The sequence below is a fragment of the Rhipicephalus microplus genome, chromosome X (assembly GCF_043290135.1).
Source record: "Rhipicephalus microplus isolate Deutch F79 chromosome X, USDA_Rmic, whole genome shotgun sequence".
Taxonomy (NCBI): Eukaryota; Metazoa; Arthropoda; class Arachnida; order Ixodida; family Ixodidae; genus Rhipicephalus; species Rhipicephalus microplus.
In genome coordinates this window covers 252,645,299-252,717,387 of record NC_134710.1, presented here as the reverse complement: position 1 = coordinate 252,717,387, position 72,089 = coordinate 252,645,299, and the positions used below count along the sequence as shown (strand labels likewise).

Below are 72,089 nucleotides of genomic sequence, written 5' to 3'. Positions count from 1 at the left end.
ATCTAAGCAAACGGGCCTGAAGCATTTTCATCTCCCTCTATAATCTCGCTTGAAATAAACCTCGCCACTTGTGGTACAGCAGCCGAGTGCCTTGAACGCTAGACCATTGTGGCGGTCATATACATTGTTCACAAGTTTGCCACTTTGTTATAAAATATCACGCAACAGATGTTTGATCCGTTAAAGAAAGTTACTTACGCGGTCGAAAGTGGGAGCCAGCCCGTTAGCATAGCGACATTCATACGTAAATGTTATGATCATTCGTGCTTTTGCGCCCAAACAAAGAAACGCAGTATGTTTTCTGTCGGAGAAGAATGAACGATAGTGACGCACCAACCTAGTTTGCAGCAAACAAATTTTAACGCGCTGCAAAAGCTTTCGATTATGATTCGGCGAGATGGATAATTAGTTGCACTGACGAGTATATTAGTTGTGTAGAACGGCTGCTCGTATACTATCGCCAATAGTATGCAGAATGCTCTGATTCTTGTCCGATCTCCCTAATAAAGCACTCAGTCATTACTAAAAGGGAGATACTACCTCGAAATTGCTGATGACATAATCTTTTTGCTCTTTACGTCTTTTGCCTGGGGAGATGAAATAAAAGAAGAAAAAGATGGCCATCGTTTACTCTTGCGACATCATTGGTTCTACATTTTGTCTCGTGCACATGCGTATAGCAAACCAAAATCTTTATGCGGGCGCACACGGCTTCAAATGTGGCACCGAGTGCGCACGCTAACATCTTTTCCTTTCTTTTTACCCTCACTCTATATATTCATTTTCTTTGTTTTAGTGAAAAAGTGGAGAAGAGAAAGTAGCGTAATTTACCCTTCCCGCATCATTGATTAATCGTTTCATCATGTGAACTTTTGCGTAGAGAAATGAAAGCGAGAGAAATGCGAGAGAAATGAATCGAAACTTTTGCGAGAGAAATGAATCGAAATTCTGTGCATGCGCACTTGTGCATGAATTTGGCCGTATTCAAAGTTCAATCCGCTATGTCAATGCTCGAGAAACTTACCTGACAGTTAGTAGAATGGCATTAGGATTATTAAATTTTGGGTCTGACAACCATATGAATATATTTGATGCCGTAGAGAAGGGCTTCGGAAATTTTGACTTTTTGGGGGTAATTAACGTGCGCCTAGTTCAAAATTAGGAACAATGGGCTGAACCATTTTGGCCTCTATCTAATATGTGGTCGCGATTCGACCACGCGCCGTTTGCTTCAGCAGGCCAGTGCCACTTGACCACCGTAGCGGGTTACAATACAATTGTTGGGCCTACAGGTATGCCCTGCTTTGTAACTGTCAATCGTGTGCCCTCAGTTATGAAAGCCTACGAAAGTAAATTTTTGTGGGTTACGGAAAGCGTCTTACGCGCACGGCCGGTGGGGGCAGCCCGTAAGCGCACTTTTGTAGACGTTGCCGCATTGGTGCTTCTGCGCCCCAGCGAAGAAACAGTGTACGTTTTCTGGCAGAGCACAACAGACGATAGTCACGAACCTACGCCATTTTTTGCCAAGAGTATTTAACGCACTGCATAAACCATCAGTCTTAACCTAGGAAAATGGATCTAATAATCAGATAGTCGGGTAAAACTGTTGTTGGGATATGATTGCTCCTACCTTTAGCCATACCAAGCTGAAAGCGCCGGCTCTCATCCGGGTGGCGAACCCAAGTAGCGTTAGGCTCGGTCTGTACATTAGGAGGGAGACCACCTGGAAGAACCGAGTGTTGAATGAAACATCTTTTTTTTTCTTTCTTTTTTGCAGAAACAGAAGCGAGGGAGAAGGAGGAGAATGGAAGGGATTAACTTTGGCCAAGATAATCGGTTCATTGGTTTCTCGTTTTACAACGCGCCCAAGTCCGCAGATACATCTTTAGCTAAGTCGCCGCCACATTGCCTAGCGGGCGGCGCCATCCCATGTCTGGTAACCCACTCGAACGTGCAATGCTCCGTGTTTCCATGAAAAAGAATTGTACGGTTGCAGTCGTTTTTTGTGTTCGTTCTGGCATGCTGAATTTTGTCTTGAATACTGCGTCTGCGAGACGTCCTGAAAGGTTTGCATCTGATCAGGATCAAATACAATATTATGTGACGACGGGAACGTGTCGAGAGTGGCTAATGTGGTACGTTACCGGCACTCTTTCTGTTACAAAAAGCTTAACTATGTGAACAGCCGTTCAAGCAGGCAAAGCAAGTGCTGGCACCCTTTAAACTTAGAATATTTTTTTTGAACTGTAATAGTTAGGTTCCTTTTTCAGTGGGGATTGTTTGTGTTGTGTCAGCGATACCACCTGTACTTGCGGCCGCGCGTGAGCGAACAGTTGCGACGTTTTTGCGATGGCGGTATCGGTAACCTTTTAACAAACTAATGGGTATCTTGTGTTCGACCGTCCATAAACCCTTGTTAGCAACTGGTATATTGCCCACCGGCATGAATGAAATTGAGCCTGGTGGGGCTGGTACTCAAAAAGCGGCGCGGAAGTTCACATGCCAGCACAATGCTCTTTCTTTGGAGAGTCGTGGCGTTTGGTTAAACAGCGGTGCCGTGATAGCGAAGATAGTGCATGCATGGTGAAATTACATCGGTCAAGAACTTTCGAACAAAACATTCGCAAACCTTTCGCCACTGGCATCAACGTACACCGACGATTAAAACGAGAAATGTTTAGAAGACAAACAACCAAAAGTAAAAGCTCAACACAAATTTTTCTTCAGATGGTCGTAATTATATAATCAAAATAATTTTAGTTTACGGTGTATCTAATACCTGGCTAATTTGTTGATTGTGTCAAATTTTTCCAATTTTCACCGAGCGCCATAAATGGGGAAGGTGTGGCATCTAGGCGATTTGCTCTCGGAGATTACGTTCAGATCGGTGTGGTCTCCTTTGGTTCAGCACATTGACAGATCTATGAGGCATTGCTCTTGTATCCGTGGTAATTTCGTGCGCACCCTCAGTCGTTGTCCTATTTTTACGTGCGAATAGTATGTACTAGCTTGCAGAACTTGTCTAGCTTTTAGAATGTGTAGATAGCCGCTCATGTGACTGCTTTTGCTGGCACACGGCCGGTGCATTTTCGCCTTTGGTGACGGTGAACGCGCCACGCTAAGCAACAAATTGTGGTACTGTACGGCTGGCAAAGCTATACTTTCAAAGCTGCTGTGTCACTGCAGAGAAGTTTGATGGTTCGGCAACGTGAGCTTTTCGAAGTGTTGTTTATGTGAACACTTGACTCACAAGTGCCTCTGCGAAGCTTTTTTTTGTGCATATTGTATTTATAGTAGGTCATTTGGCTAATCATATGGTTTTGCTTCCTTAGCACAGTGTTTGAATTGCTTCCATTTTTCTCACTCAGTGAATTAGCAAGCCATAAATAAAATACGCTTTAACACCATGTAAATAGTCGACAAGTAAAAACACTTAAATTTCGCACCAGTTAGGCTAAATGCGCTATGTCGCTTCTGCTTCTGTTGGCGATATCATATTTTATTTTTGGATTGCTGTTAGTTTAGCCCTTCTCACGTAGATGGCGAAGATTGCAATCAGCCGCCGACTAATGGATCCATGAATCTGTATGGAAGGTACGCTACTAGTTTACGTATACCTTGGTTCTTGACTACTCTGCCGATGAGGCACCCAGTGGATTCGAGCCTTTGATTGGCTGAAGAGTGATATATTGTCCATCTCGTCAAATAGTCTGTCTCCAAGTTGTACGGCCTATGTGAAATATTCCTCATCGTTTCCAAAGGCAACTAGCTAAATTAAGACATAAAGAAACAGAACACAACCGCCACAACGTGCTCTAATTATGTTTCGCTCTACGAAGATATTACCTATGGTGTACTCCATCGCGCAACTCGTCAGACCCGGTTCCTGACGACGCAAAAATTGTCTTTCTCTGGTAAAGATTTCAAACACGAAGTGACCAACTCAATTTTTTTGTTTCGTGATTCGGCTTCTATATCGCACAGGTTGTACGATGCATCCCGCTGTCCCAATTGATTTGTACCCGGCTGAGAAGTGAGCGGTTTCTCGTCCGCTTTCATGCAGTGACATAAACTACACTGATAGCCATGTTGATCAGAGCTACAAGATTGATGTTTCACGAAACCCATGGTACTAAAAATGTAATAGGAAAATGAAGCGAAAACAAAGGCGGCTACACGAGTGGTGGTTAAATATTTCGCGAAAGACAAGGCTGTAACTCACCGATTATGTTTGGTCATAAATAGAAACATGTCAGCTTATCGTTTCCCCGAGTCGAAGACTGCCCAATTAAGGTATAGGTTGGCACATGTCGACGTGTAAATTGTTACGCAACACTAACTATGCACAGCATGAAACAACAGCAAAAGCTGCACGTTTCGTGATGCGTGCCGTATCGTAATCGCCCAGCCCCCACCCCCCACCACCAGTTTTCTTTATTTTTCTGTAATATTAAGAACAAGCAAATAAGCGCAGTGGCTCATCGTTGACCTCTCGCTGGTTGACATTGTCATAAAACACAAAAAAAATACCAGTAGTTCTACTTAACACATACTAAATTGTTAGAAAACGCCACTCATCTAAGTCGAGAGGCCGGCGCAGGCCGGTGGCATCGAGGGTGCCGGTGGCGTGGTCGTCAAACTTTTAGAGATGGCGGCAGCAGCCAGAAGATGCGATGAAGCACGTGGTGTCTTCGTCGTCGTCGAGTGCGTAGTGACGACGACCACAGCCGGTTGAGACGAGAACGAAGCCCTCGTCGTGTTCGTGGAGACGACGGCGCACTCGATGTAGATCGCAGGATGGCTTCCGGGGCCACGCCGCTGTTATCGACAAGGTGATTCCGGAAAGAGCGGAACATGATTTTCGCACGGCTACAGGGCTTGGCGGCAAGTCGCGGTGCTGTCAGATGAGACCATGAAGAACACAGCTTTGGGATGGAGCTGCCGAGAAGTGACGCGTAGCTTGGTTGCGGATTGTTTTCCGCTACAATTTTGGCAGCGTGGATGTTGTGCTGCACACGGTCTCTGGCATGTATGACACCGCAGCGCAGGCACGGTTGGTCTCGCGAGCAGGTCGCGCTTGCGTGCCCAATATGGTGGCATTGGGAACACTGCAGGGGCTGGGGCTGGCGAGGATGTAAGGCACGCGCAAACTGGGGTGGGGTGTTTTGCCTTTTGCTGTGCGGCCACAGGCGTTGAGAAAGAAACAAAGCTGGTGTGTCCCTTGCAAGAAGTCACAGCCAAATCACGAAAGGAGGAAAGTCTGTTTTGCCTCGTCCCCTGGCTCATAGAATGGTAGTTGATGACGGTGTCATGGTTGCCGGTCACCTTCTATCGGGTTTGTTATTCAAGCGCGCAAGCTTTCTTGGTTCCTGCTGCTGCTTGGGCACTGGTGTGGATGCCGAGGTTACCTGGACGAAATCCTGTTGATATTCCGTCTTCCTGTGGCCTTTCTACGACGCCATATGTAGTCCTTAAAAAGGCTGCGTGCAAAAGGGCGTTGGAGCGAATACGACAGAAAGAATAGTCGCGCAAAATACAAACCTCCTTTTTCCTTGCAAGCGTATGGTCCTCTCGCTTGTAGACTCAAGTTTACAAAAGGAACCGAATGCGCATTGCATCATCTTTTTATCCATTTTCTCATTCTCTTTTTGTCTATATTTTTAATAAAGAAGAAAGAGGGCGTGATAGCGTTGTTTAATCTTGCCACGTCATTCGTTTAACGTTGCATCACGCGCACGTGGAAGCTTCATGCGTGCACAGATGGGCATCTCTTTAGCGCGAATGACAGTTGAATTGTGCGATATCTCTACTCAACAGGACATTCATTGCGCGTGGTATGAAATTTTCTATTTTATCGATCTCTTTTTATATATTTTCTTTTCCTTCTTGTGGAAGGGATAGGGCGTAAGGGGAGTTGTTTATCTGTTCAATGCCATCCATTCATCGTTTCATCACGCGCACAATTAGCATACCTTGAGGTGCGTGAGAGAAAACACTGAACGAATTGCATGGAAAAGATAAACAACTCCCCGACACCCTCTTCTTCTACAAAAAAGAAAAGAAGCTTGATAAAAAAGATCAATAAAATAGAAAAATATGGTACCATGCGCTGTCAGTTTTCTGTAGAGTAGAGTTATCGCACAATTAAACTGTCATGCGCGCTAAATATATGCCCATCTGTGCACGCATAAAGCTCCCACGTGCGTGTGATGCAACGTTAAAAGAATGACGTTACAAAATTAGGCAACGCGATTCCACCCTCTTTCTTCTTTGAAAAAAAATATAGACAAAGAGTGAATTATGAAAGAAGAAAAAAATGATAAAATGCGCATTTGGTGCCTCATTCAAACCGGACACACACGATTGCAAGCACATGCGATTGCAAGCAAAAAGGATTTGTGCATTTTGCGCGGCTATCTTTTCTGTCGTATTCGCTCCAACGCTCTTTTGCACGCAGCCATATGAAGGGCTACAAATGGCGTCGCCGAAAGGCTGCCACATGAAGAAACATCAACAGGATTCCGTCCTGGCTACGTTGGCATCCACACTGGTGCCCACGCAGCAGGAGGAACCAAGGACGCCCACGCGCTCGAAAACAAATCCCATCGAAAGAGACCGGTAGCCATGACACCGCCATCAACATTCTGCTTCCGAGTGAGGGGAAGAAGCAAAACAGACTTTCCTCATCTACATCTATGGCCCTGACTTCCTGCAAGGGACACAACACCATCTTAATTCTTTTCGCAATGCCTACCGCTGCCCGGCAAAAAGGACCCTTACGAATTTTGCGCGTGCCTTACATCTTCGCCGCCCCAGCCCCGGCAGTGTTCCTGCTGCCACCGCATCAGGCAAGGAACCGCAAGCTGCTCGCGAGACAAACCATGCCTGCACTGCGGTGTCACACACGTCAGGGGCCGAGTGCAGCACAACATTCCCAATGGATAAATTGTAGCGAAAAACAATCCGCAACTGAGCTGCGCTTCATTTCTTGGCAGCTCCAGCGCATGGCCGCGGTCACCATGGCCTCATCTGACAGCACCGTGACTTGCCGTCGAGCCTTGCAACACACCAGGTGGCTTGGAGTCGTGCGATGACCATCATGGATGGCTTTATCTGAAATGAGCTCGTCGGTACCAGCGGCGTGGCCTTGGACGTCAGCCTGCGACCTACAACAAGAGTGCCCGTCGTCCCCCCGAAGACGGCAACGGCTTTGTCCTCGTCTGAACCGGCTGTGATCGTCGTCACTACGCGTTCTACGATGACGCAGACACCATGTGCTTCATCGCATCTGCTGGCTGCTGCCGCTGTCTCTAAGAATTCGACGACCACGCCACCCGCATGCTCGACGCCACCGATCTACATCGGCCTCTTGACAAAGATTGGCGCAATACTTGAAGCATTACGCGTGCAGTGATCCCGATGTTTCTAGTCAACTCTCCTCAGCTACAATGTTGTGATGCCTTCCTACTCTCCATGAGAGCCTTCTGAAGTGGCGCAACCATCGGGGTCAACTGGACTTACTTTTAAGTTTGGAAGACCCAATTTTCTAAATGCCCGCATTAATTCGTGCGCATCCCTTGTACCTAGACTTTCTCGGTTTCTCGGTCAGCTACACGTTGCGTTGGTTCTGGCGCGTGCCGGGGGAGGAGAGTCGAACGAGTCGCATTGCCATTTTTTCGCCCTCTCTTCTCTTGCCATCTAAAACCTATGCCTTCTATTTCCATAGCACCAACCCTGTGCCTGCCTGAGAAGTTGTCATCTCAAAGAAAACTGAAGAAACCTTGAAATTCAAAAAAACTTCGTGTTTAGGAAGGACCTAAAATATTGTTGAGGATGTCATAACTGTTTTCGCGGCTCTAGCAGCAGGAAATAATCGACGAGGCGGCACTTCAGATGTGCTGCTGTTACAGACGACGCGCCATAATGACAGTGACATCACCGTGTTCACTCGGCCTCTCAAGACGCCCGGAGTCCACAGCCACTGTTTTTTCACCGAAAAGTGATGATGATGTTGAGTAGTTTTTAGTGACGCAAGGGCCAATTGATGGCTAAAGAGCGCCATTTCAATTGACTACAGATATGAACAATGATATGGTGCGTGGCTGTAAAGGGGCTTTAAAATTCCTCGCTCTAACGTGGGTTAAAACATGAAAGTAGTAAAATCTTGACAGTGGCGTGACATATGTGTAGTGATAGTGGATGGCAAAATGTCATGATAATAAAACCATGATGAAGATGTAGTCACCGCAGCCACGACCACTCTATAGGGGTCGTGCTACGAATGACCTCGAAATATCGGGTGAAAGCTTTGCACATCTTTTAAAAACGTAAAAAGTGTTTGCAGTTTAAAAAGCGGATTCCTACCGATGAGCATCCCAGGGTGTAGAGGGAGCTGCTGTCGGTAGGGCAGTAAAAAGTGCTTTTTCCTTAGAGCATCTATCTCATTGCACTGGACGAGAATGTGGAGAACCGTAAGGGGCTGTCCACATCTCTCACAATATGGTGAATCACCGGTAGACAGGAGAAGTGAATGTGTAGAATGTGTATGTCCTGTTCTAAGCCTTGTTAGTATTACTTCTGTGGGTCGTGATTTTGATAGTGGCGGCCAATAACCTAGTTGCGGCTTAATAGCATGGAGTTTATTATCTGTGTGTTTATCCCACATGCTCTGCCAATACCCCCTGAGCTTTCGTTTTATAAAAGGTTTTAAGTCAAGTGCAGGGACTGGTGTTGATGCATTGGCAGTAGTGACATTGGCGCAAGCAGCCAGATTGTCGGCCAAAACGTTACCTTGTATTTCACGGTGCCCTGGAACCCAGGAGACAACAACATGCTGTTTTGATGTGTAGAGTGTGCACAGAAGTGAGTAGAGTGACACCAGCACGGAGTTCTTGTGTTTTTTAGGAGTTTTCAAGGCTTTTACCACGCTTAGGGAATCTGTGTATATTACCGCCTTTTGTAATTTTATCTGTTTTATGTGTTTTACGACCGCCAGTATTGCGTAAGCTTCTCCTGTGAAAATTCTTGCATTAGGATGAAGAACGCCGGCCTCAGAGAAGGATTGACCTACCGCTGCGTATGAGACAGAAGTGTTTGACTTTGACGCATCAGTAAAGAACTCAGGGCATGTGTATTTATGTTGTAGTTCTAAAAAGTATGTATGTATGTGTGCAAGTGGTGCGTGCTTTGTGACATCAACAAAAGAAACATCACAGTCTATAAGCTGCCACTGCCATGGTGGCAGATATGTTGCAGGAGCCATCAAAGTCGGTTCAAGAAGAGGCACACCTGTTTCTTCGGCCAGGCTCCTTACACGCAGCGCGTAGGGCTGCCTAAACGAAGGACGATTCTCGAACAAGCCAGAACAAGACAAATCATTAATTGTGAATTGGGAAGGATGTTTCTTGTCTGCCTTTACCTTCAAAAAGTACAAAAAGGACAGGGAACATCTTTGTAGGTGGAGTGACCATTCATTCGAATCCACGTACAGGCTCTCCACAGGGCTGGTGCGGAAAGCACCCGTAGAGAGGCGAATGCCTAGATGGTGGACAGGGTCGAGAATTTCCAAGGCTGATGGTGTTGCCGACTGATAGATTATAGCACCGTAATCTAGGCGTGTGCGTACGAGGCTTTTATATAAGTTAATTAAACATTCCCTGTCACTATCCCATGTAGTGTGTGACAACACTTTCAAAATGTTCATTGTTTTTAAGCACATGTCCCTTAAATACTTGATGTGTGGGATGAAGGTTAGCTTAGTGTCTAATATGAGACCAAGAAACTTGTGCTCGGTCTTCACTGACAGAGGTTGACCATGCAGGTCAATGTCGGGGTCAGAATGGAGGCCCCTCTTTCGGCTGAACAAGACACAAGTGCTCTTTTGCGCGTTGAGTATAAAACCATTCTCGTTTGCCCATTGAGATACCTTGTTCAGCCCTAGTTGAACTTGACGTTGGCACATTGAGATGTTGCACGATTTGTAACCAATCTGCACATCATCGACATATATGCAGTAAAAATTATTTCGTGGGAGAGACAGGTGCAAGGAATTCATTTTAACTATGAAAAGTGTGCAGCTCAATACACCTCCTTGTGGCACTCCTGTTTCTTGGACAAATACTCGAGATAAGACAGTGCCAACTTGGACACGGAATGTACGGTTGGACAGGTAGCTTTCGATAACTGTCAGCATTCTACCCAACACACCTAAATGTGACAGGTCTCGCAATATGCCGAAGCGCCATGCAGTGTCATATGCCTTTTCCATATCGAGGAACACAGAAAGAAAAAAATGCTTATGAACAAAAGCGTCGCGAATTGGTGCTTCGATACGGACAAGGTGGTCAGTGGTGGACCGAGCCTCTCTAAACCCACACTGGTATGGGTCAAGTAGGCCACTGATTTCAAGGAAGTGCATCAGGCGCCTGTTAATCATTTTTTCAAAGACTTTGCAAATACAGCTGGTTAATGCTATTGGCCTGTAGCTGGAAACTGAGGCCGGGTCCTTGCATTGTTTTAGAATTGGGATTATGATAGCTTCCGTCCAGGCTGAGGGTAGCTCGCCAAAAGACCATATCGCATTATACAGAGAGAGGAGAGCTTTCTGGGTTTCAGTGGGCAGGTGTTTTAACATTTTATATGCCACACGGTCCGGGTCTGGGGCATTCACCGAAAAGTGCTTTTGGTGTTAACATTTGAGAAATTTCACGTATACTTTTAATTCAGCAAGGATCAAATTGTCTGTGCACCCTCCAAAGTCATTTTTTATAAAAGGGCTTCTGCGTACCTTTAAGAACAGACAGTTTTGGGTGGCGCTTTTCCGTTACATAAACATTTAGAAAGGAAACACGCATGAAATTTTATTTCCCGATAGACCCAATCATCCGGCGAAGAGGACGGGACTGGCAATCAGCGCCTACCTTCTTTCTGGAGCGTGCCGACTGCGCGGAGTGTCCTACTGGCTGGTACTTGGATGAGTGGCGTTTTCGAACAATTTAGCATGTGTTAGGTCAGACTACGAATATTTTTTTGTTTTATGACAATATCAGCAAGCGAGACGTCAAAGCTGAGCCACTGTGCCTCTTTGCTTGTTATAAAATTACAGAAAAATAAAGAAAACTAGCGAAGTGAGGGGGGGGGGCGAACAGTATGGGGCACGCAGAACCGAACGCGCAGCTTTTGCTGTTGCTTAATGCTGCACCTACACTCTAAGCCAAAACGGAGCAACAGGGGTATAGGGGTTGCTCCTTTCAGGGAGCAATTGCATTGCCACTCCCATTACTCTCCTAAAAGGAGTAACTGCAGAGGGAGGAACCGTTGCTCTCCTTTCAGTTCCTCCTTCGGGGGATGAACAGTTACTCTCTCCAGTTCCTCCCTGCAGACCAACAGTTACTCCCACCAGTTGCTCCCTGCCGACCAACCATTACTCCCACCAGTTGCTCTTCTAAGAGCAACAGTTACTCTTTACCGTTCCTCCCACGTGTTCGCAGTTACTCTCTGAAAACCAACTGCACATGCTTCCAGTTACTCCTTGGGGAAATGAGTATTTATCTCGAGTATGCTTGTCACATGCTTAACACATGGCGAGAGCTTCTTGGAAGAGCACTGCTTGGGTGCTTCTAACACAAAAAGTGGACAATATTGAAAGGAAAATAAATGCTTTATTGTTCTTTTTATGAGGCGACGTGTGACCACACGTAAAAGTAGACTTCGCCACACCACAGCCAGCACTAAACAAACACCATAATACATCGAAGGTTTTCTGCGTCATCCGTGGAAAAACAATCTTGAATTTCTAGCATAGGGCAGTCTGTGTCATCATTGGTGAGAGAAGGGCAACTTCTCCAATTCTGAAGAACTCAAGTTTCGCAGCTGGTGTTTCCATCAGGCTAGCGCAGCAGAACGTCACCGCAGGCATATGTGAAGCATATCATTGCTGCAAGAAAAAAAATAGAAGTGTGAGGTTAAACATGCCAGAATCAATTCATAACAATGAGTCACACACACTGTAGCAGCGCTTACATTCTAGCATGTCTACTGCAAAACGAAATGTGAAAAAAAGGAAGGTTCGGCCAAACGTTACTTGGCAAGCCATATAAATGCTGATGTGGTAGACGCTCTTCACATGAGGTCTCAGACAGCAATATTCTGGAAGAAAATGTGCAGCACCTCAACAAGGCATATTTGTAGCAGTTAAAGATACCCTTAGGTTCAGTTAACTTGTTTCCTATACACAGCTAAGTGACATTTCTATGAGCCCATTCACCAATGGGCATTCTAAATGAGGTCATGTGTGTGGCAAATAACACGTACTGTCCGCTCATGTTAAAATACTTATTTAGCTCGTGCACATAGTTGCTCTTGATTATACTGTTCTATCATACGCTGCTGCGTCTTGAATTGTGCAATACCTGTAGGTACAAGCCAAGCATGCAAAGCCTGCTTCAAAGCAACCATTTGCAGAGGCTACATGATATTCTTCAGTATATTTCTTTGTACCTGACGCAAACGGCTGGACAAAACTATAGACAAATAAATGTAGACCGTGCTACCTTCAAAAAATGCTTTAAATTTAGAAACCTAGGGTGCATTTGTTCACTCGGTTGACGAGTCACAGCCACGAGATATATAAACGAAGCAATATATCTTAAGGCATGCACAGATATTCTGATTCTTTGTTTGACAGTGTCACAGATAGCTTGCCAATACATATATATTTGAGAGCAACAAGATGTGAAGCTTTTATTAGTTCAACGTCTTGTTGGTTCACAGCCAAACAGGTTACTGCTTGTTAGACAAATTGGAATAAGCACACCATGGTTTCCAAAAAAAAAGCAATATTAGAAGTTAGCTCCCGGTGTGAATGTCTGCCTATTTATTTTGTACTGACATGTGCCACAAAGACATTTGTTGAGGATGTGCTACCAGTCAAGCCAAGATCGCATACTTGGTCAATGTGATGGAAATACAAACATTAGAAACACTGCCACCTCTAGTAAGAGCATAACACTTCAGTATCTTGGACTAGCAAAGAGGTGCACAAGAAAGTTAAGCCCACTCTTGCGGAACTTTGACCGCGAATATTTCAGAGTGGGGGAGGTCAACATGCTGTGGCACTTTTAAACCCACGAAACATCTGCAGAAAACAGGGTAAAGGCAAGTCAAGAAACGCTGTTATGAAGGCCTGCGCATGGACAGCTTTGTGAATCTAGGCCCAAGTGTTATGCTTTGTGCAAGCCAAAATTCATGTAAATAGGGAAAGCATACTTTTAGGAGTACCAGCGTAAACAAATCTTGGCAGTTGGCTTTTTAGTACAAACAGCAATCCCTGCAATGAAAACATAAACAATTTATCTTAACGGTAACAGTGTGAGCACACACACGGGCCAGCGGAGCCATGTCGAATTGTCAGTGCCAGTGTAACCATGTGGCATAATGAACTATTCTCTGGCCAACACATGCACAGTTTGCCCCTAAAAAGCAATGCTTTCATATACGTAGTACAAAAAGTCTGCACTTACCGAAATTCACTTGCTTTCTGTACTTTAGCATCGTTGGGAGCATCTTTATCTGCAGTATAACCAAATTTGTGTCATATCCCTGAAAAAAAAGTAAAAGACATGCATCAAATATTGTTTCATTTGGTAGCAGTGAAGTCAGGTTAAGAACAGCCAAGTGGGAATCAGCCATTTATGTGCATGCGGCAAATCACAAACGGCGTTATTGAGGTTGTCGAAATTTTCGTCGATTGGTATTAACGTCGATATGTGACTTCAACGGCATGCCAAGTTTTCACAGCGCATAAAGATTTCATGATGCAGAATAATGACAGCGCTAACGAGAACATACAGCATTTATGATTGTCTTTTACAATATTCAGTTTTGCTAAGGTTTTGCATCACTAAAGAAATCTGAAAGATTTGGGTCATTCCTCCTCCAATTGTTCTGTCAATATGTAAACTGCTCGCTTGATGGTGCGCTTATAAAATAGTACGTTCAGCGCTGAGGTGAAGCAAGTGACGCAGTGATGTGGGCAGATTTTTTTTTTTTTTTAGGCGTGCGGGGAGGGGGGGGGGGGTCCGCTTATCTGAATAGGCCGGGCAAGCGAATATATGGTCGTCAATTTGGGCTCCCTACACCTGGCCTAAAAAAATTCTGTGCGCAACCGCCTGGCTATGCCAGTGCCAGTGAAGTGACGCGACAATGATTTGTTCACTTACTGATTTACATACACTTTACATCTCTAAAAAATGCGGCCCAAGGCCCCAACACTCAGCCGTTAACATTACATAAAGCCAATGGTAGAAAAGTGCCAGTATGAATGCAGCTACAAACCCGCCCCAATGTTTTTTCAAGCGAGGTAGTGTTGCGGAAATGAACTTTTAACTGCAAAAGTACACTGGCACTGCAGTGGTGACAGGGGAAGCAAGAGGGTATGCAGGCGGTAATAGAGGTAATATAGTCCGATACGGCTAGCAATGGATACGGTGAATAAGAGCAAATCATTTCTCTTTCAATAGCGCAACCACTCAACAATGTATTGTAAGAGCATTAAATGTTGCTGCAAATGCCACTCACCTGCACGCTGATGTATGCACAGTCCTTTGTCCGACGAGCGAACAGGCTTGCAGATAGCTGAAGACGTGTTTACGATGTGTTTGTTCCACCCAGCAGCAAAATCCGCAACTACTTCGCGCTCCATAAAGATAAATATACACTAACCTTCATCACGAATAAGTAGAAACGCAAATCTGCGACACACACACACGATCAAAACATAGCTCACAAGGTCGCACGTCCATGTGCTCGCCAACCACAGACCATATGAAAATGAGTAAATAGTGCGAACGTGAACCTAGTTGCGCCGAAAAAAAAAAAAAAACGTCGAGCAGTGGCAGCACAGGCGTCAGCGGAATCATTTCAGTGTGTTCTCCTAATACAATTATAAAAAAAAAAACTGAGGTACACTAAAACTCATAAATATAAAAAGTTGAGTGTAATTTTTATTTAGTGCTAGTCAACATAAACACTAAATAAAAATTACTTTGTAACTTACATGGATGGATGGATGCTATGAGCGTCCCCTTTATAACGGGGTGGTGACAAGTATGCCACCAGGCTCGACAAAAAAAAAAAAAACTTTTTTCTTTTTTTATGTTGGCCTAATGCCTCTACTTCGATAAATTCTATCTTAATGGAAAAAAAGGTAAATTTTCAGCTTAAGTTCTCTGCCATTTACGGCACACTGTCCATATTTTATTTTTCCAATATTTATTTTTGTCCTTTCTCTCTAATTGTCTGCCACCAATACTCTAACCGTCTCTTACTTATTTCAATCGCGGGTGTGTTCAGCTTTCCATTGTTGTCCCTAAAACCCAAGGCTTCCTGTAGGCTCGTGCCCAAACGTACACCTGGGTGGATATCTCCACATTCAATCAGAACATGCTCCGCCGTTTCCTTATCTTTCCCGCAGCATGTGCATTGTTCTTCTTCTTTACTGAATCTTGCTTTATAACTACGCGTTCTAAGGCAACCCGATCTCGCTTCAAACAGTAAAGCGCTTCCCCTTGAATTATCGTAAAATGCCTCCCTCCTTATTTCATTTTTGCCCTTTCGGTAGTTACTCAAAGCCGGTTTTTTCTCCATAGCTGCCATCCAGTAAATACTCTCCGCCTCCCTGACTTTTCCCTTAACGCTCTTTGTTGACATATGGCTCACAATACCAGCCGTATATTTACTAGTGAGTCTTCTAGTTCTTTTTCTCCACTGTGTGTCCACGCTCTTCCTATACAAATAACGGAACACCTTCTCTGCCCATCTACTCTCCTTCATATTTCTTAGCCTTTCTTCGAACCTTATTTTGCTCTGCGCTTCCCTCGCCTCAAAACCTGCCCACCCCATATCGCCCTTTACAGCCTCGTTTGTCGTCTTCCCGTGAGCACCCAACGCGAGGCGTCCCACAGTCCTTTGATTTACATCCATTCCCGATTGCACCTCTGCCCTCATGCACACCACTGAGTTCCCAAAAGTAAGCCCTGGAACCATTACACCCTTCCACAGACCTCGAAGCACCTCATACCTATTGTATCCCCACAACGCTCTGTGCTTCATTATTGCCGCATTCCTCTTTCCTTTTGCTGCCGAGGCTTTTTCCTGTACCTCCATGTATCTATCACTCTCATTTACCCATACTCCAAGGTACTTGTATTCACTTACCCTCGGTATTTCTTGGCCTTGTATGGACACCGTTTGATCACAGGGATCATTGAATACCATCAATCCACACTTCGTTACACTGAATCCTAGTCCAAGAGCTTCACCTTCCCTTCCGCATATATTCGCCAGCTGCTGTATATCATCTCGACTGTCCGCAAATAAGACGATATCGTCCGCATAAAATAAACCTGGAAGCTTCTGCTCAATCATCATGCCGCCCTGTTTGTGTGACAGATTAAAACCACTGTTGCTACCTTCTAGCGCTTTTTCCATACTCACCATGTGCAGCATGAATAGCAGCGGGGACAAAGGACATCCCTGTCTCAGACCCCTGCTAACCTCAACGTTCTCTTTGCTACGCATTCCTTCCCACTCTATGCAAACTGTATTTTCTCGGTATATCTCCCTCAAAAGCTGCATACAGTCGTCGCCCATGCCCATTCCTTTCAATATATCCCACAAAATTTCCTGATTAACGTTGTCGTATGCCCCAGTGATGTCTAGAAAAGCCACGTACAAGAGCCTATTCTCTATTTTAGATATTTCTATACACTGAGTGAGAACAAACAGGTTATCGTCTAACCGCCTGTCGACTCGAAATCCGTTCTGAAGTTCTCCCAAAATATCGTTATGTTCGGCCCATGTTTCTATTTTCATTTTTACTGCTTGCATCGCCAACCTGTATAGTACCGATGTAATGGTTAAAGGTCTATACGAGCGAATCTTGTCCTTTTCTCCCTTGCCTTTATAGATTAAGTTCATTCTACTTTGTCGCCAACTGTCCGGTATTTGTCCATCCTTTAAGCTTTTTTCTACTGCTTTTAACAATGCTTCTTTAGTGTTATGTCCTAGTTCGTTAATGAGGCTAACGGGAATCCCATCTAAACCCGCGGCAGTGCGCTTTGGAATTTTTCCTTCGGCCTTTTTCCAGTTGAAATTATCAAGTACTAGCTCTTCCTCTGTTGCTTTCTCCGCCACACTTTTACTCACCGGGGAGATCCCCTGGACGCTCTTTTGAAACGAATCGGCTGTTACCTTTTGGATGTAACCTAGCGCTTCGTACCCTTTTAATTGATTTCCTCCTTCATCTAGAATATGTTGTTGCGTTGTGACAGACTTCCTACCTAGCGCCTTTATGTGGCTCCAAAAAATCCTAGGCGCGGCCTCCTTTTTTTTCGTGTATCTCTGTCATCCAGCGTTCACTTTCACCTTTAATTTTTGCCTCTACCAATTTCTGTACAACGGATTTTTTCTCTAAATATATTTCCCATATTTTTTTGACTTCGTCCTGCGGCCGCTTCTCCTTTTTTGCCTTTCTATGCTCCCGTGATGCTTCGCGTCGCTTCTCGATCGCCTCCCGAATTTCCTTGTTCCACCAACTTTTTGGCTTCCTTTTTCCCTTCCAGCAAACAGTTTTCTTCTCTTTCCCTATCTCCTTCGTCATTAGATGTAACAGCTCACTATACTCCCAGTCCTTGCCTGGTATTTCGCCTACTTCTTCCTCGACTCTTGCGGCTATATTTATTATTTGTTTGTCATTTAAATACGAGCTGCCAGACTTTGATTCCATGCTCATATTTTCAGTTTCGTATCCCATTTGTAATGTTATTCGTTTATGATCACTACCCAAGCTGTTAATGCCTTCCTCGTCTATCCTCATTTCTGTCAGTTTGTGGTAAATTCCTTCAGTCATGAGACAATAATCAATACTTGATTGCTTGTTTCCGACTTCCCATGTGATCTGGCCGTCACATTTAGGCCCCGTGTTAACTATCTCCAGACTATGTTGCTCGCAAAGATCTAGTAATAACTTCCCATTGGTGTCTGAATATCCGCCAAGGTCATGTATGTGGGCATTCATGTCCCCTAGAAGGATGATTTCGGCCCCATTACCAAATTCCTTAATATCCGCACTCATGCAATCCACTATCTCCTGATTCTTTTCTCTGCAGTTATTCCCCGTCCACAAGTAGGCTACCCCTAGCCACGTTTCCTTTCCACCTACTGTGCCCAGAACCCAGAGGTGCTCTGAACACGTCTGTTTCACTCTAACCCATTTGGCTCCGCGGTGAATTAGCATTCCTACACCCCCACCTTTCCTTTCCGATATGGTCCTGTTACACCCTTCCCAAACATAATTTTTAATATGTGGTGGCTCTTCCAAGTCTCTAAGGTGTGTTTCTGTAACCGCATACACGCCTATCTGTTCTTTGTTTAACTGCTCCTCAATCTCTAACCATTTTGCCTTCTTTCTGCCACCCTGCATGTTTATGTAACTAATTGCAACACGCGCCTTTTTCCTTTTTCTTTTACCTTTTTTCTGGTTTTTCGCAATTCTACCTGTCAAAGCGTCCTCCTGGTTGTTTGCCCTGTTACGAGCTACCCCGGACTCCGAAGGGCCCGTGAGCCCCCCAAAAAAGCTACTGCGCGTCCTGCCAGTCGCCAGCCCACCTCGTGTCCAAGCCTCTTATCGAAATGAATCTTGTCTCTTTAGAATCCACCCCACCTGTGCACTTCCCTGTTTAAATCCACTACCTCGAAACCCTTCTCTCGACTAATTCGCCATATCTCTTTGTTTGCGTCGACAACCGCTCTTTGCAGGTTGACGTTGCGTACTGGTACTTCCGGTACTGTGCATACTACAATTTGCACCTGGGGGGACACGCTGCGCATGTCATCCACCCCTTTCGCCAAGGTCGTCGCTAGTCCTGACGATTCTTTTTTCAGGACGTCATTTAACCCTCCCGCAATTACAACGAGGTTACGATTGTTAGCTTTAGCTGCGAGTTGTTCACCCGCTTGACTCATTACTGTCCCCAGCGTTTGTCCTCGGAACGTCCCTATCGCAACTCTCTAGTCGCCTTTCATCCTTTCTTTGATTGCCCCTGCGCATCCGACTAAATTTGAGTCACCGGCGATGATGACCTGTTCAGACATTCCTTCTGAAACCTGCACCTGGCTGCTGACTAGGTGACTAGCGTGAGTCACGGCTGCTGGTTTGCTCCCTCCCTCCCTCAAAACTACTTCCCGGTAGCTGGGCCCTGTGGCCAATGTATCTGCCTTTGTCATGCCTGTTTCCCTTATCTCTCCCGCACGGGGGGTCGTCGCCAAAATGCTTCCGCCGTCACCTGCGTCTTCGTTCCCTTTCAAGACCTTCGATAGGCCCTTCTCGGCTGCCCGGAGCCTTTCCTCCATGGCTAACGTTTTCTCTCGCTCCTTCGCCAATGCATTCTCCAGCTCTGCGATTTTCTCCGTGAGCCCACTCTGGACCGCCATCATATTTTTCATTTTCTCCTCGAACTCGCACTGTCTACACTTGGCGTCATCTTCTGCTTTCTCTTCCGCAATAATTTCCACCTTCCACCCTACCCCGCACTCTGAACACTTTACGGTCTTTTTGACCATGGCTAGCTCAGTTTACCGATGCCCACGTGTTAGAAAACTGTACTAAAATACACTGGTCTAAGCCAAAAGGAACCACAATAATAAATAAATACGCTACACTTCACAGCACCTGCGCATGCACGTGGTCGGTCTACGCGCAGGCCTCAGCCACGTGGTGGCTGGAGAAAAAAAAGACACAGTACAAAATACTAAAAAAAAAGAAAAAAAACGTACACCGTACACCGTACTAGACCTAATCAAGCTTTACGCTAGCGCCTTACGTTCTCATAACGCTACATACAGAGGCAAGCTGGAAACATGCAAAAACACTTATCTGTAGCTGTCATTCCGGAGCTCTCCAAAAACACGTCCGACCGCGACACGGGAAACAGCCCGACATCGTTTGCTACACTAGCGCCACACTTGTCGTGCGGGCGCAGATGGCGCAGATTTGTCATTCTGCCCTCAAACTACACGGTGAAGCGTGCTACTAAGTGTAAGGCTGATGAGAAGCGCGTCTGGGTCCGCTTTTTTTTTTCTTCTCCGATATATCTGGGCGGGGGAGGGGGGGCTCCTTATGCACGTGTTTCGGTGCTTGATCGACTTTGACGCCCTTACTTCGCGGACGAACGGCGTGTCTAGGCTTTTTTTATCGTTGTTTTGCACGTGTTTCGGCGTTCGGTCCGCTTTGACGTGCCAACTCTCCATTCTGCTGCTGCGTGTGTTAGGTATTTGCCGTACTGTATTCTCAGGCCTTCTGTGTTCAGCCAGCGCTGCTATCATATTATCTACGGATGCTAAAATAAATCACTGTTTTGGTTTGGTGATGTTTGGTACACAGAACAAACAATAATCTGGCCATGAATATCAATGTGGGCGGCATGCATATTTGTGTGCGGTGTCCTGCCGGGGAGTAACCATTGCGTGACGAGAGCATATACAGCGGTTCCTCCTTCCGTTGCACCCTTACAAACTTATGAAGAATACAGTTGCTCCCCCGTTCTCGAACAAGTCGGCCATCTTGTTCCGCTTGGTCTTTTCGGAGAGTAACAGTCGGTCTGAAGGAGTAAAAACAGCCGTTGCTCCCATTTTGGCCATTTTTGGCTTAGAGTGTAGTTTCTGTTCCGGAACAAGTTTTATGTCGACATCTGCCGACATATATCTGGATTGTGCAGTCTTGCACTCGGCAAAATGATAAGCGGACATGGTTCGATTTATGACCAAACATGATCGGAGAATTACAGCGCTTGCTGTCGCGAAACATTTAATTAGCACTCGTGCAGCCTCCTTTGGTTTCGCATCGTTTTCCTATTACGCTTTAGTATCATCGGTTTCTTCAAACATTACTCTTGTAACTCGGCTAAACATGGTTATAAATCTAGTTGTTGTGACTGTATCACCGTGGACGAGGAACCACTCACGTCGCAGGTGTGTAATTGGAATGACGCATTTAATATGTTTTGCTCCTCGGACTTGTGTAACCCGAATACTCGCCGAATTTATTTGAAAATTACGTGGCAGAATTCTTGTCATGAGTGTTGAAATCAATTAGGACGGCGGTATGCATCATACATCCTGTGCAATATGAAAACCCAATTGTGAACCGAAAAAAAATCGTGTCGGTCACTTCCTGTTTGAAATAACGGCCAAAGGAAGACAATTTTTTGTCATCAGGAACTGTCTCTGACAGGTTTAGCCATGAATTACTACATAGCTTGAGGAACCGGTTTATTCAGCCAGGCTCATGCTAAATCACACTGGTGATAATATTTACAGATGATAAAATTGTACATGTGATCAAGATATCCAAAGAGAATAAAGAGTCATTCGCTTGCCGCGCTCACACTATTTACCCCGCGTGGTGAAAGCGGCCGCATGGTCACCGTCGAGTATTATCTAATGCGTTGTTCATAATGCTTTACGCGAGGTACGCGCATGATCCCTGACTTCGGGAAAGATGATAACTATTAGTGCTAGGAGTAGAATTGTCGTAATAGACAGGAGATTTCCGTCCTACAACCTTGTGCGGCCCAATGAAGCGACTGATGATTTTGTCGCATAAGCCAGGAACGCGCAATGAAGTCCATAAGAGACCTTCGTCACTAGTGGAAAAACTCGCAACACGGCGAGACGAGGCGTAACGAGATTTTCATTTGTCTTGAGAGATACCGGTGTTAACGTGAGTCAGGTGACTGGAGTGTGCGAGACAAGATAAATATTCTTCAGAGAAAAAAGTCGTCGAGGGTGCAGGGGCCAAAAGGAAAGAGACGTCCAGAGCGAAACTCGGCGAGGGACCATGGAAGATGAAAAATGGAGAAAAGCTGGTAGTGTGTTTAGGAGCTGTATTATAAGCGAATGTCACGAAGGGTAGAATCGCATCCCAGTTCGTGTGAGTGGGGTGAATGTACGTGGTGGTCATGTCCGATAGGGTCCGATGAAAGCGTTCAGTCTATCCGTTGGTCTGCGGGTGGTAGCTAAAAGAGGTCTTCTGAACAGTGTTCGAGGCACGCAAATTTTGCTCGTCAATAGAAGAGAGAAAGTTGATTCGATCGCCCAGGAGAATGTGTGGAGCTGCAAGGCGCAAATACATTTGGCGAAAAAAGACATCGGCGACTCAAGTCGCAGTCCCAGATGGTATTGAAGCTGTTTTTGCATAGCGGGTAATGTGGCCGACGGCCGTCACAATCCTGCGATGCCCATTGAAACAAATAGCAAGAGTGCCATACAAGCCGATTCCGACGACTTTTAAAAGCGAGGCGCGACAAGGAACATGTTGCATTAAGACAGCCGGAGCAGTTGTTGGTCGTTTTCGCCGTTGGCAATGGACACAGGAGGCGACGTATTTAGCGACGGCTGAAGAGAGGCCAGGCCAAAACCTACGACTTCGTGTCTTGTTATAAGTCTAAGATAAAATAAGTCATAAGATAAGATATCCTAGATGAGCGGCGGTTAAATCATTATGAAAGGCTTCCAGAACTTCCCGTTGCAGGTATTGTCGGTCGATGGCTACCCATGTATTGCCATCCGAGGGGTAAATGTAGCGGTATAAAGCCCCACCTACAAGCTAAAATTGTTTACGTTGTTGACGAAGTCTGGCGTTTGGAGTAATAGTAGAGCTGGTCAAGCGGTCAACAATGATACGGCAGTATGGGCCGACATGTGGTTGTGAAGCAAGGACGGATAGGGTGCCAGATGATGAACTTGGCGCTGCGATAGAGGAGGTGCTGTCGTTTTGGAGTACCGATGAACAAAGGACAGTGTGATAGAGCATCAGCATCTTGATGCTTCCTCTCAGATCTGTAGCCGACATCAAAATCGTACTCCTGCAAGCGAAGTACCCAGCCATCGAGGCGACCTGATCGGTTTTTCAGCGGTCAAAGCCAGCATAAGGCGTTATGGTCAGTAACGACGGTAAAATGACGGCCGTGAAGAGATGGGTGATTGATATGTGGGTTTCAACGTCCCAAAACAACCATCGGATTAATAGAGACGCTGTGGTGGAGGGCTCCGGAAATTTCGACCATCTCGGATTCTTTAACGTGCACCCAATCTGAACACGCGGGCTTACAACAATTCCGCCTCCATCGGAAAGGCAGCCGCCGCAGACAGGATATGAACCCGCGACTTACGGGTCAGCAGCCGAGTACCTTAGCCACTAGACCACCGCGGTGGGGCCGTGAAGATATGGTCTGAATCTTTGCACTGCCCAAACAACAGCATGGCACTGCTTCTCGGTGATAGTGTAGTTTTTTCTGCAGCGATAAGAACACGATTCGCATCAGCAATGATGCTTTCGCATGAGTTTTCATCACGATGCAAGAGTACTGCACCTAGACAATGACCACTTGCCTCGGTGTGAAGGATGGTGGGTGCAGTTGAATCAAAGTGACACACTACCGGATCCGACGTGAGGGCTTGCCTCACTGCCATGAAAGCGCTTTCGCTGTCTTGACAAAACGATGCGGACGATTCGTGCGAAGAATGATGGAGCGGAGATGCAAGTTCCGCGAAACCACGTATGAAGCACCGGAAGTAAGAAGGTAACCCAAGGAAGCTGCGCAAGTCCTTTTGACGTAGTGGTAGAGGAAAATTGAGGACGGCGGCAAGCTTTTTGGAGTCCGGCCGAATTTCTTCTATTCTGACGAGGTGGCCGAGAATCTTGATTGTCTTGCTAGAAAAGGTACATTTCTTTGTGTTAGGCCGTGGGCCGGCTTTTGCAAGGCATTTGAAGACTTTGTTAGGACGTTGTAGATGCTGCGAAAACGTGGATACAAATAAAACTATGTCATCGAGATAGCCCAGACACGTTTTCTATTTCAAACCACGCAATACGCCTTCTACCATAATTTCGAAGGTGGAGGCGCATTACAGATTGCAGAAGGCATCACATTAAACTCATACAACCTATCTGGCATTGAAAATGTTATCTTCGCTTTATGAGACTCCGACATTGGTATCTGCCAGCAGCCATACTTAAGGTCGAATCTTAATGAAGTACTCGGTGCCCTGTAATTAATCCAGTGAAAACGTCGGTCCGAGGGAGAGGATAAACATGATTTCGCGTTATTTTGTTTAGCGCATGGTAATCGAAGCAGAAACGCTCTGCCCCATCTTTCGTTTGAACGAGAACAACTAGGTTGACCAGGGATTCGAGGAAGAACGTATCATGTGGCGTCGTAGCATGTCTAAGACTTTTTCTTTGATGATCTTGCGTTCTGCCTGAGACACGCGATATGGATGCCGATGTACAATACGAGAGCGGTCAGTTTGGATGCTGTGAGTAGCGATGGTAGTCATGCTGAGCACGGGTGAGTTCACGTCAAATAGAGAATAGTGTCTATTCAACATGGCGAGCAGATCTTCAGTTTGTGCAGGTGTGAAGTCAGTGCTTATGACTGCCGAGTGGTGCCTGGAAGAGGCATTCAGTGGGAGTTATTCTGACTTTGGGACATCCTTGTGGTTGCTGTTCAGAAAAGGCCCACTCTCGACGCGGGATCGAAACAGGCTTACTGTCGACCGCACAAGATACTGTTCATTTAGCCTGTTCTAAAGCTCTTGCTGCTAAGGCCGCGAAAATTATTATGATATCCTCAACAATAAAGTCGGTACTTCGTAAACACCAAGTTTGATTGTATCTCAAAATCCCTCCAGTTTCCCTTCGAGATGACACCTTCACAGTCCGGCACAGCGATGGGGCAATGGGAATAGAAGGCTTGGGTTTTAGATGGCAAGAGATTGCGAAAAAAATGGCAATGCGACTCGTTCGACTCTCCTCCCACGGCACGCGCCAGAACCAACGCAACGTGCAGTCGACCGAAAAACTCAAGGTACAAATTGTGAGCATGAATTAACGCAGGCATTAAGAAACGTTTAGCCTTCAAACTCACAGGTAAACCTAGTTGACTCGCACTGTTGCGCGGCTTGAGAATACTGTCACGTAGAGGAGGGACAGTACAAAGTCGTTGCTGCGGGGAGTCGACTAGAAACAGTGGGATCAGAGCACGCGTAATCCGGCAAGTTGTGCGCCCATCTTTGTGTTCTTGAAGAGGTCAGTGGCGTCGAGGTTTCGGGCGGCGTGTTCGTCGAACTCTTGAAGACGGCGGCAGCAGCGAGCAGATGCGATGAAGCACGGGCTCAGCACGCTACTGAATCCTCAGCACGCTACTGAATTAGTGCCAATATATGCCTAAATGACAGTTTTAACGCCTAAATATGCCTAATTGGCAGATTTTATAGCCTATATAGACAACTAGAGCATTTTTTTCGTGCCTCTAAAGTTCCGGTCTCTACTGATAATCATATCGTGCTTTTAACACAAACTCAGCAAAAACTGTTCTAATTACACTTCACAAAAATAAGCAAGTAGATATTACTATATAGTTAGAAAATTCACCATCCCTCTATCAATATATGGACTCAAGTTACAATATTACGGAATGATTTCTGTCAGTTATCATTAACGATGTTCACTTAACATTAACAAGGCATCAATTAAAACATGACATGCAAGTCTGGAGCGCAGCTTACTCAGTAGATCTTGAAAAAACTAAATATAGATTAAACAGTTTAGTAAGTAGCACTGACACATTCAGAAATGTGCTTTGTAGAACTGAAATTCAGCTCCAAGAGCAGAAAAAACACATTCCAGAGAAGTTGTGCCCTGGGGGACACAAAGAAAAAAAATAATTCTGTCAGTTGCCTCATCAACAGAGAATATTGAAATTTTAGTAACTGATAGCAGCGAGTGTGTCTGCATTAGAAACTTGGATGCAGGCGTGTTTTTACACAGTTCCACTTGGAAAAATTTTTTTAACATGTTTTGTTTCTAGATATCCCGTTCCAAAGTTTAACTTTGCTTTTCATGATTACATATGCAAGGCAGTGAGAATCAGCAAAATATTACTCCCTTGTGGGACGAGCAGCCAGTTCTTGCTTTCGCCAGCCAAAAGTGAAAGGGCAACCATTATTACAATGTTTACCCATGCCTTTGGCTTATGGCCAGATTAAATGCATCAATCATCAGGTCTGTCCTAGTTCTCACTGTCCTGCATACATAACGATGAAAGCCGCAACTAAACTTTCCAGCAGAATATCTGAGCACAAGCATGCTAAAATACTTATAAGTAAAGTTATGTACAAATGTGACTCGCTGAAATATTTAACACATACGTAACCACCTGCGGCGTTCACCAATAGGTTCATTATTTATTCTTACTCAACGGCAGCGCTGACAATGATTATTATTTTCTCACGTTGCGCTTCCCTGGATACATTGCTGTCTGCATAGATGACTTTAACTCACATAACTTACAGTGCTGACTTCTTTTTTTAAGAAAAACAAACGGCTTAATTTTGAACATTATGAACATGCTTACTCCTTGAATACAGGTACCAGGTGGTTCTGTGAAATTTCCTTTTCACAGAAAACAGAAACCATGTAGATCCGCTGTGCACCAGCAGCCAAGTTTTGCACGAGCCAGCATTGATGACAGGCTAGTCAGGACGTCTTGCACACTCTTCGTGCGGTTAGTAAAGCTTGCTTTGACAGTTTCTTTAGAATGATCAAGAATAATGTGTTTTAAAAAAAGCAGGATGTACGAAAACCGGACATGCTACAAGAAAAACTTCCTTAATGTTTCTGGTGAACACAGCCGCAACTTCAAAAAAGAATATGCAATTTCCATATTACAGGTATTTCACAAATATGCTTGTGAAACGGTTGGTCTCACGAGCAGGTGGCGGATGCGTGCCCGATGCGGCGGCAGCGGGAACTCTGCAGGGGCCAGAGCTGGCGAGGACGTAAGGCAAGGGCTAACTTGGGGAGGGTGCTTCTTGCAGGGCAGGCGCAGGCTTTGAGACAGGAAATAAGATGATGTTGTGTCCCTTGCAGGAAGTCAAGGCCGAAACATGAAAGGAGGAAATTCCGTTTCCCTTTCCACACGCTCGGAGGCAGGTAGATGATGGCGGTGTCATGGCTGCCGATCTCCTTCGATGTGGTTTGTTTTTAGAGCGTGCAGGCTTCCCTGCACAGTAAACCGATTCTGACCCTTAAGGGTGCAAAAAGGGTGCCGACACCCTAAGCACACCCTTTGAGCACCCTATTCGCGTCTCAGCACCCTACAAGCGGAACCTAAAGGGTGAACACATTAAAAGGGTGGAAACTAGGGTGCAAAAAGGGTGCAACAACTAATGGGTGCTGATGAGCACCTATTAGGGTGCACAGTCGCCGACAAAGCTTTGTGAGTAACGTGGTCATAGAGCATAACCAACAGCTTTTAGATGTCTAGTGGTTAGACACCATGGTCTCATTAATAGCCCCACCGCAGTAACTGATATCTGAATAGCGATAGTGCCCGGCTGAACGTAAGTTCTGCACTGGTTCTTGCATTCTTGCTGCCTCTTTCTCGTCGCCTCACGGCCGGCGCTGACCAAGCCATGCGCTACAAGCTCCTTAGCCAATGGCGGAGTACGCAGCTTGTAGAGCTACAACAGGATTGTGACTTACACATAGCCTCGTTTGCGCCTAACACTGAAAACAAAGCTTCGTCCATGACAGTATATATAAATCATACATTTGTTGATGCAAAGAAATACAAACCAACAAGACCGTGGTAGATAAAACAGTTTTTGTGTCGTACAAATATTTGTTAACCTTACAATGTATCTGTTGACACGTGTTACCAATTTTTATGGCGGGCTATGGACTTTGACGTTCTAATATTATAACACAAAAGAAACGTTTTCTTGATTTTGTTCATAGAAATATTCTTCTAAGCAAGTTAAAATGAGCCTTGACTAAAACATTTTCCTAAAGAAAATTCACTAAAGACCGCTAAAATATTGTTTGCCAACTAATACGCTTATTTTGATGTGACAAATTTTGCTTGCTGCCTGTACTTTGTACTAATATACAACCGCTTTGACACTGTTTTTAACAGCCAGCTTAAGCACTCAACCAATGTACAGATGTTAACAAGGTATCGGTATAAGAAATACACAAGCAAGCAAACGTTTCAAATTTCGCGCGCTCTTTCACATTTCAAATTTCGCGCATTTACGCGTAATGTGATTTTGTCATTTTCAAAGGTAAAAAAATATTCTATGCAATACGCACTAGCGTATCTTCTACCTTCACTATTTTTTACTTAAAATTTAAGCAGAAATAATCTATTTACTCATCATATAAAAAGTTATGTGCGCAAATGCGGATCGGTGGCGTCAGCAGGACAAAAATGGCGGTATCTTCCTGGAGGCCGCAACGGCCGTGTGCCGAGCGTTTAAAGTCGATTTTTTAAGTTGTTCAAAGTGTGCTTGTGCTGTCTTTCGTGTTCTGTCGGTGCTGCTTGTTACGAAGATGCACTATACTCAAGAGAGGACCGGCTGCTTTGTACCGTCGAGCGCTCGCCAAACTAAAAAGGTAGGTGGATGTTTCTGCTGTCGACGCTTTGTTTTTTGCTTCTCCGGCCAGGCCGCGGCGTGCCCGATCCAGGCTGTTATGCTCCTCCCGCGGTTAAAACCGAAAGCGCTATAGTATAATAACGTTGTGAACTAAGGTTTTTCTAGCTGGTAGACGATAAGTGAGTTTTTATTAACGTAGCGAGCCTGCTGGCGTGTCTGATTTCATTAGGCTCAAGTCTAAGCTCAGGGACGTTACGCGCGGATGAATTTTTTCTGTGAGGAAGGAGGTTAAAGCAATGTGCGCTGTGATGCTGTAAGTCGGCGGGCGATGCTCTTCACGCTTATTTTTGCGATGCCGTCGGACGCCGTTCGGGGACGGCGCATGGAAGCCGTAAGCGTCGTCTGTGTGTCGCGTGTGTTGGAGTATTCCGGTGATTCGCGTTGAATTAGATCTTTCCGTATTTAATTTAGAAGAATGGAGAAGAATAACGTGGTGTCCGCGTTGGTATTTACGCGGCCTTGTTCGTTTTCTGTGCCAAAGAAGTATATGAAGAAAGTTTTATATGTTACTCGTCCTCTTTTCAACAGCTACATGATCATTAAATGTGTGTGACTACTATGAGGTAGATGTGTTTTCCCTTGTGACCAAATGTGTTTGCATCCACGGAGCACGTATAACATTAAATTACCATGATATTCAGCTTAATTAAGTGTGCGTAAACTTGACACAGCGTGCTGTAGGTGCGGTTCTCAAAGCGTGCAAATACGCCTGGGTCAATACATTTTCTCTATGAGTGGCGGAATATACGTACCTTAGCTGTGCAAGCGCTAGGTTGAGCAGTAGTTCACTCGTTCGAGTGCAATTTTGGTGGTACTGCTTGTTCCCCCTTGCTCACATATCATTGCATTCTTCTGGTTTGTAAAAGAAGTGTGGGCCTTGCAGCCCGCTTTAGAGTTAAAACTTTGCCGAATACCTATATGTCTACAAACATTCTAAAACTAAGTTATACCAAAACTTCCGATGACACTTTCGAATACAAGTGTAATGCTTTATCTGATATCATAAATTCTTTATGACCTCGCTGCAGATTTACAAGCGACCTGTGATATGTGCAGTGTATGAATGCCTAATTTATTGCTCAAAACACAATAAGGTTATACACCACAGTATGCGTGCATATGTTGCTGCTGACATGCAAACTTAGACATTGTATTTATCTAAGAATGAACAAATCTAAACTGCCGTTTTTTGAAGATGTACGCATCAGACCAATTGAATAATATCAAAAATAATGTTCACCAAGTGATTGTTGTTTACTGCCTTGCACCAACGTCACTAAAACCGCCTTGTTGGTACTTAGACCACATGGTAGGATGCAAGATTCATGACGTCATATTGAATTTTAATGTCACATGATATGCAAGGTAAATTGTTATTAGCATACAGAGGCCAATAACGTTATTGTCTCATCGTTATCATAATGAATCAGGTTAGGCAATATGTGATTCTGCTGCCTTTACGTCATGTTGGGAAACCATTACGTTATGTAGCTATCTGCAGTGTCCGAGATCCTGGTTGCCGGTCAATATTGCAGAAGATTGCCTGCTTCATTGTGATGGCATGGGGTTCAAGATTGATGTTTTGTCTTAGCGTTTCCACTTTTACTCCCCTATGGTCATTAGACAGCTTGTGCTGTTTGATTAGAAGGGAGGAGTAGTGCCTTTTTAGCCAACCAGAACAATTTAGATCAATGATCACTATGAAGCAGCACACAATATTCATTTAGTGAGCTCAATTTCAGGCAAATTATAAACGTCCGAATGTTAGCCGTTTGAACGAAGCTTTATTCATTGAACTCATGAGAATAAATGGTAGAGGAGGAAAGGCAGGGAGGTTAGCCAGACCAGCAAAGACGGTCTATCATCCTACACGGGGGAACAGAGAGATTGAAGTCCTGTCGGAGTGGTCTGGTCGCTGAGGTACTCGGTTTCTAACCCGAACGTCGCAGGATGATATTCCGGCCTTGCTGGCTGCTTTTTCGATAAAGGTGAAAATGCTGTAGGCCTGTGTTCTCGGATTTGTGTGCACGTTAAAGAACCCCAGGTGGTCGAAATTTCTGGAGCCCTCCACTACCTTGGTTAAAAATTCATGTGTCAGTATTGCTTTAATTTTATGCTTTATCTGCAGTGGATGCATATGCGCATATGGACATGTATATGTAGTGGTATTGCAATTTTACGGAATAAAATATTCATATGGTGCATATTGCATGGCATTTACTTAAGAAACACATCACATGGGTATCATAACTACAGAAATGCAAATGTGCCTCTATGGATGCACTCGTGCATATATTTGGTCAGCTTCAAGAAAAGAATTTATCAATTGCAGGCAACAGCATTACTCACGCATGCTTATCTCTTAATTACGTGCAGTCGATACAGCTAAAAGGGGTCTTCATCTAAAAGTTCTGACTTCATCTTCGCGCATGAGTGAGCTATAAAGGTGAATGAAAATTCACATGTATGACATCGACATGAAAAGCTCTGCAGCAGCATGTTTTTCGTTGTATTTATACTGCAGCATGCCCTTTTTGTATTTCTCAGTTGCGTGCCACTAAATATATGTTGGCCATGCGTTTCTAGCCATTCACTGCAATTCGGCAAGCAGCGCATGCAGTCTAGACAAACCTCACTAAAATAATTTTTTTGCACTGGTGCAGAAATTCTTCGGCACGGTCTGTCATTTCATTTGAGTGAGGCTGCTCAAGGAAATTTCCTGACAAGGTCAAGGAGCCCAAGCACCAGCGAACTCTGAACCATTGTTTCAAGCATCAGCTCTGTTCAACCTGCTTATGCACTGTGCCTCACCAAGCTACTGGACGCTGCCTACTTATATGAAGTGCTCTTCATATTCTCCTCAGTTTGGCAGCAGTGTGAGTGGTCTTCACAGTGCTTGCCAAAATAATTTTTGCACAGGTGAGACACTTATTTCCTGCTTTAATTGTGTTAGTATTACTGCATGCACTCCTGCCAAGCAAGAGTACCAATGTTTCCTGTGAATTGTTTGTCATGGTAAACAGAGGATTTCAAGCACAAAATTCATACTGAACTTTGGTCCTTCAAGAAGTGTGGAATGAAGGTGGTGACAGTGTCAACGCGCTCTCTTTAGAAATAAAGGCTTTGCATGAAAAGCCTGTCGCACCTTGAAACAGGCACAAAAACTTCCAGGTGAAAATAAGCAACTTCAGATGAAAATTGAAGAATTTACACTGTATTCAAGGTTGAACTATCCGACATCAAAGGCGTCCCAGATGAGGGTTTTCTTTTGACGCTGTCCGAAATTTTTGGGCGATGATGAAAAAACCATTACTCGTGATGATATTGACACTGCAGACAGAGTAGGAACAAACAAGCCTAGTTTGAAAAAAAATAATAGTGCATTATGAACGATGTTACAAATGAAATGTTCTGGATAAGACAAAAAACTTACGTCTGTCTACAGTGGCCTTTCCTTTTAGATCAAGTAGTCCTATTTATGTCAACGAACACTTGACAAGACAAGGTAAGCAGTTAGTGAGAGCACGAATGCAAAAAAAAACAAGTTGGATGGAGGTACATTTGAATGCAAAGCACGAAATTTATAGCAAAAAAAATTGGAAACATTAGCAATTTTAAAGACTGCCTTCTTAAAAGATCTGGCAAAATGCTGTGTTGATGCCTTCAGAGCCACACTTTTCTTGAGCTTGCAATGTCAGTAAACTATGACTGACATGGCAGAATTTTGATACCTAGATAGTGAAAAATTGATACCTAGATAGTGAAAAAGGCCACCAGCTACCTTCAATGCCTTTACCTTAAATGCTCTTAGCATTATAAATAAGACTAGTAGCCTGTGTCTCTATTTCGATGACATGACGGTAAAATTTGATGCCATTCTTTTGACATAATCCTTGTATTTTTTGTGCGATATAGCCCACCAAAAATACCAGGGTACAATTATCATGGCATTGTGTAGTTCATGAAATGGGGAAATGGAATAGCGCTGTACATATAACGTTAATTTTTGGCCGATGTCAATAGACTTCCGTGTGTTAAGCACTGTGTTGAGTGTCTAGTAGTCAACTTGGGGGTTTCGTTTTGCAGCAATTAGCGTGCCTCCATTAGGTCATAAGTAGCAATTTTGAGTTTCTGGAAACTAGGTAACTTGATTTTTCGGTCACAGATGCACAGTCGATTTTTCGCTCACAACTAACGGGGCAGACGCCGGCGGCGGGTTTTCTGCGACACGAGCTCTTCAACGCTATCATGTTAAAAAGCTGACATAGGCAGCATTGACCAAATGAATGCAAAGAATAAAGTCAAGTGTCCTAGCAGGAATCCAAACCTAGTATTCTGCTTGGTAATTAAGTATTCTACCATATAGCCATGCCCGGCCTCGGTTATACTTTCCAAATAGTCTCAAATGTTTGTGTAACATCAACTACCGTTGCAGTACTGGCTATCAAGTTTTATAACTATTACATGTGCACTCCTATGATGCAGCCGTGAGGTCGAGTCAAAGTCAATTGTAGTCGGGCACCATCCTGTGAAGTATTTGTGTAGCAGTGTTGAGGGCTACCATCGGCGCGAGTGCCAGCGCAAACACCAGTGCTTCATACCAGCCTACCACTTCTAGTGTGGCTAATATCCATATTTCTGTTGGCATCGTTACGAAACAGCAAATAACTGCTAATGTTGTCAAAGGTGTGACATCTCCCCATAACAAATGAAACATATGCCGCTGTTTAACGTATGTGTGTGCGAGACTTTGTACTTATATTGAGCTCCACTTCATAAGAACGCTCAATAAAAAAATTAAAATACATGTTATGCATGTTTTGCATAACATCGATTACCAAAGTATGTGGGGTCTGCCAAATTTTTAGCATCAATTTTGTAACCTAAATGCTATCATAAACAATTATTTATTGAACATGAACAGCTGGACTGCAACATAATAAGTTTTAGGTATTAGGAAAACTGAATATGTTCATGACTACAGCATACCTAACAGGCAAATACTAGTACTACATACATGACACACTATTGTAGAGCTAGACTAGAATATTGCTTATTGGCACTTTACGATTCTTTAAAAACCCTAATTAACTTCAGTGCCTTCTTCGATTTGTTCAAATCGGATGTGCGCAATCACTTGATGAATAGCTTTTTTACTCAAACCTAACTCATGTTTCACGTGTGCATCATGCTGAATCATTGCTCAGATGTTTCTTGTGTATAAATTTCCTTTCTACTATGCTGTTTGTTTTTTATGTGAAATCTGTTGTACGTGCTACCCTCTGTAGGCCCATAGGTACTGTCAAGTAGTTTACACAGTTTTTTGCCTGGGGGACCTCCAACAAGCATGTTTTCCGTTGAAAACAAAGCGAATTTTGATGCTGACTTCTACTCACATCGAACTAAGAACACTCCAGCATGACAACGCATATTGTATCTTGGACAGTCTGTCTTGTGAAACTCTTAGTGATTACTTCTGTCTTTATTTTAGGCTTCCGGGTGCGGATGTGCTGTAGAGAAGGAGCACCCTGACCACACTTTTGTAAAAGGAACCAAAGTCGCCTGGGCAGCTGAAGATGGATTGTGCAAGTGTTTGAATGATCACATTATATTAATCCAACACCACTTGCATTACTTTGCCAATATTTGTGATTTTGTAACACACAAGTTTAGAAACACACACACATATATAAAAGGAGAGCTGTAAATAGGCCTTGAGCAAGTTTGTAGTCAAGGCTTTTAGCATGATGACCAAAGCATGTTATATAAGCCCACATGTTTTACCACACACCTACTCTCCTATCTATTTTCTTTTTCAATTTTGTGGGCACCGGCAACACCCTCAATAAGCGCCTTTGGACTGCTGGTGCCTCTAACTTATATTTTGTTGTTCTAAATAATTTATTTGTTACATACTATGCAAGGAGGGAAGTCAGAATGCTAAAAGTTAAAAAAGAAGTCTCGTCACAAAAAAGATGTCTACTCGTAAGAAAAAAGATTTGAAAAAACAGAAGATTGATCTCACTCACAAAGATCTCACCATTACAATCGATGCAGAAGGTCATAGCTCATGTTTACTATTGTCAATCTTTTTCGGTTGTATGCTATGTACAATAAAATAGTGACTATTGGCATCATGTTAATTTATTTGTCATAAATTTTTGTTGGGGCCTAATATCTTGCATTCTCACATGCATAAAAGCTCACGTCTGCTACACATAATTTAAAAGAGCGCAATGTGGTAAGGTTCTGTATTTAGTGCATATTATCTGTGTGTCTTTCAAAGTGAGTATATGGCATTTGAAATAATCACCAGTATTCGAAACATGTGAATTTTTAATTTGCAGGCATGCATGTTTGTATGATGACCAAGCATCCATAAATTGTGCATGCATGTGTGCAGCAAGGGGCCTTGAATAGATTACATTCATTCTGGACCAAAAATGCGTAGCACAGGCCATATACGCACTCTGGGATCAATTTCATGATTATTAAAACACACATATTTATTCAATATAGCTTGCTTTAAGGTATATATTTACATATTGTCTACTTCCACCTTGAACATTGCACCATGCATCCGGCACTCTGCCGAGCGCTTCTCGAGAGCACTTTGGTAACTAGTACACAAACGTACAGACAGCTGTAAGTGGGCCTCCACTTTGTTGACTGCTGGAGAACTTGGTTTCGCCAAATCACACTTCCTTTGTGGTGAAGCTAACTTTGCTCTTGCAACAGTACCAGCTTATCTAAAATTTGACACTGTTCTTTAGAAGTGCAGCTTGTTCTATCCAGAGCAGCCAAAAACGAAAACATGAACAGCACCTGGACAGGGTAAGGCACAATTGCAGCACTTCTCGATAACAGTGCCGGATTCTCTATTTGCCTACACATAGAGAAAGCAAAACACTGGAGCCAACTTACCAGTAGCTTCACTGCAGAGACACTGTGTTTTAAAAGACGATGATGCAAAAGCCCCACCTAGAGTTGTCGCTGTGTTTCAGTGCTAGTTTCATAAGCGCCTGCGGAAGGCACTCTGTGGAGGGCCGGCCGCGTGCATGGTGCACGTGTTCAGGGTGGAATGGACGACTTAGTACATGTGTTCAAGTACTAACAAACTGTATGTAGGCTGTCACTCAGCATGGTCTACAGAGTATACAGCAATCTGCATTTTTAGCCATCTCCAGCGTCAACCCTAGATTTGGCCCACTGGTACGTCGATGTGGAGCACCCTTCCAGCACCCATTTGAAAGGGTGTTATGACATCACAGCACCTTTTTTTAAAGGGTGCACTCATTACACCCTTCAAAATTTTTGCTCTGCACCCTTTCCTTAAGGGTGCTGAGCTCTGCACCCTTTCTCAGCACCCTTTTTTGAACACCCAATAGGGAGCAAAGGGTGTTCGTCTGGCGACAAGCTCATTTACACCCTTAAGGGTCAGAATTGGTTTAGTGTGTGGTTGCTGCTGCTGCGTGGGCACCGGTGTGGTTGCCGAAGTTACCATGACGGAGTCCTGTTTTTATTCTGTCTAGCGGCGGCGTTTCGGGGACCCCATCAGTAGCTCTTAAAAGGTTTGCGTGTAAAAGAGCGTTAGAGCGAATATGATGGAAATGGTAGTCGCTCTAAACACACACGTCCTTTTTGCTTGCAATCACGCGCACCTTTCGTGTGTTGACTCGGGTTGAAATGAGGAACCGAATGCAGATTGTATCATCGTTTTATTCACTTTATCATTCACTCTTTGTCTATGTCTTTATTAAAAAAGAAAAGAGCGCAATAGCGCTGCTGAACCTTGCCACGTAATTCGTTTAACGTTTTGTCACACGCACGTGGAAGCTTCACGCGTGCACATATAGGTACGTATTTAGCGCGCATGACATTTCAATAGGTGACTGGTAAAATGGGCAATTGCGGGAAACTACGGGATACGACGGCTTCCGGTTCGACGCACCACACGGGTTAGCAGCGGCACGCGCACATTTTTGTACTGCTCCGTCGAAAAAAGCACCTCGCCGTGCAATGTCAGTGATTTAGAAATTTTTTTTTCGCCAACCGTCACTGTGACGATGACAAGCTACGAAAGCCATGAACGGTTCCGGAAACTTTTTTGTCGCACGAAAACAATCTGCAACGCTTTTGTGCTGCTCGGGGAGGGGTGCTGTCAGTTTGGCTAGCAGATCAGTCGATACACAAAACAGTTTTCCTTGTTTGCCCCGCTGCGGTGGTCTAGTGGTTAAGGTACTCGGCTGCTAACCCACAGGTCGCGGGATCGAATCCCGGTTGCGGCGGCTGCATTTCCGATGGAGGCGGAAATGTTGAAGGCCCGTGTGCTGAGATTTGAGTGCATGTTAAAGAACCCCAGGTAGTCGAAATTTCCGGAGTCCTACACTACGGCGTCTCTAATAATCATATGATGGTTTTGGGAGGTTAAACCCCACATATCATCAGTTTTTCTTGTATGATATGGTACTGCGGATAAAAAGTCTCCATTTTAAAGATCTCAGGGAATGGGGATGAGTGTAGCAGTGCTACGATCGGCATGAAGCGCAACAATTATTGAGCGCGTTGAGATATTTTTTTGTAGCCTTCAGCGCATTATAAGATGCATTTTTTAGTCGTAGCCAGATGCTTACTTGAACGTTGATCTTGGTAAAGCTGCACGGCACGGTGGCACATAAACAATACAGTCAGACATAGACGGCACCGAATAATCAAAACCCTGCGCTTGCTTAACGCACTTCTTTCTTTATGGGCCGTCCTCCTGCACAGTTTGACCCAGATAAACGCAGATGGACTCGTCCAGCGCTACGTGTAAACTTACTCTTGAATGAAACTTTCTCGTTTTTTGTCATGTATATGGGTGCACTTGCCGGCGCTCATCTCGTATGGCATGTATATTTCGCCCGTGCATTCCCATAATATTCTTGCTAGGTGCCTGAGCGACAATTTATTTCTCAATATATTATTCGCAGCAAATTCATGCATAAGCGATTTTTTAGCGTGAAGTACACACGTACATGTGATGAAATACTTTTCGCACACTCTGGCTTCAACGTTCCGTACTCAAAAGCTACCTTTCGCTGTGGCTCTCTTCACAGCCATGGCCCACCCAATTTTTTTTCTTCGTTCCATAGAGTTTATACCTGCGTTTGCCTTTCACGCTCGAGTAGGAGCAACCAACGGCTGAACAACCGACCATGGTTTCTCAAGATGAATATAAACGGGCGGCCGAATGCCTGAATCTCGAATAATCTGAGGCTTGCGGTGAAGCGGTTCCCTGTCGTGTACTTTTCTCGAACCGGAAGCCGGTAGGAGACGGTGGATCCCACAATCCCTCGCTCTTTTACTGGTCACCTACTGTGAGATATTTCTACAGAACACCGAGTGCGCATGGTACCATTTTGCTGTATTATCGATCTATTTTATTGATTTTCTATTTCTTTTTGTAGGAGGGAGTGGGCATACGTGCAATTTTTTATATTTTCCATGCCATCCGTTCATCTTTTCATCACGCGCACGTTAAGTTACACTCTAAATCAAACCCTGGCTAGACTACACGCCCGCAGGCAGAAAAACGAGTCAAATTATCACCGCATCTAGGCGGCTTCGTAGCCGTGATGCAGAGAAACCGGCCCGATTTAAGTGGCCTTCAAAATATCTGCGACGAAGATCAGCCGAGATTTTTGGTCAAATTTTTCCTGGCAAGATATGGCCTGTGGTTAGGCCTGACTTTCCATAGGCGGCCCGGCTCTGGTGCGGTGGCGGATAAAAAGTACTAATCTACGCTTATCAGAGTGATTTCATGCCGAGAATGTGGGAGATATTACGACTACAGGTATTTAGAATACCAGTAGTGTCATAATTACCTATATATGCGAGATAAACATGCAAAGCACAGCCATGGAATCGAACTCGGGACCGCATGCACGTGAAGCAGATGTCTTACCCATTGCGCCACAACGCCACCGGGTTGCGGTGAGTCTTTTTGTGGGTATATATCTACCAAGTTGGTTTTTGCAAACCGTCTTCGGAACCTTGAACTGTTTTTGTGCCATGTACATGCATTTGATCAGCGAATAGTATTTAGGGCTTCATAAATTCGAGACTACCACGGTGAGCGCTTTCGCCTCCGACTTCGGTTTATAGTGCGCCATTCCGCAAGAACGATTAACATGCATTTGTGCGTCGTTTTAGTGCATCTCCGTGAACTGCGGGTGTTACGCTCACCAAAATTCGCGGACGAGGCTATGTTCGGCTGTCGAAACCTGCGTAGGTTTCTCGCACGTGCGTGTGCTGTGAGAAATTCGGCTGATTTGTGTCGGGAGGTACACGAGTGTCAGTGACAGTAGCCTATTTTCAGCTGTTTGAAGACAATTCGCTTTCGCTCGTAAACATTGCATGGGTATTTTAGCGTGCCTACTCTAACATTTGCATTTCGTACGCGCGAACTGCCGTGACCTTCACGCTGGGGCAGCAGCACCTTTTTAGCATTTCAACAAGTACTTATTTCTGCAATTAAAATTTATGCACAATATTTCGCCATATAAAGTGCTTTTTACTTATTTTCATTCTTTAACTGATCCGATATATGGCGAGTGCCTTCTCCTAACTTTATTAAGTATCACATCCTTGTTCAAGTGAATGCCGAAACGCGCGCGAAGGTCAAGTATGACGTACACAAAGTAGCGACGGACAGTTCAGTCTTCCTCCAAATAAATAATGCCTCTGCACATCTCTTACGCGAACGTCGGCATGCAGTTGGGGTCAAGAAATGGTGCAGAACGAACCTCAAAATATTTATTCTTACTGCTAACAGTTGCTCTTTAAATAATGGGGATTTTTATAGCTGGTACATTACCTCCACAGCAGTACACTGGTCGTCTTGGTTATGATTCACCGTTACAAAATTATGCTGGAATATGAGAACTGTACTTAATATTCAAAAGAGTGAGCAAATGTCGGTGACATACGCTATTCTGCTCATTTCGATTGATTGATTGATATGTGGGGTTTAGCGTCCAAGTACCACCATATCATAATTAGAGACGCCTTAGTGAAGGGCTCCGAAAATATCGACCCCCTTGGTTTCTTTAACATGCACCCAAATCTGAGCACACGGGCCTACAACATTTTCGCCTTCATGGGAAATGCATCCGCCGCAGCCGGGATTGGAACCCGTGACCGGGTAAGCAGCCGAGTACCTTAGCCACTAGACCACCGCAGCGGGGCTCTCCGGCTGACTTCTGCACCTGACTTCTGTACTTGATGTTCATCATCAAGTTACGCAACCACCAATCAAAGATCGACCAATGAATTTTCAATTTTGATCTTTTTCTGTCTCGCGGCCTTCGGTTTGTTTCTTTTTTACCGTGCTTTCCTAAAATCATCAGTTCAACTTGTTTGGTAGAACATGAGCATGAACACACATAGGCCAGTGTTTCAGAAAGTTGTCGCACATTCACTATTACTCTTTTATTTAGTGCATGACGCAGTGTCATACCTCGAGAAGTGATGAACAGAAAGTTGTTTGTACTCTTTTATTGAAGTCAAAAGAGTAACAATGGTACTGCAGATCGCAGTGCATGCCCAAATGCAGAAAGATGCATCATATTTTGAATAAAGTGTGCCATACAGCACTGGAAAATGTTTCTGTCTCAGACCATCTTTTAGAAAAACGACCATCACAAAGGAGTGGGATGAAAGGGCGACGCACAAATGCCACGGCATGCAGGCGACGATGAACGTCCCACCAACGCTGGGCGCCCAGCTAGGGTGAGGGGAAAGAGGCTGGGCGATTCGCTTTTTTATTGCGCGCTCACGCTTGTGGCTGAGCGTTCTCCGTAAGTTGATGCCGGCTGCTGACGCTAGGCTGGCGCGACGGAGACGGCGGCTCTGCACCTTTTTTACTTTCATGCGCCTGCTCTTACCGTCAGTATGCGTGACACTCGTGCCGGGTGGATGTCACGGCTATTTTTTTTTCTGCTGGGCTCCCTATAGACAGGATTTTAGTCAGTACGCAGGAGCGCACCGCCTGTGTGCAGTTCATTATCCAGCACCTGAATTAGAGATTATGGTCATTGTTACAAAACAAGAAGAATACTTCTAGACCGGCCAGGTTTTCTACGAAACCTTGTCGCCTTTCTCGTTGGCATATGTGGTGGGTTGATTTTGTCGGCTGAACTTGAAGCACGTTTATTGTGTGAGCGGCAGAAATGGTGAGAGACAGCGAATGCATAGTGCCAAGTGTGTTTGTGACACACATATTTCCAATTAGTCGCCTGCATTAGGCTGACCAACCACTCGTCGATATAGGTTCGCTCGCCTGGTTCGTGCAAGGGAACGAGGTTCAACACCCTCTCATCCTGCAAAACGGCTCTGTAATAAAGAGAAGCGGGTGAAGTGGGCACCAATCGCGACTCTGTCATTTGGGCGTAAAAAATGCTGACATTCAGGGTGGGATTAGGCTTTTGTATTTTAAGGGCACTCGCACTGTAGATAACAACGGATATTTCACGAGTGAGCGAGCGAGCGGTAACTCGTCGACGAATCGTTCGGAAGTATCCGTTTCTATCTTCCATGATGTTGAAAATCGTCTGTTAGGTTTGATTGATTTGTGGAGTTTAACGTCCCAAAACCACTGTTAGGTTTTCCGAATGCCTCTCTCGGCCTCGGCCTAATGTCCATGACATCCTTGGGCTTCTGGTAGACAACACCTCCGCTCGACACCATGTCACGCAACCGGTGATTAAGGTCTGGCGTCCAGCCCAGCCGTAACATAAGGGGAAAAGTACAATGCGCGCCGTGAATCAAAAGCTTGATACGCGCGCTCGCGTCTGCAAATGTGTCACACATGACAGTTCGATATTGCGATATCTCTGCTCAACAGAGTTTACTTCCGGTTAGTAGAATAGCATTCAGAATAATGATTGTTGAAGTTTAACGTCCATAAAATAATGAGAGATGCCGTTAAGAAAAACTTCGGAAATTTCAAATATTTGGGGTTATTAGTGTGCCCCTTATCTAAGCAAACGGGCCTGAAGCAATTTCATCTCGCTCTATATTCTCGCTTGAAATAAACCTCACCACTTGTGGTACGTACAGCAGCCGAGTGCCTTGAACACTAGACCATTGTGGCGGGTTATAATAGCATTTAACGGAAATCATGTTATTCCTCATATACATTGGTCACAAGTGTGCCACTTTGTTATAAAATATCACGCAACAGATGTTTGACCCGTTAAAGAAAGTTACTTACGCGGTCGACAGTGGGCGCCAGCCCGTTAGCATGCCGACATTCATACGTAAATGTTATGATCATTCGTGCTTTTGCGCCCAAACGAAGAAACACAGTATGTGTTCTGTCGGAGAAGAGTGAACGATAGTGACGCACCAACGTAGTTTGCAGCAAACAGAATTTAACGCGCTGCAAAAGCTTTCGATTATGATTCGGCGAGATGGATAATTAGTTGCATAGACGAGTATATTAGTTGTGTAGAACGGCTGATTGTATACTATCGCCAATAGTATGCAGAATGCGCCGATTCTTGTCCGATCTTTCTAATAAAGCACTCAGTCAGTACTAAAAGGGAGATACCACCTCAAAATTGCTGATGACATAATCTTTTTGCTTTTTACGTCTTTTGCCTGGGGAAATGAAATAAAAGAAGAAAAAGATGGCCGTCGTTTACTCTTGCGACATAATTGGTTCTACATTTTGTCTCGTGCACATCAACGTATAGCAAACCAAAATCTTCATGCGTGCGCACACGGCTTCAATTGTGGCACCAAGTGCGCACGCTAACATCTTTTCTTTTTGCCCCCACTCTATGTATTCTTTTTCTTTGTTTTAGTGAAAAAGTGGAGAGAAGAGAAAGTAGGGTAATTTACCCTTTCCGCATCATTGATTACTCGTTTCATCATGTGAACATTTGCGTAGAGAAATGAAAGAAAGAAAATGCGTGTGGTGAATCGAAACTCTGTGCATGCGCACTTGTGCATGAATTTGCCGTATTCAAAGTTCAATCCGCTATGTCACTGCTCGAGAAATTTACCTGACGGTTAGTAGAATGGCATTAGGATTATTAAATTTTGGGTCTGACAACCATATGAATATATTAGATGCCGTAGAGAAGGGCTTCGGAAATTTTGACATTTTGGGGGTAATTAACGTGCGCCTAGTTCTAAATTAGAAACATTGGTGTGAACCATTTTGGCCTCTATCTAATATGCGGTTGCGATTCGACCACTCGCCGTTTGCCTCAGCAGGCCAGTGCCACGTGACCACCGTAGCGGGTCACAATACAATTTTTGGGCCTACAGGTAAGCCCTGCTTTATAACTGTCAATTATGTGCCCTCAGTTATGAAAGCCTACAGTTAAGTTTTCCTTTTCGTTCGTTGATCTCTTTGATATGGATTGAAGTCCCGTCAAGGAGATGATCGGCGTCGATGAAGCAGGAGGCAGGTTAGAGGTAATGAAAACTTGAAGGTATATAACAGCGAAATATTTACAGTCATATGTACAACTTGCCGAAGCACACTCATGATAACACAGACATCAACAGCATCTTACTCTTCTACTTAACTTTTCTTAAGTTAGAGTCTAGAACACTGTTACTACATACAACGTACTTAGTCTCACTGTTCGACCACCAAGTGGTTACGGCCCAGACAAAAGTTGCATCGTACGGAGTCGTACTGATCTATCAGTTAAGCGATTGCAGCCTCGACTGAAGAGAAACGGATTCCCTCCAGTCTTAAGCATCTTGCGGTAAAAAAAGAAAAAGAGGAGGGGGCCACTGCTGGTCCGCCTCATCATTCTCTCATCCAATCTGTTTCCACTCAGATTAAGTCACTCCCTACTGGGCTGACCTTACTCTCGACAGCAGCGCTTCTACAGTTTAAACAGGCGTTTTGGTACCCTTTCCCATCTTTCTCTCTCTCTCTCTCCACCTCCCGCGCGCTCAGGAATTCTAACGCTCGAGAGATATCGGCATTGTAGACCCGGTACATTCATGCCCTTTCCCGCACCCAGCGAGCCGAGACGAACCTCCAAAGTCGGTAAATGAATGATTGCGTGCGGAACGTCATTGCCCCCGCAGGTAGCAAGCGGCCTTTGACTTTCTCCGCTTTCCTTTTGCTCGGGTCGTGCATCGCTGCGAATTTGAGCCGATCGCCAGGGCAGAGCGTGTCGCCTACTCCCTCTGAGCTCGCGCCCGGCAGCGGAGGCAGGACGGGGTCGCTTAATCCCATTGTGCGTTTGCCCCCGGCAGCGGCGACTTGTCTCTAAACCACAAACATTCCAGGCCGGTTGGCAGAGCGGGTTCGTTTCACATTGTGTGTTCGCCCCCGGCAGCGGAGGAGACGGACGTAGTTTGCATTCCAGAGGATAAGTAATGTATAGTTACACGGGCATACCGAGAGAGAGTCGAGAAAGAAGCTTTGTATAACCTAGCTTCCCGCGCTGTCGTCCCATGCTCAAAGGATCAAAGGAGAGAGATCCGAGAAAGAAGCTTTGAATAACGTAGCTTCTGGTGCTGTCCCATCCGCACGATCAACTTATGAGCAGCAAAACATAACACATCCCCCCAAAAGAGTATACTGGGCTGTCTTACGCTCAGTGATACGAGAAAGCACTGCCGCGAATAAGTCACCGGATTTTCTAACCACACAACAGTTGTACACAAGCATCAAACACAATTGCAAGTCAACACTACAGGAGAATACACTAAACGAAAACAAATACATGCTAAACAATCAAGTACAGCGTTGCTGCTTCAAGCAGTGAGATCACTAGTGTCTGTTTCTTGAATTGTCAATCACACAGTCCACAATATACAGCAGCACGTGGGCAGGAACATTCACTCCCCCCCCCCCCCCCAGTTGGCATGGCACTGTTATTCTGATGGCTTCCATGAACTATTCTGAAGCCTAGATAACGCATCCGCATTACCGTTACATACTCCCTTCCGATGTTGTACCGACACATGATATCGCTGTAAAGCCAGCGCCCATCTTGTTAATTTCGCCCCGTGCGGAGTCGAAGTTGTAAGGTACGGCAGCGGATTGTGGTCGGAAACGACGTTTACTATGGCACCGAAAAGCCAGTAGTCAAACTATTATTCAGTCAAACTATTAGTCAGGCCCATATTATTGCGAACGCTTCCCTCTCAATTGTCGACCAACGCATCCGGGTCGGTGAGAAGCGGTGGCTTGCAAAGGCGATAGGCTTTTCTTCTCTCTCGGCTGAAATTTGTACCAAACATGCTCCCGCCGCCGTAGCTGATGCGTCTGTGAAAAGCCAGTAGGGCTGATATGGCTCAGGGGTGTTTAGCGCCACGGCCTCGCACAAAGATCGTTTGAGAGTCTCAAATGCCGGCTGAGCTTCCTCCGGCCAGGGTATCTTATTAGGTACCGCTTTCTTTGTTAACAGCGTGAGCGGGCTCGTCACCTCTGCATATCCTCGGACGTACTCTCGAGAGTAGCCGCAAAGTCCTAACAGGCTGCGTAGTTCCTTTTTGGTGCGCGGTGGTACCAAGTTCTTAACTGCTGCTATCTTTTCTGGGTCTAGTGCGTGTGTTCCTGAACCGACAATATGCCCCAGGTAATGTATGTGGGATTGCGCAATCTGACACTTCCCCGGGCTGGCTTTCAGTTCCGTCTTATCTAAGACCTTAAGAATAATGTCGAGATGCCTTAAGTGCTCCTCCCAAGTGCTAGAAAAAATAGCAATGTCATCTAGGTATGCCGTGGCATACACTTGATGTTGCGACAAGAGTTTGTTCACCATTCTTTGAAAGGTTGCCGCGGAATTTTTCAGCCCGAAAGGCATTACTTTCCATGAAACTGACCTTCATGCGTTACAAATGCGGTGAATTTCTGACTCTTTTCTTCCATCGGTACCTGCCAGTACCCGCGCCTAAGGTCCACTACCGTAATGAACTGCGCTCTGCCTACTCGGAAAATCAATTCCTGGGGATTTATCATCGGGAACGCATCCGCTATGGTGACGGCATTTTGCGCTTTGTAGTCCACACACATGCAGATAGTCCCATCTTTTTTTCCGACGCATACTACCGGGTGTGCAAACTCACTCTCCGTGGGGTAGATTAACTTCCAAGTCAAAAGTTCGTCAACTTGCCGGCTGACTTCTTTCTTTAATAGTTCCGGCACGCGATACGGAAACGCCTTTTTTGGCTGGTGACCCGGTTCTATTTCTATTTTATGTTCATCTACCTTTGCTATACCCGGAGTGCCATCAAAGAGTGTGCGATGTCTTTGGAACACCGCCTGTATTTCCGCCTGCGCATCAGCATCAAGGTGAGCAACCTTCTCGCTCGTTACCACTAGCTCTTCCCGCTTCGCAGTGGTTGGCTGTGGGGCATATTCCACCTCCCCAAAATCATGGTCCTCATCGAAGACGACTACAATATGACTGACTCTTGCATAGTAAGGTAGAATGTTGTTGGCGTGGACACTTTTCACCTTTGCCTCAAATGTTTCTACGCGGTAAGAATGTTTGCGCTCACGTCCAACCACTGTGAATGGGCCTAGCCATTTAGGTGTCATTTTACCACTCCGATCATTGTCGAAAACCACAACTTGGTCGCCAACGTTAAAAGCTTTGAGCCTGCTGCTTCGATTATAAGCACTGGCGTAACTCTCCTGATGAGTTGCACTAGTTAGCTCAGCTATATTAGCGGCCGTCTCGAGCTGCTGCTTAAGTTGTAAATACTTAGCGGGGTTTTCTCTCAATGTTGCGGGCACTGGCATTTCTCCCGTCCAAGTGTTCTGCAGTATTAGAAGCGGTCCCGTGGGATTCCTTCCACACAATAGACGGAGTAGAGCTACTCCGGTTACCTCATGGAGGACTTCCCGATAAGCCCATAAAACCATTGGGATCAATTTGTCCCAATTCTTGGAGTCTCTTTGATTGACATGATACAACATGTTTTTGAGTACTCGGTTCCACCTTTCTACAACTCCATTACTCTCTAGGTGTTCTGGGGTTGAAAATCTTGGCATGCAACCTATTTTCTCCAGCATCCTTTGCGTGAGCTGCGATTTGAAATTAGTGCCCTGATCGGAGCAGAACATCTCCGGAACGCTTGTGCGACTGAATATCTCAATCAGTGCATCACAAGTCGCCTTAGCTGTCAAAGAGCGCAGTGGGATCACGTCTGGCCTCCTCGTGCAAAGATCCACTAAGCACAGCGCGTACTTATGCCCTCTCGCGGACGGTGTGTCTAGGGGTCCGATCACATCTACATTGACAACTTGGAAAGGGTGCTCGGGTCTAGTGAGCGGAGTTATAGGCACTTTATCCCTGCGACGCTTGTCTGAACGAATTTGACATTCATGGCACGAACGACAATGCTCTAATATCTCCTTCACCATACCCGGCCAAAAAAAATTATACCTAATGCGAGCTCTTGTTTTCTTTGACCCTAAGTGCCCCTCGCATAGTGACTCGTGTGCTAAGTGTATCACCTCAGTGCGCTTATCTTTGGGGACAACTAGCTGACTCACTCGAGTGCCTGCTATTGAGTCGCAGTGGTATAATAGTCCGTCTGAAATGAACCTGCCGGATTTCCCACTACGCGCATCTTCCCAACATTTCTTTAGCGTAGTGTCGCCCAACTGCACATTGCGGAACTCTACTCTTTGGCCTAATGACGCCTCCCTTCCTTCATCAGTTTGCGCCTCTTCTCCAGAATCATCTTTCTCCTCCAAGGTAAGATTGCAGGCAACTACCTTTTGTTTCTCTACTGCTTGTTCCGCCTCGTGAGCAGGCTCGGCCGGCGCTCGACAGGATGCCAGAGGGCTGCTGGCCTTCAACAAATGTTTCCAATCGTCCTTGGACAACAAACGATCTGTGCCCTCGACAAGCTCATCAGTTGACGCGCAGAGTAGGTCGACGTTCTGAGGCTCCGTAACCTCTCGCGGGCTATTTAATTTGACCGGTAACGTAGCTAGCCTTGCCTCGATAGTTTTACCGAAAGCGGACACAAATCTTACCGTGCCAGACAGCTCTACAACACTTCGCGGAAGCAGACTCTCCCGGATGACGGTTATCTCACTCCCCGTATCCAAAATCGCATCTGCGGATATGCCTGCACATGATACAGGAATTAACTGCTGTTTATCTGTGCCTTCACCCTCGTGTTTCAGAGACTTCACCTTTGCGCTAAGTACTCCAGAAGGCATTTCAGTATCCGTCTCGTGGGATAACGTTACCTTTTGAACCTTCCGCTTTGGCTCGGTAGCCTTCTTGGTGTTGTTCTCCTTATTACTAGCCTTCGGGCACTCTTTAGCGAAATGGCCTGAGCCGTGACATAAGTGGCATTTCAGAGCCCCTTTCTCAACTCGTGTCGCCGGCTTCTGCCCCATTTCTACAGTTGGTTGCTTTGAAGCACGCCCTTTCCGTTTCTCTTGTTCGAAAGTTTGGAGCCCTTTCGCGATCTAAGTTGGCCTAAGCCATCCCTCGCCTTCCCTTAATCTCACATACTCAAAACCCTCCGTAGTAAGGCCCGATTTTATGCGGTCAGCAACCATGAGTTCTGCCATCACTTCTACCGTGTCGGCTTCTCTCACTTGGAGGTAGTATGAGAAATAAGTTTTCACGCGGGACGCGAACTGTGCCCACGTCTCTTTCTTACGCTTTACGGCTCTTTCGAACCTCAGCAGGTACTCTGGCGGAGAAAGCTTCAGTTCCGTCAGCACTGCTGCTTTAACTGACTCATAGTCTGCACTCTCTTCAGGGTTGAGGTTACGCAGTAGGTAACGGACTCGCTCAGTTAGCGCTGGCATAACCAAATGCACGCGGCTCTCGTGCGGTACCTGGTAAGTAGCAAAAAGTTTTTCTACTACCTCAAACCATAATGGGACATCCGCGTCACTCGGCAGGCGGAACCCTTTTAGCACTTTTGCACATTGCTCAACAGGATCGAAACCCCGGCGCCTCTGATCCCCCGTCTCCGACCCAGAGTTGGACAACGTGCCATTGAGACGTTCCGCGTTCATTCTAGCCTGCAATCAGAATCTGAAGATTGAGCTTTTGAATTTCAAGCTCGAGCGTTCTCGCTTCGCTTGATTTCATCGCTCTTGTATCCTCTTGTATCCGTTGTATCCTCTCTTGTATCTCTTGTATCCGTATCGGCATCGCTCTTGTATCCGTGGTAATTTCGTGCGCACCCTCAGTCGTTTTCCTATTTTTCACGTGTGATTAGTATGTACTAGCTTGCTGAACTGGTCTAGCTTTTAGAATGTGTAGATAGCAGCTCTTGCGACTGCTTTTGCTGGCGCACGGCCTGTTAAACCTCGCCTTTGGTGACGGTGAACGCGACATGCTAAGAAACAAGACGCGGTACTGTACGACTGGCAAAGCTATACTTCCAGAGCTGGTGTGTCACTGCAGAGACGATTGATGGCTCGGCAACGTGAGCTTTTTGAACTGCTTTGCACGTGAATACTTGACTCACAACTGCCCCTGCGAAGTGTTTTTTTGTGCATATTGTATTGTTGGACATTTAGCTAATCAAACAGTTTTGCTTCCTCAAGAACAGGGTTTCATTTGTTTTCTTTTTTCTCACGCATTGAATTAGCAAGCCTCATTAAAAATGCGCATTACCAACAAGTAAATAGTCGGCAAGTGAAAACATTACATTTCGCACCAATTAGGGCAAATGCGCTATGTCACATCTGCTTTTGGTGGCGACGTCATATTTTATTTTAGTTTTCTGGTAGTTTACGTAGACGGCAAACGTTGCAACGAGCCGCCGACTAATGGATCCATGAAGCTGTATGGAAGTTACGCTACTAGTTTACGTATACTACGGTTCTTGACTATTCTGCCGATGAGGTTCCCAGCGGACTCGAGCCTTTGATTGGCTGAAGAGTCATATATTGTTCATTTTATCAAGTAGTTTGTCTCCAAGTTGTACTGCCTATGTGAAATCATCTCATCGTTTCCAAAGGTAACTAGCTAAATTAAGAGATAGAGAAACAACCGCCACAACGTGCTCTAAATATGTTTCGCTCTACGAAAATATTACCAATGGGGTGTACTACATCGCAAAACTTGTCAGACCCGGTTCCTGACGACGCGAAAAATTGTCTTCCTTTGCTAAATACTTCACACACGAAGTGACCAACTCAGTTTTTCGATTTCGCGATTCGGCTTCTATATCGCACAGGTTGTACAATGCATCCCCCTGTCCATATTGATTTGTACACTCGCGGCAAGTATTCCGCCAAGTTATCTTCAAGAAAACTTTGGCGAGTATTCGGGCTACACAAATCCTAAGGGCAAAACAATTTAAACGCGTCAAGCCAGTTACCCGGCTGAGAAGTGAGCGGTTTCTCGTCCGCTTTCATGCAGTGACATAAACTACACTGATAGCCATGTTGAGCAGAGCTACAAGACTGATGTTTCACGAAACCCATGGTACTAAAACCTAATAGGAAAATGAAGCGAAAACAAAGGCGGCTACACGAGTGGTGGTTAAATGTTTCGCGACAGACAAGGCTGTAACTCACCGATCATGTTTGGTCATAAATAGAAAAATGTCAGCTTATCATTTCCCCGAGTCGAAGATTGCCCAATCAAGGTATAGGTTGGCACATGTCGACGTTTAAATTGTTACGCAACACAAACTACGCACAGCATGAAACAACAGCAAAAGCTGCACGTTTCGTGATGCGTGCCGTATAGTAATCGCACAGCCCCCACCCCCCACCACCAGTTTTCTTTATTTTTCTGTAATATTAAGAACAAGCAAATAAGCGCAGTGGCTCATCGTTGACCTCTCGCTGGTTGACATTGTCATAAAACAGAAAAAAATACCAGTAGTTCTACTTAACACATACTAAATTGTTAGAAAACGCCACTCATCTAAGTCGAGAGGCCGGCGAAGGCCGGTGGCATCGAGGGTGCCGGTGGCGTGGTCGTCAAACTTTTAGAGATGGCGGCAGCAGCCAGAAGATGCGATGAAGCACGTGGTGTCTTCGTCGTCGTCGAGTGCGTAGTGACGACGACCACAGCCGGTTGAGACGAGAACGAAGCCCTCGTCGTGTTCGTGGAGACGACGGCACACTCGATGTAGATCGCAGGACGGCTTCCGGGGCCACGCCACTGTTATCGACAAGGTGATTCCGGAAAGAGCGGAACATGATTTTCGCACGGCTACAGGGCTTGGCGGCAAGTCGCGGTGCTGTCAGATGAGACCATGAAGAACACAGCTTTGGGCTGGAGCTGCCGAGAAGTGACGCGTAGCTTGGTTGCGGATTGTTTTCCGCTACAATTTTGGCAGCGTGGATGTTGTGCTGCACACGGTCTCTGGCATGTATGACGCCGCAGCGCAGGCACGGTGGGTCTCGCGAGCAGGTCGCGCTTGCGTGCCCAATATGGTGGCATTGGGAACACTGCAGAGGCTGGGGCTGGCGAGGATGTAAGGCACGCGTAAACTGGGGTGGGGTGTTTTGCCTTTTGCTGTGCGGCCACAGGCGTTGAGAAAGAAACAAAGCTGGTTTGTCCCTTGCAAGAAGTCACAGCCAAAGCACGAAAGGAGGAAAGTCTGTTTTGCCTCGTCCCCTGGCTTGTAGGATGGTAGTTGATGACAGTGTCATGGTGGCCGGTCACCTTCTATCGGGTTTGTTTTTCAAGCGCGCAAGCTTTCTTGGTTCCTGCTGCTGCTTGGGCACCGGTGTGGATGCCGAGGTTACCTGGACGGAATCCTGTTGATATTCCGTCTTCCTGTGGCCTTTCGACGACGCCATATGTAGTCCTAAAAAAGGCTGCGTGCAAAAGGGCGTTGGAGCGAATACGACAGAAAGAATAGTCGCGCAAAATACAAACCTCCTTTTTCCTTGCAAGCGTACGGTCCCCTCGCTTGTAGACTCAGGTTTACAAAAGGAACCGAATGCGCATTGCATCATCTTTTTATCCATTTTCTCATTCTATTTTTGTCTATATTTTTAATAAAGAAGAAAGAGGGCGTGATAGCGTTGTTTAATCTTGCCACGTCATTCGTTTAACGTTGCATCACGCGCACGTGGAAGCTTCATGCGTGCACAGATGGGCATCTATTTAGCGCGAATGACAGTTGAATTGTGCGATATCTCTACTCAACAGGACATTCATTGCGCGTGGTATGAAATTTTCTATTTTATCGATCTCTTTTTATATATTTTCTTTTCCTTCTTGTGGAAGGGATAGGGCGTAAGGGGAGTTGTTTATCTTTTCAATGCCATCCATTCATCGTTTCATCACGCGCACAATTAGCATACCTTGAGGTGCGTGAGAGAAAACACTGAACGAATTGCATGGAAAAGATAAACAATTCCCTGACACCCTCTTCTTCTACAAAAAAGAAAAGAAGCTTGATAAAAAAGATCAATAAAATAGAAAAATATGGTACCATGCGCTGTCAGTTTTCTGTAGAGTAGAGTTATCGCACAATTAAACTGTCATGCGCGCTAAATATATGCCCATCTGTGCACGCATAAAGCTTCCACGTGCGTGTGATGCAACGTTAAAAGAATGGCGTGACAAAATTAAACAACGCTATAGCACCCTCTTTCTTTTTTGAAAAAAAATATAGACAAAGAGTGAATAATGAAAGAACAAAAAAATTATAAAATGCGCATTCGGCGCCTCATTCAAACCGGACACACACGATTGCAAGCACATACAATTGCAAGCGAAAAGGATGCGTGTATTTTGCGTGGCTGTCCTTTTCGTCGTATTCGCTTCAACGCTCTTTTGCGTGCAGCCATATTAAGGGCTACAAATGGCGTCGCCGAAATGCTGCCACATGAAGAAACATCAACAGAATTCCGTCCTGGCTACCTTGGCATCCACACTGGTGCCCACGCAGCAGGAGGAACCACGGACGCCCACGCGCTCGAAAACTAACCCCATCGAAAGAGACCGGTAGCCATGACACCGCCATAAACATCCTGCCTCCGAGCGAGGGGAAGAAGCAAAACAGACTTTCCTCATCTACATCTATGGCCCTGACTTCCTGCAAGGGACACAACACCATCTTAATTCTTTTCGCAATGCCTACCGCTGCCCGGCAAAAAGGACCCTTACGAATTTTGCGCGTGCCTTACATCTTCGCCGCCCCAGCCCCGGCAGTGTTCCTGCTGCCACCGCATCAGGCAAGGAACCGCAAGCTGCTCGCGAGACAAACCGTGCCTGCACTGCGGTGTCACACACGTGAGGGGCCGAGTGCAGCACAACATTCCCAATGGATAAATTGTAGCGAAAAACAATCCGCAACTGAGCTGCGCTTCATTTCTTGGCAGCTCCAGCGCATGGCCGCGGTCACCATGGCCTCCTCTGACAGCACCGTGACTTGCCGTCAAGCCTTGCGAAACGCCAGGTGGCATGGAGTCGTGCGACGACCATCATGAATGGCTATATCTGAAATGAGCTCGTCGGTACCAGCGGCGTGGCCTTGGACGTCACCCTGCGACCTACATCGAGAGCGCCCGTCGTCCCCACGAAGACGGCGATGGCTTTGTCCTCGTCTGAACCGGCTGTGAGCGTCATCACTACGCACTCTACGATGACGCAGACACAACGTGCTTCATCGCATCTGCTGGCTGCTGCCGCCATCACGAAGACTTCGACGACCACGCCACTCACAACCTCGACGCCACCGACCTACATCGGCCTCTTGACGAACACAAAGATTGGCGATATACTTGCCGCATCACGCTTGCTGTGATCCCGATGTTTCTAGTCAACTCTCCTCAGCTACAATGTTGTGATGCCTTCCTACTCTCTGAAGTGGCGCAAACATCGGGCTCAACTGGACCTACTTGTGAGTTTGGAGGACCCAACTTTTCTGTTTGTTCGTGCGCATTCCTTGTACCTTGACTTTCTCGGTCAGCTACACGTTGCGTTGATCCGGGCGCGTGCCGGGGAAGGAGAGTCGAACGAGTCGCATTGGCATTTTTTTCGCCCTCTCTTCTCTTGCTATCTAAAACCTATGCCTTCTATTACCATAGCACCAACCCTGTGCCTGCCTGAGAAGTTGTCATCTAAAAAAAAACTGAAGCAACGTTGAAATTCAATAAAACATCGTGTTTAGAAAGGACCTAAAATATTTTTGAGGATGTCATAATTGTTTTCGCGGCTGTAGCAGCAGGAAATAATCGACGAGGCGGCACTTCAGATGTGCTGCTGTTACAGACGACGCGCCATAATGACTGTGACATCACCGTGTTCACTCGGCGTCTCAAGACGCCCGGAGACCGCAGCCACTGTTTTTTCACCGAAAAGTCTTTTGGCGTTAACATTTGAAAAATTTCACGTACACTTTTAATTCAGCAAGGATCAAATTGTCTGTGCACCCTCCAAAGTCATTTTTTTATAAAAGTGCTTCTGCGTCCCTTTAGAGATAGACAGTTTTGGGTGGCGCTTTTCTTTTACATAACCATTTAGAAAGTGAACACGCATAAAATTTCGATTCCCTATAGACCCAATCATTCGTCGAAGAAGACGGGACTGCCAATCAGCGCCTCCCTTTTTTCTGGAGCGTGCCGACTGCGCGGAGTGTCCTACTGGCTGGTGCTTGGATGAGTGGCGTTTTCAAACAATTTAGCATGTGTTAGGTCAAACTACGAATATTTCTTCTGTTTTATGACAATGTCAGCAAGTGAGAGGTCAACGCTTATCCACTGTGCCTCTTTGCTTGTTACAATATACAGAAAAATAAAGAAAAGTTGCGAAGTTGGGGGGGGGCGAATAGTATAGGGCACGCATAACTGAAGACACAGCTTTTTCTATTGCTTCATGCTGTGCATAGTTTGTGTTCTGGAAGAAGTTTTATGTCGACATCTGCCGACATATATCTGGATTGTGCCGTCTTCCACTCGGGGAAATGATAAGCGAACATGGTTCGATTTATGACCAAACATGATCGGAGAATTACAGCGCTTGCTGTCGCGAAACTTTTAATCAGCACTCGTGCAGCCTCTTTTGGTTTCGCATCGTTTTCTATTACGCTTTAGTATCATCGGTTTCTTCAAACATTACTCTTGTAACTCGGCTAAACATGGTTATAAATCTAGTTGTTGTGACTGTATCACCGTGGACGAGGAACCACTCACGTCGTAGGTGTGTAACTGGAATGACGCATTTAATGTTTTGCGCCCCGCACTTGTGTAACCCGAATACTTGCCGAATTTATTTGAAAATTACGTGGCAGAATTTTTGTCATGAGTGTTGAAATCAATTAGGACGGCGGTATGCATCATACATTCTGTGCAATATGGAAACCCATTTGTGAACCGAAAAAAAATCGTGTCGGTCACTTCCTGTTTGAAATAACGGCCAAAGGAAGACAATTTTTTGTCATCAGGAACTGTCTTTGACAGGTTTAGCCATGAAACACTTCACAGCTTGAGGAACCGGTTTATTCAGCCAGGCTCGTGCTAAATCACACTGGTGATGATATTTACAGATGATAAAGATGTACATGTGATCAAGATATCCAAAGAGAATGAAGAGTCATTTGCTTGCAGCGCTCACACTTTTACCCCGTGCGGTGAAAGCAGCCGCATGGTCACCGGCGAGTATTATCTAATGCGTTGTTCATAATGCTTTACGCGAGGTACGCGCATGATCCCTGTCCCTCGAGAAAGATAATAACTATTAGTGCTAGGAGTAGAATTGTCGTAATAGACAGGAGATGTCCGTCCTACAACCTTGTGTGGCCCAATGAAGCGACTGATGATTTTGTCGCATAAGCCGGAGACGCACAATGGAGCCCATAAGAGACGTTCGTCACCAGTGGAAAAACTCGCAACACGGCGAGACGAGGCGTAACGAGATTTTCAATTGTCTTGATAGATACCGGTGTTAACGTGAGTCAGGTGACTGGAGTGTGCGAGACAAGATAAAGATTCTTCAGAGAAAAGAGTCATCGAGGGTGCAGGGGCCGAAAGGAAAGAGACGTCCAGAGCGAAACTCGGCAAAGGACCATGGACAAGAAAAAATGGAGAAAAGCTGGTAGTGCGTTGAGGAGCCGTATTATAAGCGAATGTCACGAAGGGTAGAATCGCATCCCAGTTCATGTGAGTGGGGTGAATGTACATACTGATCATGTCCGATAGGATCCGATGAAAGCGTTCAGTCTATCCGTTGATCTGTGGGTGGTAGCTAAAAGAGGTCTTCTGAACAGTGGTCGAGGCACGCAAATTTTGCTCGACAATAGAAGAGAGAAAGACTTTGCCACGATCGCTCAGGAGAATGCGTGGAGTTGCAAGGCGCAAATACATTTGGCGAAAGAAGACATCGGCGACTTAAGTCGCAGTCCCAGATGGTATTGAAGCTGTTTTTGCGTAGCAGGTAATGTGGCCGACGGCCGTCACAATCCTGCGATGCCCAATGATTTATATAGAAAGAGTGCCATACAAGTCGATTCCAACGACTTTTAACGGCGAGGCGCGACAACGAACATTTTGCATTAAGACAGCCGGAGCAGTTGTTGGTCGTTTTCGCCGTTGGCAATGGATAAGGAGGCGACGTATTTAGCGACGGCTGAAGAGAGGCCAGGCCAAAAACTACGACTTCGTGTCTTGTTATAAGTCTAAGATAAAATAAGTCATAAGATAAGATATCCTAGATGAACGGCGGTTAAATCATTATGAAAGGTTTCCACAACTTCCCGTTGCAGGTATTGTGGGTCAATGGCTACCCACTTGTTGCCATCCGAGGGGTAAATGTAGTGGTATAAAGCCCCACCTACAAGCTAAAATTGTTTACGTTGTTGACGAAGTCTGGCGTTTGGAGTAATAGTAGAGCTGGCCAAGCGGTCAACAATGATACGGCAGTATGGGCCGACACGTGGTTGTGAAGCAAGGACGGGTAGGGTGTCAGATGGTGAACTTGGCGCTGCGATAGAGGAGGTGCTGTCGTTTTGGAGTATCGATGGATAATGGACAGTGCGATTGAGCATCAGCATCTTGATGCTTCCTCTCATATCTGTAGCCGACATCAAAATCGCACTCCTGCATGCGAAGTACCAAGCCATCGAGGCGACCTGATAAGTTTTTCAGCGGTCAAAGCCAGCATAAGGCGTTATGGCCAGTAACGACGGTAAAATTATTGACGGCCGTGAAGAGATGGCTGATTGATATGTGCGTTTCAACGTTCGAAAACCACCATCGAATTAATAGAGACGCTGTAGATGAGGGCTCCGGAAATTTCGACCATCTGGGATTCTTTAACGTGCACCCAATCTGAACACACGGGCATACAAATATTCCGCCTCCATCGGAATTGTAGCCGCCGCAGCCGAGATATGAACCCGCGACTTGCGGGTCAGCAGCCGAGTACCTTAGCCACTAGACCACCACGGTGGGGCCGTGAAGATATGGTCGGAATCTTTGCACTGCCCAAACAACAGCATGGCACTGCTGCTCGGTGATGGTGTAGTTCTTTTCTGCAGCGATAGGAACATGATTTGCATCAGCAATGATGCTATCGCGTGAGTTTTCGTCACGATGCAAGAGTACTGCACCTAGACAATGACCACTTGCCTCGGTGTGAAGGATGATGGGTGCAGTTGAATCAAAGTGACACACTACCGGATCCGACGTGAGGGCTTGCCTCAATGCCACGAAAGCGCTTTCGCTGTCTTGACAAAACGATGCGGACGATCCTTGCGAGGAGTAATGGAACGGAGATGCAAGTTCCGCGAAACCACGTATGAAGCACCGGAAGTAAGAAGGTAACCCAAGGAAGCTGCGCAAGTCCTTTTGACGTAGTGGTAGAGAAAAATTGAGAGCGGCGCCAAGCTTTTTGGAGTCCGGCCGAATTTCTTCTATTCTGACGAGGTGGCCGAGAAGCTTGATTGTCTTGCTAGCAAAGGTACATTTCTTTGTGTTAGGCCGTGGGCCGGCTTTTGCAAGGCATTTGAAGACTTTGTCAGGACGCTGTAGATGCTGCGAAAACGTGGATACAAATACTACTATGTCATCGAGATAGCCCAGACACGTTTTTCGTTTCAAACCATGCAATACAGCAATACGCCTTCTACCATAATTTCGAAGGTGGAGGTGCATTACAGATTGCAGAAGGCATCACATTAAACTCATACAACCCATCTGGCGCTGAAAAGGTGGTCTTCGCTTTATGAGACTCCGACATTGGTATCTGCCAGTAGCCATACTTAAGGTCGAATCTTAATACTCGGTGCCCTGTAATAAATCCAGTGAGTCGTCGGTCCGAGGGAGAGGATAAACATGTTTTCGCGTTATTTTGTTTAGCGCATGGTAATCGAAGCAAAAACGCTCTGTCCCATCTTTCGTTTGAACGAGAACAACTAGGGTTGACTAGGGACTCGAGGAAGAACGTATCATGTGGCGTCGTAGCATGTCTAAGACTTTCTTTGATGATCTTGCGTTCTGCCTCAGACACGCGATATGGCTACCGATGTACAATACGAGAGCCGTCAGTTTGGATGCTGTGAGTAGCGGTGGTAGTCATGCTGAGGACGGGTGAGTTCACGTCAAATAGAGAATAGTGACTATTCAACAGGGCGAGCAAATCTTCAGTTTGAGCAGGTGTGAAGTCAGTGCTTATGGCTGCCGAGTGGTGCCTGGAAGAGGCATTAAATAGCAGTTATTCTGACTTTGGGACATCCTTGTCGTTGTTGTTCAGAAGAGTAACGATCGAAAGAGGCCCACTGTCGACCGCATAAGATACTGTTCATTTAGCCTGTTCTAATGCTCTTGCTGCTAGGGCCGGGAAAACTATTATGACCTCCTCAACAATAAAGTCGGTACTTCCTAAACACCAAGTTTGATTGTATCTCAAAATCCTTCCAGTTTCCCTTCGAGATGACACCTTCACAGGCCGGCACAGGGATGGGGCAATGTGAATAGAAGGCTTGGGTTTTAGATGGCAAGAGATTTCGAAAAAAATGGCAATGCGACTCGTTCGACTCTTCTCCCACGGCACGCACCAGAACGAACGCAACGTGCAGCAAACCGAAAAACTCAAGGTACAAATAATTAGCACGAATTAACGCAGGCATTAGGAAAAGTTTGGTCTTCAAAACTGACAGGTAAATCCAGTTGACTCGCACTGTTGCGCCACTTGAGAATGCTGTCACGGAGAGGAGGGGCAGTACAAAGTCGTTGCTGTGGGGAGTCGACTAGGAACAGTGGGGTCAGAGCACGCGTAATCCGGCAAGTTGTACGCCAATCTTTGTGTTCGTGAAGAGGTCAGTGGCGTCGTGGTTGCTGGCGGCGTGTTCGTCGAACTCTTGAAGACGGCGGCAGCAGCGAGCAGATGCGATGAAGCACGGGCTCAGCACGCTACTGAATCCTCAGCACGCTGCTGAATTAGTGCCAATATATGCCTAAATGACAGTTTTAACACCTATTTATGCCTAATTGGCAGATTATATAGCCTATATATACACCAAGAGAATTTTTTTGTGCTTCTAAAGTTCCGGTTTCTACTGATAATCATATCGTGCTTTCAACACAAACTCAGCAAATAGTGTTCTAATTACACTTCACAAAAATAAAGCAAGTAGATATTACTATATAGTTAGAAATTTCACCATCCCCCCCATCAATATATGGACTCAAGTTACAATATTCCGGAATGATTTCTATCAGTTATCATTAACGATGTTCACTTAACGTTAACAAGGCATCAATTAAATCATGACATGCAAGTCTAGAGCGCAGCTTAATCAGTGGATCTTGAAAAAACCTAAATATGGATTAAAGAGTTTAGTAAGTAGCGCTGACACAATCAGAAATGTGCTTCGTAGAACTGAAATTCAGCTCCAAGAGCAGAAAAAACACTTTCCAGATAAGTTGTGCCCTGGGGGACACAAAGAAAAAAATAATTATGTCAGTTGCGCCATCAACTAAGAATATTGAATTTTAGTATCTGATAGCAGCGAGTGTGTCTGCATTAGAAAGTTGGAGGCAAGCGTGGTTTTACGCAATTCCACTTGGAAAAATTTTTTGAACATGTTTTTGTTTCTAGATATCCCGTTCCAAAGTTTAACTTTGCTTTTCATGATTACACATGCAAGGCAGCGAGGATCAGCAAAATATTACTCCCTGGTGGGACGAGCAGCCAGTTCTTGCTTTCGCCAGCCAAAAGTGAAAGGGCAGCCAATATTACAATGTTTACCCATGCCTTTGACTTATGGTCAGATTAAATGCATCAATCATCAGGTCTGTTCTAGTTCTCACTGTCCTGCATACATAACGATGAAAGCCGCAACTAAACTTTCCAGCAGGATATCTGAGCACAAGCATGCTAAAATACTTACAAGTAAAGTTATGTAGAAATGTGACTCGCTGAAATATTTAACACATGCGTCACCACCTGCGGCGTTCACCAATAGGTTCATTATTTATTCTTACTCAACGGTAGCGCTGACAATGATAATTATCATCTCACGTTGCGCTTTCCTGGATACATTGCATTCTGCAAAGATGGCTTTTACTCACATAACTTACAGTGCTGACTTTTTTTAAAGAAAAACAAAAGGGTTAATTTTGAACATTCTGATCATGCTTACTCCTTGAATACAGCTACCAGGTGGTTCTGGGAAGTTCCCTTTTCACAGAAAACACAAACCATGTAGATCCGCTGTGCACCAGCAGCCAAGTTTTGCACGAGCCAACATTGATGACAGGCTAGTTAGGACGTCTTCACACTCTTCGTACGGCGAGCTTGCATAGGCTGCGAAGAAAACAAAAAAAAAACTATTTAGTCAAATGTGCCGGTTAGTAAAGGTTTATTTGACAGTTTCTTTAGAATGATCAGGAACAATGTGTTTTAAAAAAGCAGGATGTACGAAAACCGGACATGCTACAAGAAAAACTTTCTTAATGTTTTTGGTGAACACAGCCGCAACTTCAAAAAAGAATATGCAATTTCCATAATACAGGTATTTCACAAATGTACTTGTGAAACGGTTGGTCTCACGAGCAGGTGGCGGATGCGTGCCCGTTGCGGCGGCAGCGGGAACTCTGCAGGGGCCAGAGCTGGCGAGGACGTAAGGCAAGCGTTAACTTGGGGAGGGTGCCTCTTGCAGAGAGCGCAGGCTTTGAGACAGGAAATAAGATGATGTTGTGTCCCTTGCAGGAAGTCAAGGCCGAAGCATGAAAGGAGGAAAGTCCGTTTTCTTTTCCTCACGCTCGGAGGCAGGTAGGTGATGGCGGTGTCATGGCCGCCGATCTCCTTCAATGTGGTTGGTTTTTAGAGCGGGAAGGCTTCCCTGGTAGCTGCTGCTGCGTGGGCACCGGTGTGGTTGCCGAGGTTACCTGTACGGAGTCCTCTTTTTATTCTGTCTAGCGGCGGCGTTTCGGGGACCCCATCAGTAGCTCTTAAAAGGTTTGCGTGTAAAAGAGCGTTAGAGAGAATATGATGGAAATGGTAGTCGCTCAAAACACACACGTCCTTTTTGCTTTCAATCACGCGCACCTTTCGTGTGTTCACTCGGGTTGAAATAAGGAACCGAAAGCGGATTGTATCATCGTTTTATTCATTTTATAATTCACTCTTTGTCTATGTTTTTATTAAAGAAGAAAAGAGCGCAATAGCGCTGCTTAACCTTGCCACGTAATTCGTTTAACGTTGCGTCACGCGCACGTGGAAGCTTCATGCGTGCACATATAGGTATGTATTTAGGGCGCATGACATTTCATTAGGTGACCGGTAAAATGGGCAATTGCGGGGAACTACTGGATTCGACGGCTTCCGGTTCGAAGAACCACACGGGTTAGCAGCGGCACGGGCGCATTCTTGTACTCCTCCGTCGAAAAAAGCACCTCGCCGTGCAATGTCAGTGGTTTAGAAATTTTTTTTCGCCAACCGTCACTGTGACGATGACAAGCTACGAAAGCCATGAACGGTCCGGAAACTTTTTTGTCGCACGAAAACAATCTGCAACGGGGAGGGGGGGTGCTGTCAGTTTGGCTAGCAGATCAGTCGATACACAAAACAGTTTTCCTTGTATCCCCGCTGCGGTGGTCTAGTGGTTAAGTTACTCGGCTGCTAACCCGCAGGTCACGAGATCGAATCCCGGCTGCGGCGGCTGCATTTCCGATGGAGGCGGAAATGTTGTAGACACGTGTGCTCAGATTTGGGTGCATGTTTATGAACCCCAGGTAGTCGAAATTTCCGGAGTCCTACACAAGGGCGTCTCTAATACACATATGGTGGTTTTCGGAGGTTAAACCCCACATATCATCAGTTTTCTTTGTATGATATGGTACTGTGGATAAAAAGTCACCATTTTAAAGATCTCAGGGAATGGGGATGAGTGTTGCAGTGCTATGATCGGCATGAAGTGCAACAATTGTTGAGCGCGTTGAGATATTTTTTTCTAGCCTTCAGCGCTATATGAGAGGCATTTTTTAGTCGTAGCCAGATGCTTATTTGAACATTGATCTTGGTAAAGCTGCACGGCACGGTGGCACATAAACAATACAGTCAGAAGTAGACGGCGGCGAATAATCATAACCCTGCGCTTGTTTAACGCACTTCTTCCTTTATGTGCCGTCCTCCTGCACAGTTTGACCCAGATAAACGCAGGTGGACTCGTGCAGCGCTTCGTGTAAACTTACTCATGAATGAAACTTTCGCGTTTCTTGTCATGTATATGGGTGCACTTGCCGGCGCTCATCTCGTATGGCATGTAGATTTCACCCGTGCGTACCTATAATATTCTTGCTAGGCGCCTGAGCGACAATTTATTTCTCAATATATTATTCGCAGCAAATTGATGCATAAGCGTTTTTTTAGCGTGAAGTACACACGTACGTGTGATGAAATTCTTTTCGCACACTCTGGCTTCAACGTTCCGTACTCAAAAGCTACCTTTCGCTGTGGCTCTCTTCACAGCCATGGCCCACCGAATTTTTTTCTTCGTTCCATAGAGTTTATACCTGCGTTTGCCTTTCACGCTCGAGTAGGAGCAACCAACGGCTGAACAACCGACCATGGTTTCTCAAGACGAATATAAATGGGCGGCCGCATGCCTGAATCCCGATGAATCTGAGGCTTGCAGTGAAGCAGTTCGCTATCATGTACTTTTCTCGAACTGGAAGCCGGTAGGAGATGGTGGATCCCACAATCCCTCGCTCTTTTACTGGTCACCTACTGTGAGATATTTCTACAGAACACCGAGTGCGCATGGTACCATTTTGCTATATTGCCACCAGCACGTAATGGGTTGACAGCAAGAGCGGCTCTCAATCTGGAGGAAAAAGAAGATCGCGTGCTTCTTTCTCTGCTCGAGAGCCAGTCACGACTGCCGCATCGTCCTAGAGATTGCTACCCGGTGGTTTAATAAATCCCCCAGTACTTGTGACTCATCGTGACAAACTGGTGGAAGTGCTGGGTAGTCTCACGGATGCTGCAGACCCCCCCGCTCCCGAGGAAGCCGTGATACGAGTCCAGTGCCAATCAATACTCCCGTGCATCGGACCAGCCGCCGAATCAGGGAATTGCCTCCGGAAATCGACGATACTGCTCCAACCACGTCGACAAACATGACCAGCGCTTCGGTGCAAACCTCGTCAACAGGCACGGGAAGCACGACGTCGAACCGCTATACGTTGGAAAGTCCACGGGCACCGGCGACGTTCCATGGCACGGAGCACGAGGACGTTGAGGGCTGGTTGGCGGACTTCGAGCGTGTAGCCACCTTGAATCAGTGGGACGACGCGGCGAAACTGGGTCGTTTCTATTTATATCTCGAAGACGGGGCACGTACGTGGTATCAAACCGAGGGGAGCAGCTGACGACGTGGCCTGAATTCTCTCGTAAACTTTTGCAGACCTAAGTCAGTGCTGATCGCCAAGAACGAGCTGAACGAGCTATTCTGGCCCGCGCCCAGTTGCCAAACGAATCTGTGACCACGTACGTCAAAGACATGACGCGCCTCTTCCGACGGGCCGATTCAAGAATGACGGAGGACAAGAAGTTGCATCACTTGGTGCGCGGTGTCAAGGACCAGCTTTTTGCCGGCCTCGTGCGCAGCCCTCCGAAGACGGTCGCGGAGTTCTTGTCCGAGGCCATGACAATGGAAAAATGCTGCAGCAGCGATCCAACCAATACGACAGGCAAGTCAGTGGCATGTCTACTGCCGACATTTTCACCGCCACTAGAACCAACAACGACCATCTACGTGAACTCATCCGTGATATAGTACGTGAAGAGTTACAGAAGGCTGGTGTAACACCTCATCCTACGGTTAGCTCAATTGCAACTGTGATCAAGGATGAGCTGCACCAGGCCCTCCGGAACACCTTGCCTCCTGATACAGCTGCACCAGCTCCTGCTGAATACCGCCGTGAGACAACCTACGCGGAAGCCTTGAAACGCCCTGCTGCATCGCCACCATTACTCGTCTATCCTGTTCCTGCTGTTGCACTCCAGTCAGCACATCACATACCGTACTACGAAGGCACGTACACGCCACCGCCTTTGCCCTTTGTCCCTGGCGCTCCTGTCGCCCATCGTTCGGTGCCACCAGTTCAGTACATCGACGATCGGCGCACGTCTCCTCGGAAGTCTGATGTTTGGCGCACACCTGATCACCGGCCTCTGTGCTTTCATTGTGGAGAAGCTGATCACTTGTACCGCCAGGGCCCATATCGCCGTCTCGGGCTTCGCGGCTTCTCTGCGTACTCACCGCCACCCCGTTACAGCCAGAGACCGCGCGAAGTCGAAAACTACCTCGCCCAGCAGCATGCACCACCTTCTGACGGGCGCCAGTCGCGCTCGCCATCACCGTGGCGATTTTCATCAACGCCCCAGCGGTATTCTACCACACGATCTCCCAGCCCCCGCCGGGAAAACTAGCCCAAGCGACCTCTGGGGGCGGGGTCGCTGAACGTCGAAGCGCTGAAGACCTCCTATTAACGCAGAACCGTACAGAAACCGGTCCAAGATCACATACCGCTGCAAAAGATGGCCGACTTTCACTCGATATAGCAGTGACAATTGATGGTTGTGCAGTTAATGCATTAGTGGTACCGGCGCCGACTATTCCATACTGAGCGTGAAACTGACAACGCAGCTGAAGAAAGTCATCACGCCGTAGCACAATTCGCAGATTCGGACAGCTGGTGGCCACGTCGTTACTCCACTGGGTGCCTGCACAACTAGAGTACAGATCCAAGGGTATACATTCGTAGCAAGCTGCCTCGCTCTACGCGAATGCTCCCGTGACGTCATCCTGGGAGTTGACTTTCTACAGGAAAATGGAGCTGTCATTGATCTGCAAGAGCGCCGCGTCACGTTTTCAGCCCAGCGAGCAATCAACGTGCAGGATGACGGAAAGCGTGTTGACGTACTCCGTATTTCTGAACAGAGCGTGACGCTTCCTCCACGAGCAAGTGTTCTAGTCGATGTAACATGCTGTGGTTTGGGCAATGGCGATGTGGTGGCCGAGACAAATTTAGAACACCTCCTGCAGCAAGGAATTTGTGTAGCTAGAAGTGTAATACACCTTCGTGATGACCGATCTGAATTGCTCGGAGCCAACTTTAGCAACGAGCATCAATATCTGTTCCGTGGCACTTCGATAGCGTTTGCCCACGAAGTAGCAAACGTCACCAACTGCCTCACGTCAGAACTAGTGGATACCACCGACACGTCAATGAGTAATATTGACATCAATCCTGATCTGTCCACCGATAACGAGACTGCGCTACGAGCGCTCTTGTTCGAGTTCAGGTCTTGCTTCGCAAGTTGTTCAAAGATCCGCCAGACGTCTATCACTCAACTCAGGATCATCACGTACGAGGACGCACGCCCGATACACCAAAACCCCTACCGCGTGTCGGCTAGAGAACGTGAAGCGATACGTACGCAAGTCAGCGAGATGCTTGGCGATGGCGTTATTGAACCATCTAACAGCCTGTGGTCATCTCCAGTCGTACTTGTCAAAAAGAAGGATGGGTCGCTACGCTTCTGCGTCGACTACCAAAAGCTTAACAACGTGACCAAAAAGGATGTGTATCCGCTGCCACGTATCGACGATTCGCTGGATAGACTTCGTCGTGCCCATTATTTCACTTCTATCGATCTCAAAAGCGGGTATTGGCAAATCGAGGTAGATCAGCGAGACCGTGAGAAAACAGCCTTCGTGACTCCAGACGGTCTATACCAATTACGAGTGCTCCCTTTTGGCTTGTGTTCAGCGCCGGCAACTTTCCAGTGAATTATGGACACGGTCCTCACAGGGCTCAAGTGGCAGACTTGACTTGTCTACTTTGATGATGTGGTAGTCTTCTCTACCACGTTCGAGCAGCACCTTCACCACCTGCGCAGCGTGCTGGAGGCTATCCGATCAGCGGACCTCACAGTAAAGCCACAGAATTGCCACTTCGGCTATAAAGAACTAAAATTTCTTGGACATGTAGTTAGTGCTGAAGGAATCCGGCCCGAACCGGACAAGCTTGCCGCTGTTGCCGAATTACCAGCTCCTGTCGATAAGAAAGCCGTCCGGCGCTTGCTTGGTTTGTGCGCCTACTATCGCCAGTTCATTCATGGCTTTTCACAGATAGCAGAACCTCCGACTCGTCTCACAAGGGACGACACGCCGTTTGGCTGGGAAAACGAGCAACAAGCAGCTTTTGATGAGCTGCGACAGCGCATGCTATCAGCGCCCGTTCTCGCTCATTTCGATGATGATGCTTACACGGAGGTCTATACCGACGCTAGTAACATTGGGCTCGGTACAGTGCTCGTTCAGCGTCAAGAGGACGCCCTAAGAGTCATAGCCTACGCCAGCCGCTCTCTATCCCGTGCCGAGGCGAATTATTCCGCTACGGAGAAAGAGTGCCTCGCAGTCGTGTGGGCAATCACAAAGTTTCGCCCGTACCTTTATGGTCGTCCCTTCAAGATAGTGACGAACCATCACGCGCTCTGTTGGTTGGCAAGCCTGCGTGACCCTTCAGGACGGCTAGCACGGTGGAGCTTGCGGCTGCAGGAATTTGATGTCACCATCGTCCATAAGTCCGGCCGTAAGCATGAAGACGCTGACACACTGTCATGCGAACCCCTTCAGGTCGTCAGTCAGGAAGCAGAGGAAGACGAAGGCTTCCTGGGCGCCGTTAGCGCATCAGACTTGAGCAAACGGCAGCGAGATGACGCAGAGATTCGTCCGATCATGGATCATTTAGAGGGCCAGGGCGCTATCATACCACGTCATTTATCCCGTTCGTTGACGTCGTTCTGCCTGCGAGACGGTGTGCTGTACAAGAAGAACGCTCAATCGAACAGCCGTGCTTAACTCCTGGTGGTTCCTCGAGACATGCGAGACGACGTCCTCTTCGCTTGCCATGACGAACCCACATCCGGTCATCTGGGCTACTCAAGGACACTTGCCAGAGTGAGCGAGAGGTACTATTGGCCAGGACTTTCAGCAAGCATCAAGAAGTACGTCAAGAGCTGTCGGGAATGTCAGCGCCGAAAGCAACCATCTGTTAAACCATCCGGTTTGCTTCAGCCCATCGAAGCACCCTGCACGCCGTTCGACCAAGTCGGCATGGATATTCTCGGGCCATTTACCCTGTCTGCGGACAGCAACAAATGAGTGATCGTCGCGACCGACTATTTGACACGCTACGCTGAGACGCAGGCAATCCCACGAGCCACGGCTTCTGAGGTAGCACAATTTGTCATGCGCCACATCGTGTTACGACACGGTGCTCCTTCCAGTGTAATAACGGACAGAGGGACGGCATTCACGGCGCAGTTTACGGACGAAGTTTTCAAACTGAGCAATACCATACACCGAAGGACAACTGCGTACCACCCGCAAACCAACGGACTTACCGAGCGACCGAATAAGACCCTCGCAGACATGATCTCAATGTACATCGACGTACAGCACAAAACATGGGACCGGATCTTACCTTACGTGACCTTCGCGTATAATACCGCCGCTTGCCCCGCCGCGGTGGTCTAGTGGCTAAGGTACTCGGCTGCTGACCCGCAGGTCGCGGGTTCAAATCCCGGCTGCGGCGGCTGCATTTCCGATGGAGGCGGAAATGTTGTAGGCCCGTGTACTCAGATTTGGGTGCACGTTAAAGAACCCCAGGTGGTCGAAATTTCCGGAGCCCTCCACTACGGCGTCTCTCATAATCATCAGTGGTTTTGGGACGTTAAACCCATCATATCAATCAAATCGTATAATACCGCAGTGCAAGAGACCACGCGATTCACGCCATTTCGGCTTCTTTACGGCCGCGAAGTGCAGACCATGCTAGACTCTATGCTACCGTGTCAAAACGAAGAAGAGTTGGCAACTCACGCCGAAGAATTCGCAGAGCGTGCTGAGGAAGCCCGGCAACTCGCGCGACTGCACATCGGCCAGCAACAGCAGGCAGACGCACGACGCTATAACACCCGCCACAGAGAAGTGTTTTACAACCCCGGAGATCAAGTTTGGGTGTGGATGCCCGTCCGCCGCCGTGGCCTTAGTGAAAAGTTACTGAGCCGGTACTTTGGCCCATATAAAGTGTTACGCCGCGTCAGTGACGTGAATTACGAAGTGGTTCCGGACTCAACACCCCATGCACGGAGCAGGACACGACTGAGGTCGGACGTCGTTCATGTGTTGCGCATGAAACCATTTATTGCGCGTTGCTCGTAACTTTTCCTTTACCGTACAGCATTCTTTGTGTTTTTTGTTTATTTGTGTGAACTTGCTTTCGCGTTCATTGACGTTTCTTATATTGGCACGCTCTTCAATTTTTACTTTCACTTTATCCGAATTTCCAATTTCTTTTTCACGTGCCTATGTAGTAGCATCGCGGTGATGCTATGTACTTTTCTTTCCTCTTTTGGGACTTGTTTTTTTTTCTTTTCGGAAGGGGGGATAATGCCACCAGCACGTAGTGGGTCGACAGCAAGAGCGGCTCTCAATCTGGAGGAAAAAGAAAATCGCGTGCTTCTTCCTCTGCTCGAGAGCCAGCCACGACTGCCGCATCGTCCTAGAGATTGCTACCCGGTGGTTTAATAAATCCCCCAGTACTTGTGACTCATCTTGACAAACTATATTATCGATCGATTTTATTGATTTTCTATTCCTTTTTGTAGAAGGGAGTGGGCATTCGGGCAGTTGTTTATATTTTCCATGCCATCCGTTTATCGTTTCATCACGCGCACCTTAAGTTACACTCTAAATCAAACCCTGGCTAGACTACACACCCGCAGGCAGAAAAACGAGTCAAATTATCGCCTCATCTAGGCGGCTTCGTAGCCGTTTTGCAGAGAAACCGGCCCGATTTAAGTGGCCTTTAGAATAGCCGGGACAAAAATTAGCCGGGATTTTTAGTCAAATTTTTCCTGGCAAAATACGGCCTGCGGTTAGGCGTGACTTTCCACAGGCGGCCCGGCTCTGGTGCGGTGGCGGAAAAAAAAGGACGAATCTACGCTTCTCAGAGTGGTTTCATGCCGAGAATGTGGGGGATATTACGACCACAGGTATTTAGAATACCAGTAGTGTCACAATGACCTATGTATGCGAGATTAACATGCAAAGCACAGCCATGGAATCAAACTAGGGACCGCATGCACGTGAAGCAGATGTCTTACCCATTGCGCCACAACGCCACAGCGTTGAGTCGTTTTGTGGGTATATATCTACCAAGTTGGTTTTTGCAAACCGTCTTCGGAACCTTGAACTGTTTTTGTGCCATGTGCATGCATTTGATCAGCGAATAGTATTTAGGGCTTCATAAATTCGAAACTACCATGGTGAGCGCTTTCGGCTCCGACTTCGGTTTATGGTGCGCCGTTTCGCAAGAACGATTAACGTGTGTTTTTGCGTCGTTTTAGTGCTTCTCCGTGAACTGCGGGTGTTAAGCTCACCGAAATTCGCGGACGAGGCTGTGTTCGGCTGTCATAACCTGCGCATGTTTCTCGCACGTGCGTGTGCTGTGAGAAATTCGACTGATTTGTGTCGGGAGGTACACGAGTGTCAGTGACAGCAGCCAATTCTATGCTGATTGAAGACAATTCGCTTTCGTTCGTAAATATTGCATAGGTATTTTAGCGTGCCTACTCTAACATTTGAATTTCGTACGCGCGAACTGCCGTGACCTTTACGCTGGGGCAGCAGCACCTTTTTAGCATTTCAACGGGGACTTATTTCTGCAATTATAATTTATGCGCATTATTTTGCCATATAAAGTGCTTTTTACTTATGTTCAGTCTTTAACTGATCCGCTTTATGGCGAGTGCCTTCTTTTAACTTTATTAAGTATCACATCCTTGTTCAAGTGAATGCCGAAACGCGCGCGAAGGTCAAGTATGACGTACACAAACTAGCGACGGACAGGCCAGACTCCCTCCAAATAAATAATGCCTCTGCACATCTCTTTCGCGAACGTCGGCATGCAGTTGGGGTCAAGGAATGGTGGAGAACGAACCTAAAAATATTTATTCTTACTGCTAACAGTTGCTCTTTAGAAAATGGGGATTTTTATAGCTGGTACATTACCTCCACAGCAGCACACTGGTCGTCTTGGTTATGATTCACTGTTACTAATTCATGCTGGAATATGAGAACTGTACTTAATATTCAAAAGAGTGAGCAAATGTCGGTGACATACGCTATCCTGCTGATTTCGATTGATTGATTGATATGTGGGGTTTAACGTCCAAGTACCACCATATCATAATTAGAGACGCCGTAGTGAAGGGCTCCGAAAATTTCGACCATCTTGTGTTCTTTAACATGCACCCAAATCTGAGCACACGGGCCTAAAACACTTTCGCCTTCATCGGAAATGCAGCCGCCGCAGCCGGGATTCGAACCCGCGACCGGGTCAGCAGCCGAATACCTTAGCTACTAGGCCACCGCAGCGGGGCTCTCCTGCTGACTTCTGTACCTGATTTCTGTACTTGATGTTCATCATGAAATTACGCAACCACTAATCAAAGATCGACCAATAGATTTTCAATTTTGATCTTTTTCTGTCTCGCGGCCTTCGGTTTGTTTCTCTTTTACCATGCTTTCCTAAAATCATCAGTTGAACTTGTGGTAGAACAAGAGCATGAACATAGATATTCCAGTGTTTCAGAAAGCTGTCACGCATGCACTAGCACTCTTTTATTTAGTTCATGACGCAGTGTCATACCTCGACAAGGGATAAATGGAAAGTTGTTTGTACTCTTATTTAGGTCAAAAGAGTAACAATGGCACTTCACATCCCAGTGTATGCCTAAATGCAAAGAGATGTATGATATCTTGAATAAAGTGTGCCATATAGCACTGGAAAATGTTTCCGTCTCTGACCATCTCTTACAAAAACGACCATCACAAGACAGCGGGACGAAACGGTGACGCACAAATGCCACGGCATGCAGGCGACAATGAACGTCACACCGGCGCCATGCGCCCAGCTGGCGTGAGGGCGAAGGTGGGAGGGGCGTTTCGCTTTTTTTTTCGTGCTCATGCTTGTGGCTGAACGCTCTGCGTAAGTTGATGCCGGCTGCTGACACCACGCTGGCGCGACGGATATGGTGGCTCTCCATTTTTTATTTTTTTTCTTTCTTGCGCCTGCTCTTACCGTCTGTATGCGTGACGTTTGTGCCGCGCAGATGTCACGGCTATTTTTTATTGCTGGGCTCCATATAGGCAGGATTTATTCAGTACGCAGGAGCGCGCCGCCTCTGTGCAGTTCGTTATCCAGCACCTGACTTAGAGTGTGTGGTTGTGGGATAACATAACTTTAATGTTTCCGCACTGAAGGTTCTACAACGACTGCCACTGAATCGGGGCACACACACAGCTTTCTTGCTTCTTTCGGGCGAGAGTGTTTTTATCGCCGGTGCCCGTGTTTGGAGGCATTGCCGCGACGCGCAGGCGCAGAAGCGGCGCCGACCCGTTTCGCCACACCCCCCCCCCCCACGCACATAGGAGCCGTCAGGGTTGATGACGTTTGGGGACCCGCACCTGGCTACCAAGGCGGGTGGTTTAGGGTGCGAGCCTAGGCGTTGCGGGCTGTTGTCGGCGAATTACGGGAGGCGTGCCGGGGTCTGTAGGCTCCTGGGAAAGGATGTATGATGGCTTTAGGCGGTCGATGGAAACGCGTATATCCTTTCCACCGATTTGCAGGGTGAATGCTTTGTCGTCGCGACAGATGACTTTGCAAGGTCTGGAGTAAGGCGGCTGGAAAGGTGCGCGTACGGTGTCGTCGCGGAGGAAGGCATGCGAGCATGTTGCCAGGTCCTCAAACACGAGCGGGGTCGGCTTGGTGTGGCGAGCCGCTGGTGAGGGGCGCAGCGCAGCCATTGTGCGACGGAGTCGAGTGACGAAGTCTGCAGGGCCCGAGCTGGTTACATCAGAGATCGGAGCGGAGAGGAGTTCTCCAGGTAGGCGAAGCGGCTCCCCGTAGACCAGTTCCGCGGGCGTGGCTTGATTGTGTGGCTTGAAAGTTGCGCGCAGACCGAGAGCGACGGCGGGGTGGGCTTCGAGCCAGGTTGAGTGAGGATGGCACATAATGGCTGCTTTGA

The 72,089-nt window shown here is 46.2% G+C and overlaps 1 protein-coding gene and 3 long non-coding RNA genes across 4 annotated transcripts; 1 reads left to right on the top strand and 3 right to left on the bottom strand.

Annotated features, from left to right (window-relative positions):
* Positions 1-3,058: 3,058 nt before the first annotated feature.
* Positions 3,059-5,588, bottom strand: LOC142776063 (uncharacterized). The gene is made up of 2 exons (XR_012887275.1): positions 5,542-5,588; positions 3,059-5,480 (listed from the first exon to the last, which is right to left on the bottom strand). It is a non-coding gene; the product is annotated as an uncharacterized LOC142776063 (long non-coding RNA).
* A 22,753-nt stretch (positions 5,589-28,341) lies between these two features.
* Positions 28,342-40,201, top strand: LOC142776062 (uncharacterized). The gene is made up of 3 exons (XR_012887274.1): positions 28,342-28,516; positions 31,221-31,476; positions 34,049-40,201. It is a non-coding gene; the product is annotated as an uncharacterized LOC142776062 (long non-coding RNA).
* An 8,204-nt stretch (positions 40,202-48,405) lies between these two features.
* Positions 48,406-51,457, bottom strand: LOC119161594 (uncharacterized). Its single transcript, XR_005108481.2, has 2 exons — positions 51,411-51,457; positions 48,406-51,349 (listed from the first exon to the last, which is right to left on the bottom strand). It is a non-coding gene; the product is annotated as an uncharacterized LOC119161594 (long non-coding RNA).
* Positions 51,458-71,550: 20,093 nt separating this feature from the next.
* Positions 71,551-72,075, bottom strand: LOC142775222 (uncharacterized). Its single transcript, XM_075876576.1, has one exon. It carries the CDS (start codon positions 72,073-72,075, stop codon positions 71,551-71,553), a length of 525 nt encoding a protein of 174 aa, XP_075732691.1.
* Between the last annotated feature and the right edge of the window lie 14 nt (positions 72,076-72,089).

Excerpts from the sequence above, each read along its gene's own strand:
- LOC142775222 (XM_075876576.1), bottom strand. The coding sequence starts at position 72,075 with ATGTGCCATCCTCACTCAACCTGGCTCGAAGCCCACCCCGCCGTCGCT.